General features: G+C 43.6%; 4 protein-coding genes across 7 annotated transcripts in view; 2 read left to right on the top strand and 2 right to left on the bottom strand.

Annotated features, from left to right (window-relative positions):
• Positions 1 to 1825, top strand: part of ncbp3 (nuclear cap binding subunit 3) — a 19981-nt gene extending 18156 nt beyond the window's left edge. The window contains exons 12-14 of one of the 2 annotated variants that reach the window (XR_014614278.1): positions 154 to 336; positions 456 to 1452; positions 1732 to 1825. Coding sequence is in view for 1 of the 2 variants with exons in the window: in XM_084177861.1 (XP_084033987.1) it covers positions 154 to 336; positions 456 to 754 (482 nt within the window). In the remaining variant the exon portion in view is untranslated. Of the gene's footprint in view, positions 1 to 153; positions 337 to 455 lie in introns of both variants that reach the window. The other variant, XM_084177861.1, reaches the window with a different exon arrangement.
• Positions 1826 to 22255: 20430 nt separating this feature from the next.
• On the bottom strand, positions 22256 to 44130 carry pcf11 (PCF11 cleavage and polyadenylation factor subunit). Of its 3 annotated transcripts, none has more exons than XM_084178486.1 (15): positions 43763 to 44130; positions 41150 to 41275; positions 40507 to 40689; positions 40034 to 40249; positions 38886 to 39856; positions 37725 to 37911; positions 29820 to 30429; positions 28113 to 29626; positions 27251 to 27317; positions 26286 to 26547; positions 25835 to 26018; positions 25445 to 25600; positions 23694 to 23786; positions 23542 to 23577; positions 22256 to 23405 (listed from the first exon to the last, which is right to left on the bottom strand). In XM_084178486.1, the coding sequence occupies exons 1-15, from the start codon at positions 44000 to 44002 to the stop codon at positions 23178 to 23180; spliced, it is 5073 nt and encodes a 1690-aa protein (XP_084034612.1). In that variant the 5' UTR covers positions 44003 to 44130; the 3' UTR covers positions 22256 to 23177. The 3 variants fall into 3 exon arrangements, with proteins under 3 accessions (XP_084034612.1, XP_084034611.1, XP_084034610.1); XM_084178485.1 differs by having other exon boundaries at positions 28113 to 29623; positions 38886 to 39880; XM_084178484.1 differs by having other exon boundaries at positions 38886 to 39880.
• A 3285-nt stretch (positions 44131 to 47415) lies between these two features.
• Positions 47416 to 67534, bottom strand: ccdc90b (coiled-coil domain containing 90B). The gene is made up of 9 exons (XM_084179050.1): positions 67178 to 67534; positions 49780 to 49899; positions 49482 to 49585; positions 49110 to 49211; positions 48931 to 48972; positions 48552 to 48623; positions 48415 to 48468; positions 48071 to 48185; positions 47416 to 47845 (listed from the first exon to the last, which is right to left on the bottom strand). Exons 1-9 carry the CDS (start codon positions 67281 to 67283, stop codon positions 47790 to 47792), a joined length of 771 nt encoding a protein of 256 aa, XP_084035176.1. The 5' UTR covers positions 67284 to 67534; the 3' UTR covers positions 47416 to 47789.
• Positions 67535 to 67685: 151 nt separating this feature from the next.
• alg8 (ALG8 alpha-1,3-glucosyltransferase) overlaps positions 67686 to 71758 on the top strand; it is a 24002-nt gene continuing 19929 nt past the window's right edge. Inside the window, exons 1-3 of the mRNA XM_084179049.1 lie at positions 67686 to 67826; positions 68220 to 68298; positions 69775 to 69968. Coding sequence (XP_084035175.1) covers positions 67738 to 67826; positions 68220 to 68298; positions 69775 to 69968 — 362 coding nt within the window. The 5' untranslated portion in view covers positions 67686 to 67737. The remainder of the gene's footprint in view (positions 67827 to 68219; positions 68299 to 69774; positions 69969 to 71758) is intronic.

Here is a 71758-nt window from a genome sequence, read left to right on the forward strand (position 1 = left end):
CTGTGGTCACTCCCACTTAGGCCAACTTTGAATCGTTGATGTCCCAGACTTATGTGCGCAATATCCTGGGAACCAGGGTAATCTCAATGACGTGGTATAATATTTTTTCTGGTTTGTGTGTGTATAGTGTATTTAACCTTGTGTTGTGTGTAGATGTGAGGCAGAGGTTAGGGAAGAGACCGTACTCTCCTGAGAGACGACACTCCGCCTCCCCTGTCGCCTCCCGAGACTCACCCCCTCCCCGAGAGCAAATCACAGACGTGCACAGCCGACTGGGCGTGGCCAAACAAGACGCCCACGGCCTCTACTCTGATTCGTCCAAAGACGGGAAATCGAGTAAGGAAGAAAAACAGATCTCCATCTACTGCTATTAGTCAATAATGCTGTAAGTTTGTTGAAAAGAGACACAAAGTGCTTTAATATTGATCCCCCCCCTTCTCGCTCCCTCCCCCCAGGTCGTCTGTGGAGCAGGCTCGGCCCCTCCTCCCATAAGGGTGACGTTCCCGAGCGGAAGCCTTCCAGTCGCCGTGCGGGATCGGGATCAGCCAGCTCCAGGTTGGGGGGACGGGGGCGGGAAGGAGAAGAGGAAAATGAGGAGGAGGACGACTCTGCACTGCAGAAGGTGTGGGGGGCCTTGATCAAACAGAAGGAACAGCAGACCCACACGATGAAGAAGAGTCGGCTTGACAACCTGCCCTCGCTACAGATTGAGATCAGCCGGGAGAGCAGTAACGGATCTGACTCAGACTCCTGAGAGACCGAGGGGGAGAGAGAAAGAGTGGAAGGTGTGTGTGGATTTGGTCATGCCTTCATCTAGAGCAGAAAGGTGACTATCCACCCCCGCCCTCTTCTTGAGTTACCTCTCTTTCTCGGTCTCTGGAGGACTCTTTTGATCCTTGGGCCCCCGTCACTGTGGCCTGGTCCATTGTACAAACACAAATAAAATACTCTTTATGAAGAGAAACAAGAAAATAAACTGGACAGAATTGTAAAAAGACTGATGTGAGACGTTCTGTTTGTCAGGACAGGAGGCCATTTTGTTTTTGTATTACATTATCTCTATATTATTCTGATAACCTGTTCCCATGACATTTCACCCTCAGATAGCCTACCTACACGTCATGTCCAATCGTTATGAGCAATATAAATGTCTCTCTAACATCCTGTGAAGTTGACTACAAAGAACTGTGACCGAGAGTAAGAGGCAGATACTGAGCTCTCTCCCTCTGTTTCTCTGTGTGTTGATCCTGACACTATCGTATGTGGTATCTGTGTGACTTTGAACAACAACATATTTGGTTTGTGGCATTTTTTTCCTTCTGGGGCCATAGAGAAGACCACACCAGATTAATCGATTCTCTACTGAAAGGTTTTGTACTTTGACTGTTGGGATTATGTGCAAATGGCCAACATTGCTAATATTATGTTATTGTAGGTGGAAAAGCCTAATGCGTGCCAAATGGAACCCTATTCCCTATGTAGTACACTACTTTTGACCAGGGACCATAGGGCTCTGGTCAAAAGTAGTGCACTACAGTGGAGGCTGCTGAGGGGAGAACGGCTCATAATAATGGCCGGCACGTAGCAAATGGAATGGCATCAAACACCTGGAAACCATGTGTTTGGTGTATTTGATACCATTCCACAGACTCTGCTCCAGTCATTACCACGAGCCCGTTCTCCCCAATTAAGGTGCCACCAACCTCCTGTGGGGCACTATGTAGGGAATAGGGTGCCATTTGATAGCAAACCTACATTCCCCGACGGAAAACAAATTGAATTAATTAAGGCGTCTGCAGAAATAAAGAGATTTATTGTCTTGTTACTGCTTGTCTTGTTACCATTACCAAATGTTTATTTCACCTGGTAAATTGACAGAGAATACACCCAAAAAAATAGTTGCAGTGTAGGGGTGGTTCCCAGTTTAAAGTAGGGAGGCCTGAGGCTTTGACCAGCTCTAAACGAACACTGTAAAAGGGCCAAGACCCACAGGCACCAACTGACTGCATCAACTCAGCTCCAACTACACTGACCTTGCATTTTACAGTTTTGCTAACCTGAAACAAGCCGGTATGAATTGGACACACCACTACGGTGCAGTTGACAAAGGGTGTCTTCCTAGTGAATGGCTTTCCTCACAACAAAGGAGCAGATGAGTTGGTTGAATGCCCTGTCAATAGCAGAGCATTTTACAGTCTAGGTGTGGAAAAGACTCATCACCTAAAGAAACGTTGCTCGAGCACACAGTAGGTTACAATATTAATTATTATTTCTTTGGTGTCATTGTTGACTAGATTTAAGCAGTAAAACAGAGGCTGAGTGGTTTTCGTTACATGTATCAAAAGCATGATTCAGGAGTGTTTGCATGGCAATCTTTTGTTAGAGGGGTTGTTTAGCAACAAAACCAACGGGTGCGCAACTATGGGGCAAAACAGACTGGGTTGGCTTAGATTGTTTAACATGTAAACTGTATTTAGTCTCCAATGTTTATTGAAAACATAATTAAAGTTGCAAAATGAGCACTTGTCTCTCAAATACATTGTTATAGTTGTTGGTTAGCCAGCTAGCAAATGTTTGTCATATTAGCATAGATGTGACATCAGTCAAAACAATACATTTTATCAAGATCAAAGGAGCTGAAATTAGTCACTTACTATTCACCACATGGCAGTTTCTTGTCATTGTTGCAAGCTACCTGGCCATCTAGAACAACACGAGACCTTCGGCCCCTTTGAAGCGCGCGCATTGTTTTCGTATGGTGGCATATTACTGCCACTCAGGAGAAATATTACGAGTTAAGATCACGTTATAACAAAATAATCCATTATCTCGGTATTACGAGAAAGGTTCACGTTATAATGAGAAAGATGTCATTATTACAAAGTAATCCGGTTGCACATTATAAGAAATAGCCTATGCTTTTATTATGCTGAAACGTTAGCATAGGCTACTCGGCTTCCTCTAATGCACAGGTTGACATTTTGGCCGGTTTCCTTGAGTTGATCAACTTTTATTTTCTCCTCGGTTTGAAGCATTGGGACATACTAGTTTCATTGAGCAATACTGTATATGGTATTGTCATTTATTTACTTACATGGCTTACCTGAACAACCAAGAAGACAAAGCGAGGAACATTTTAGGTAATGTGGGGATCTATTTTCTTACAACTAGATGTGATGCCTAGCTTAGAAAGAATTCATTAATGATTAAACATAATAGGTTTGTGCTGTACTGATATAGATTGTTTAACATAACAAGCTGTGATTAATGTGAGGAACTGTTAGGGGGTAGGCTGAGACAGGCTTGTGACAGTACTTCCAACCGGCCTCACAACCGCAGACCACGTGTATGGCATCGTGTGGGCAAACGGTTTGCTGATGTCAACGTTGTGAACAGAGTGCCCCATGGTGGTGGGGTTATGGTATGAGCAGGCATAAGCTACGGACATAGAACACGATTGCATTTTATCGATGGCAATTTGAATGCACAGAAATACTGTGACGAGATCCTGAGGCCCATTGTGAGGCCCATTTTTTTTTTAAATGGTATCTGTGACCAACAGGTGCATATCTGTATTCCCAGTCAGATATATTTTTGTTCAGTAAATAACAGCTGATACAAGTATCTTATATTAGGTACTACGACAGTGCTAGCCAGCTAGTACATGTACATATGGATTTACACTAATCATATTTCATTAATGTACAGGGTCCACTTTGACCCAAGAGAACAATCCAGACTAAGAATTTGGAAAATATCATAATGAATGCTACTATTATATGGACAGAGTGGACCTGATCCTAGATCAGCACTCCTCCTCTGATAACAAATTCTCTTTCTCACTCATACTTTCTGTAACTTCAGATTGACCCCCTGGTCTATGATTAGTAGATGTGGGTGAGTGGACATACAGATCTGGGACTAGCCTAGTAACCGCAGCTCTTCCCAACTATTGGCTAGGATTTATTTGACATCCAGTCACCATGAGAGATGCTTTATTCAACATTCAACACTTCCATTGCAGGAGAGGTGAGCACCAATCAGATCCCCCTACTGTCCTTCACCCCTCTGTGCAGTCTGCTGACCATTGCTGAGGCCAGGAAGAAGTCCGCCAGCCGAAGTAGGAGCCAACATCATCGCCATGCAACGCTCTACTGACCGAGGTAGACTATGCTTTGAATAGCAACTGACTGACAGGCAGGCAGGCAGAAAGAAACACACACACACACACTCACATTTGACTTGACCTTATATTGACAGCACTCTACTCACAGATACCCCCCTCTCATTCATCTTCCGTCTCCACCCTAGGTGCCACGTGGTCTCAGCTGGACCCCTCCGCATAACCTCTTGGTCTAGCCAGGTGAATCAAGAGCTTCACCAGAGACTGAAGCGAGACATCCCACTCCCTCATTTGATCTCTTTCAATGGAAGTCAATGAACTAAGTAGAGCAAAGCCAGCTGTTATCGTATTGGGTGTCTATGGGAGAGCCACCCCCTTAAGTAGACAATGGTAAACGGCCTGAGTGAACTATTTTCATTCATCCACCTTTGGCTTCACCCTGGGCCAGCCGGGGACTCAAACTCCACCCTCAGTGTATCCCCAAAGATGGAGGAAGCCCACCTGCTTGCTCTGGCCCTCTAGTATAGCCCAGGCAGCGGATAACGCAGATATAGCACACTATCGTCTAGGCTTGATGTGCATTCCAGGTAATACACTCGTGGACCTGTGATGGAGACATTGTCCTAAAGGTTACGGAGTCATTCTTTTCCTAAAAAAGCACTGGTGTTCAACAAATAGGTTACCATTTTTCTAAGTAGTGTGCAACTAAGTTCCCATGAATATGGTTTCCAACATAATATTGACAGAACTTCACCGAAGAGCAAGTACATTTCTGTATTATAATTATATTTACAGGATACATTATTGGCCATATGACTATGTTATACCTGCCGCCTATAGGGTAACCTAAAATGGCACAACTACTAAACCACGGCAGTTCCTGTTTACTTAGGGGGAACACCTCAATCATAGGAAGACACAGGTTCATGACAGGCCACCTATTGAGTTGAATCATGAGTTCTGAGCATTACAATGGACTAGACAACACTTGATCAAAAATATATAATTTTATTACAAGTTTCTCTTTAAGTTACAAGATAAAAATCTTTGGCACTTAGTTTGTTAGCCAATACCAACAGTCATCAATCAATAATACATAACCGGATGGTAGTCTCTAGACAGATGGGTTGCCTCCCACAATGTACCAATGTTCCGACTTACAGTGCACGTCTGTACGTAAAGAATGTCAGTTTGGCATAGAGGAAAGGGCGGAGTTGAAATATCATAGTCACTGTCTTATCCGCTTGTTGCCCTAGCAAAGTGTTTCCAAACTCCAATCCTTGAGTATCCCCAACAGTACACATTTTTATTGTAGCCCCAGACAAGCACACCTGATTCAACTAATCATCAAGCCCTTGAGTTTGTAGCGGTATTTGTAGCTGTATTGTTAGAGAGGGTAAAGATAACGATTTTTGTTCGGGCGCCAGGCAGGTATTAACCCTGCCGAAAGGAAAAGAGTAGGATAGATAGAGACCCGCTACCAGACGCACACACACATCTGCAGAAGAGACTGCCTAGAGTGTAGCCTGTTGGCCAGATAGCCAGTGGAGAGAGAGCATAAGACACACTATATAAAACACACGTCACAGCACAGGGGTAACCCAACCAATAATACCTCATACAAGAATAATGGCAGAGCAATTCAAAGGTAACTTCATAGAAACAATTGACAAGAAAGAACCCAGTGATAACCCTTAGAGAATTTGCAATATTCTGTATTACCTCCCAGTGGAGGAGTGAGGGGAGGGGGAGGGGGGGGGGGGGTATGAATGTGTGTGTGGGGGTGTGTTCATAGACAAAACAAAGAAGGCCTTAAAATGTTCAATAATCTTCTCGGCCAAATGTCAATAGTCCCAGACAAAATCAATACAGTTCAAAACAGCAATAAACTCGCATGCAACCTCCCTTTAACTAAAATGTCAACCCAAATATGTCTGGCAGGGCAATAATAGTCCAGTGACACTGAACATCAAAGGGAGCGCATTAAAAAAAAGAGAAAAGTACAGCAGCGATAGAGGGAAAATGAGTGAGCTGAACTGGTGTTCTGTCTGTCTGTCGGATACACCGGATGGTTGGTTGGTTTGTCAAAGCTTCGCAACAATGTTGCTACTACTCCATGCGATCAATGACAGGAACGGTCCCAAAAGATACAGCCACGACCTAGAGCGGTAACACCGACTTGAACACTTTACAAACTAAGCACGCTGAAAATAAACAAGACTTCTGCAGAGTTGCACACACTGTCAAAGTGCCATGCCAACCAAGAGCTCCCACACAGAGCCGGAAGAGCTATCTTTATTTTCTCCTTCCTGACTGTTGATGCGCTCTTAAAGTGGCAGCGCACGGTGAAGGCTCAGTGTTGGATTTAGCCACACTCCTCCCCCCATGAAAAAACTAAGCCTGTAGAAACAGAGAGGATGCAGGCTTTGGCAGGTTCATGTTCCTCCTACACAAAACCAGGGAAGTCCTCATCATCAGAGTCCTCCGAGAAGAGTTCCTGCAGGTGTGGCTTTTGCTTGCGATCCAGCTCTTCTGCCGTAGCGTAGCAGGGCTTTGGATCAACAACATGGACAGTCCTGACATCTTCCCCAGTGTCCTCCAAACAGACCAAGTAGTTCACCGGCCCCAACTGCTGCACCACACGGTATGGACCTTTCCATCTCAAAGCTAGCTTGGCAGGGAACTGCTTGGACGCCTTTTACAGATGATGAGAACGGACCCAGACACGAGACTGGGTTGGGAAACACACGTCTCGTCTATTTTTGTCATAGTTTCTGAGCTGTCGTTGTTTGGCTTTGATTCTGCTGGCCTCCACTCTGGCTAGCAAGGTGTGGTGGTGTTGGACTGCATCAAACACTGGGCAGTCAGGTGAAATGTTGGAACTTTGCAAGACTGTCCATCTGACCTTTTAGTGTTCTTCCCAGGTGGAGTTTGGCGGGAGTGACTCCAGAAGTCTCCTGGACCACAGAGTTCAGTGCAAAGCGAAACTCAGGAAGATCCTGATCCCACCTTGTTTGCTGGTCCCCCACAAATTAAGCAATCATCCCCTTCAGGCTGCGGTTTACCCTCTCAGTCAGGTTGGCCTGAGGATGGTAGGCCGTGGTCAGCTTGGCAACTACACCCCAGTAGGTACAGAGCTTGTTGTAGATTCCTGAGATGAACTGCGGACCTCGGTCAGAGAGAATTTGGTCTGGAATCATTGAAGCAGCTATTCAAGTCTTCAGACTTTTGTGGATCGCCATGATGGCGGCATCATTCTGCTGTGCTCTCCACACACTCATCATCCAGAGGGAAAGAATCATCCAGACACTTAGCAGCAGTGTAAATGCTGCACACTGGAGGACAGACGTTGGCTGTCTCTTGAATCCGAGAAAGGGCATCCGGTACAACATTCAGTTTTCCTTTGCGAAACTCAGTGATGGAAGTCAAACCTCTGAAGTCTGATAGAGCAGCGAATAAGATGGCTGTTGGGCTTGCCTGATGCCAGAACCCACTGCAGAGCAGGGTGGTCTGTGGCAACTGTGAAAACCTTCGCCTCAAAGTAGTAGCTGCATTTCTCCAAAGCCCAGACCACAGTGAGGCACTCCCGTTCAGTTGTTGAATAATTCCACTCAGCGGAATTAAGGGTGTGACTTGCATAGGCAAGAACTTCTTCTGTTCCAGGTCCTGTTTATTGAGCCAAGACTGCTCTGAGTCCTGTTTGACTTGCATCCGTGTACACTATGAAATGAGCATTCAGGTTAGAATGTCCAAGCACTGGAGGAGTGATGAGACTGTATTTGAGTGCTTCAAATGCGCTCTGGCATGCAGGGGCCCATTGGAACTTCACCCCCTTCTTCTTAAGGTGGTTGAGTGGTTTGCAATCTTTTGAAAAGTCAGGCACAAACGAGTGGTACTATCCAGCCATACCCAGGAAGCGCTGAACAGCCTTCAGCGATGTGGGAATTGGGAACTCCTGCACATTTTGCTGGATCTGCATGGATACCTTCTGCATTAACCACATGACCAAGGAACATGAGTTCCGGTAAGCAGAAATTACACTTCTTCAAATTCAGGGTCAAACCTGCAGCCTTTAGTCTGTCGAAGACATATTGTATGTCTTGCAGATAATCAGCGACAGAGGAAGAGTAGATTATGATGTCATCCAGATACACAATACAATTTTTTCCCCCTCAGATCTCCCAGGACAGTCTTCATCAGCCTTTGGAAGGTTTCTGGAGTGTTCTTCAAACCAAAAGGCATTACTTTGAAGAAGTACAAACCAGCAGGGGTGACAAAGGCAGTCTTGTCCTGACTGGCGGGATCCATTGCCACCTGCCAATATCCGCTGTTCAGATCCAGATTACTGAAGATGGTTGCTCCTGCCAGAGATTCCAGTATGTCATTGATGTTTGGTAGAGGGTAGGCATCGCTTTCTGCTATGGCGTTTGGCTTCGTGTAGTCTACACAGAATCGATATCCACCATCTTTCTTTGGAATAAGCACAACCGGAGAAGCCCATCCAGAAAAGGAAGGTTCCCCAACTCCATTAGCCAACAGGCTCTCGAGCTGTTCATTGAGAATCACCAGTTTGGCGGGGGACAGCCTGTAGGGATGCTGCTTAATGGGGACTTCATGCCGGGTATAGATTTTGTGTTTGAAGACTTGTAAGTCGCTCTGGATAAGAGCGTCTGCTAAATGACGTAAATGTAAAATGTAAATGTAAGACTGTTGTATGGCCGGGTGTAACAGTACAGACCTCACCGTTCAACTCCAACATCTGGGTGTGCTGCCACCTCTCGTCATCTGACAGACATGCCTGTTCCACTGCTTGTTTGATGTAGAAATCAGCATCAGGTTTGCTTTTGCTCTCGAATAGAAGGGGGGGTATGGCTGGAATCAGTGTGATAGCCGGGTTCTCTGGCTTCACTGGTGGAACTTGTTTTTGTCTTTTCTTTGTATTTTCTGTCTTTGTAATTGTCCAAGCCTTTGTCTTGACCTAGTCGGGACTGGATAGGGTAGCAGGCTCTAGCCTGAAATCAGGGCATTTCCAGGTTGAAATGGATGTGGCTGGGAATGGTCAGTTTGGTGTTTGTACTATGTATGTCTTTGGCTGGTCATGTTTTCCAAGTACAATTGCTTGTTGCCATTTGATCTATCACTTGAAAAATATGTTACACTCAGCTCCTGTATCCAGCTTAACAGTAAGTTTCTGATTGTTTATTTTCAGTGTTTCTGTTCACTGCTCTTTCTCAGTATTTTTCTCATAGATATTCACTAGCCGAGCTACACATTGTACTTCACTCTGTTTCACTTCAATTGTCCCAATGAACATGTCTTCATCCTCCGGTTTTCTGTCTGTGTGCATGAGGAGCACATTCTAGCGTAATGGTTTGTTTCTGTGACATGCTTTGCATATCTGACCGTATGCTGGACATTTTTTTTGGTTCATGTTTTTACCCACAACGTGAACATTCTCCCTGCAACCTCTCTTTTACTAGCTGTGCACTGGTCTTTTTTCCTTTTGTGTTTTCTTTTGCTTATGCACCTTGTGAACGGGTACCTCGACTTCATCATGAAGCATTTTCAGCTGGCTCTGGCTCATTTCACTAGCACGGCAAATGTCTATTGCTCTAGCTAGCAGGAGATCTGGTTCTCTGAGTAATCTGCCTCGCACTTGGTCATTCATGATTCCACACACAATTCTTTTGCTTTATTTTTTAGATCAATCACATAAGCATCAATTGACTATGTTTGTCCTTGCTCTCTTGTAAAAAAGATATGCCTCAGGTACATCAGAATTTTTCTTGGCTCACAGTACGTTCGGAAAAGCTCTTTTAATACATCCAAGTCATCTACATCATGGTCAAAATCAAAAGTATTGAATACCTTGATTGCATCATCTCCGGCTACGTGCAGGAATGTGGCACATTTCACTTTTTTGGATTTCTCTGAGATGCCACTGGCGACGATATAAAGGTTGAATTTCTGGATCCGCACTCTCCAATTTTCGGCTAGATTTACCTCTAGGTTCAGAGTAGTTGGTGGTCTCCTTTGTTCCACGTTTCGGAATGTTGAGCATTCCTTGTATTACTTTTTAACTTCTGACACATGTAATATGTTAGCACACTGAGGCAGGGATGCGGGTAGAAGTACAATGTTTATCAGATGTCAAGTGCAATACAGATGATCACATGTAGTAATTAGTAACAGCGCCACCCTCAGGCACTCCAGGTAAGTACATGTACATACATTACTATATTTTTGCTTTAGGATATTTATATAATATTTTTATTACATGTATTATTTCAGCTGGAAAGTTGAAAGCTTCCAAAGTTTTGAATACAAAAGGCCATTCAAGATGGTCGAAAGCCTTTTCGGCATCAATAGCCATTATTGATAAATCTATATCTTATTTCTTAGCGTATTAAACTGAAACATATTCTTACATTTCTTTGTGTTTTTTTTTATAAACCCTGTTTGATTGATATGTATCAAGTCTGGTAAGACTTTTGCCATTCTATTGCTTATGTGCTTTGTTATTATTTTAATGACACAATATATTAAACTTATGTGATCATCAAATCAAAACGTATTTGTCACATACGCCAAATACATCAGGTGTAGACCTTACCATGAAATGCTTAACTACAAGCCCTTAACCAACAATGCAGTTTTAAGAAAAATAAGAGTTAAGAAAAATATTTACTATATAAACTAAAGTAAAGAATAAAAAGAGCAACAATAAAATAACAATAACGAGGCTATATACAGGGGGTACCGGTACCGAGTCAATGTGCAGGTTAGTCGAGGTAATTGAGGTAATGATGTATATGTAGGTAGGGGTAAAGTGACTATGTATAGATAATAAATAGCGAGTAGCAGCAGCGTAAAAAAAAAGGGGGGGGGGGTCAATGCAAATAGGCCAGGTAGCCATTTGATTAGATGTTCAGCAGTCTTATGGCTTGGGGTAAGAAGCTGTTAAGAAGCCTTTTGGACCTAGACTTGGCGCTCCGGTACCGCTTGCGGTCCGGTAGTAGAGAGAATAGTCTATGACTAGGGTGGCTGGAGTCTTTGGCAATTTTTAGGTCCTTCCTCTGACACTGCCTGGTAAAGAGGTCCTGGATGGCAGGAAGCTTGGCCCCAGTGATGTACTGGGCCATACGCACTACCCTCTGTAGCGCCTTGCGGTCGGAGGCCGAGCAGTTGCCATACCAGGCGGTGATGCAACCAGTCAGGATGGTGCAGCTGTATAACTTTTTGAGGATCTGAGGACCCATGTCAAATATTTTCCCTCCTGAGGGGGAATAGGCGTTGTCGTGCCCTCTTCACGACTGTCTTGGTGTGTTTGGACCAAGGAACTTGAAGTGCTCAACCTGCTCCACTACAGCCCCTTCGATGAAAATGGGGGCGTGCTCGGCCCTCCTTTTCCTGTAGTCCACGATCATCTCCTTTGTCTTGCTCACATTGAGGGAGAGGTTGTTATCCTGGCACCACACTGCCAGGTCTCTGACCTCCTCCCTATAGGCTGTCTCATCGTTGTCGGTGATCAGGCCTACCACCGTTGTGTCGTCGGCAAACTTAATGATGGTGTTGGAGTCATGGTTGGCCACGCAGTCATGGATGAACAGGGAATACAGGAGGGGACTAAGCACGCACCCCTGAGGGGCCCCCGTGCAGATGTGTTGTTGCCTACCCTTACCACCTGGGGGCAGCCCGTCAGGAAGTCCAGGAACCAGCTGCAGAGGGAGGTGTTTAGTCCCAGGGTCCTTATCTTAGTGATGAGCTTTGAGGGCACTATGGTGTTGAACGCTGAGCTGTAGTCAATGAACAGCATTCTCACATACACTACCGGTCAAAAGTTTTAGAACACATACTCATTCAAGGATTTTTCTTTATTTTACTATTTTCTACATTGTAGAATAATAGTAAAGACATCAGAACTATGAAATAACACATGGAATCATATAGTAACCAAAAAAGTGTTAAACAAATCAAAATATATGTTCTATTTGAGAATCTTCAAATAGCCACCATTTGCCTTGATGACAGCTTTGCACACTCTTGGCATTCTCTCAACCAGCTTCATGACGTAGTCACCTGGAATGTATTTCAATTAACAGGTGTGCCTTCTTAAAAGTTAATTTGTGGAATTTCTTTCCTTCTTAATGCGTTTGAGCCTATCAGTTGTGTTGTGACAAGTTAGGGGGGGGTATACAGAAGATAGCCCTATTTGGTAAAAGACCAAGTCCATATTATGGCAAGAACAGCTCAAATAAGCAAAGAGAAACAACAGTCCATCATTACTTTAAGACATGAAGGTCAGTCAATACAGGAATGGAAGACCCAGAGTTACCTCTGCTGCAGAGGATAAGTTCATTAGAGTTACCAGCCTCAGAAATTTCAGCCCAAATAAATGCTTCACAGAGTTCAAGTAACAGACACATCTCAACATCAACTGTTCAGAGGAGACTGTGTGAATCAGGCCTTCATGGTCGAATTGCTGCAAAGAAACCACTACTAAAGGACACCAATAATAAGAAGAGACTTGCTTGGGCCAAGAAACATGAACAATGGACATTTACTGGTGGAAATGTGTCCTTTGGTCTGGAGTCTAAATTGGAGATTGTTGGTTCCACCCGCCGTGTCTTTGTGAGACGCGGTGTGGGTGAACGGTTGATCTCCATATGTGTATTTCCCACCGTAAAGCATGGAGGAGGAGGTGTTATGGTGTGGGGGTGCTTTGCTGGTGACAATGTCTGTGATTTATTTAGAATTCAAGGCACACTTAACCAGCATGGCTACCACAGCATTCTGCAGCGATACGCCATCCCATCTGGTTTGGGCTTAGTAGGACTATCATTTGTTTTTCAACAGGACAATGACCCAACACACCTCCAGGCTGTGTAAGGGCTATTTGACCAAGAAGGAGAGTGATGGAGTGCTGCATCAGATGACCTGGCCTCCACAATCCCCCGACCTCAACCAAATTGAGATGGTTTGGGATGAGTCGGACCGCAGAGTGAAGGAAAAGCAGCCAACAAGTGCTCAGCAAATGTGGGAACTCCTTCAAGACTGTTGGAAAAACATTCCAGGTGAAGCTGTTTGAGAGAATGCCAAGAGTGTGCAAAGCTGTTATCCAAGCAAAGGGTGGCTATTTGAAGAATCTGAAATATAAAATATATTTTGATTTGTTTAACACTTTTTTGGTTACTACATGATTCCATATGTGTTATTTCATAGTTATGTCTTCACTATTATTCTACAATGTAGAAAATTGTATAAACAAAGAAAAACCCTCGAATGAGTAGGTGTTCTAAAACTTTTGACCGGTAATGTAGTTGTTTCTTTTTACAACTTATCATGAGATACTCTACCTCAGGCGAGCAAAACCTTGAGACTTAATATTTGATTTTGCGCAACAGCTATTATCGACAAATAGACACAGACCGCCACACCTTGTCTTACCAGAGGCAGCTGTTCTGTCTTGCCGATGCACGGAAAAACCAGCCAACTGTATATTATCCATGTCGTTGTTCAGGCACGACTAGGTGAAAAATAAGATATTACAGTTGGCTGGTAGGATAGTCTTGAACGGAGCTCATCCAGTTTATTCTCCAATGATTGCACATTGGCCAATAGGACGGATGGTAGAGGCGGGTTACCCACTCGCCGACAAATTCTCACAAGGCACCCGGACCTGCGTCCCCTGTGTCGGCGTCTTTTCTTCATGCGAATGACGGGGATTTGGGCCTGGTCTGGTATCTGAAGTAAATAATTTGCGTCCAACTCGTTAAAGAAAAACTCTTTGTCTAGTTCGAGGTGAGTAATCGCTGTTCTGATATCCAGAAGCTCTTTTCAGTCATAAGAGACGGTGGCAGAAAGATTATGTACAAAATAAGTTAAACAATGCGAAAAAGACTCTCCAGACTTTCCTGGTTTTAATATAACTAACATAACTGTTTGAAACATGGAACGAGGAAGCACTGAATTGAGTGACATACAGTGCCTTCAGAAAAGTATTCATACCCCTTGACTTATTCCACATTTTGTTGTTACAGCCTCAATCATCTACACACAATATCTCAGTTACATAAGTATTCACATCCCTGAGTCAATACATGTTAGTCACCTTTGGCAGTGATTACAGCTGTGAGTCTTTCTGGGTAAGTCTAAGAGCTTCGCACACCTAGATTGTACAATATTTGCACATTATTATTTTAAAATTATTCAAGCTCTGTAAAGTTGGTTGTTGATCATTGCTAGTCTTGCCATAGATTTTCAAGCCGATTTAAGTCAAAACTGTAACTAGGCCACTCAAGAACATTCAATGTCGTCTTGGTAAGCAACTCCAGTGTAGATTTGGCCTTGTGTTTTAGGTTATTGTCCTGCTAAAAAGTGTAGTTGTTTCCCCAGTGTCTGTTGGAAAGCAGACTGAACAAGGTTTTCCTCTAGGATTTTGCCTGTGCTTAGCTCTATTCTATTTATTTTTATCCTAAAAATCTCCCTAGTTCTTGTCGATGACAAGTATACCCATAACATGATGCAGCCACCACCATGCTTGAAAATATGAAGAGTGGTACTCCGTGATGTGTTGGATTTGCCCCAAACATCATGCTTTGTATTCAGGACATAAAGTAAATTAAATTTGCCACATTTTTAGCAGTTTTACTTTAGTGCTATATTGCAAACAGGATGCATGTTTTGGAATATTTTTTATTCTGTACAGGCTTTCTTTTCACTCTGTCATTTAGGTTAGTATTGTGGAGTAACTACAATTTTGTTGATCCATCCTCATATTTCTCCTATCACAGCCATTAAACTCTGTAACTGTTTTAAAGTCACCACTGGTCTCATGGTGAAATCGCAGAGCGGTTTCCTTCCTCTCCGGCAACGGAGTTAGGAAGGACGACTGTATATTTGTAGTGACTGGATGTATTGATACACCATCCAAAGTGTAAATAATGACTTCACCATGCTCAAAGGAATATTTAATGTCTGCTTTCTTAAATTTTTATCCATCTACCAATAGGTGCCCTTCTTTGCGGGGCATTGGAAAACCTCCCAGGTCTTTGTGGTTGAATGTGTTTGAAATTCACTGCTCGACTGAGGGACTTTAGTCATTGAAAAATCATGTTAAACACTATTATTGCACACAGAGTGTTATGTGACTTGTTTACCACATTTTTACTCCTGAACTTATTTAGGCTTGCCATAACAAAGGGGTTGAATACTTATGGACTCAAGAAATTGTAGCTTTTCATTTTTAATTAATTTGTAAAAATGTCAAAAAATATAATTACACTTTGACATAGGGGCGCTACTTTGTCCCAAAATGTTACATAGAATTATATTGGAAAGCTGTCCAATCCTGGTGTGATGAGGTGTGAATGAGATTCAGGCGCAGGAGGTAAAACACAGAATTCCAGAGTTTATTCCGTTCACATAAATAAAACGCACCCAGCGTCAAAACGAAAGGGAAAATAATCCACCTTGGCAAATACACAATAAACAATCACTCACAAAGACAAGGGGAACAGAGGGAACACTAAAAAAGTATTTAGTCAGCCACCAATTGTGCAAGTTCTCCCACTTAAAAAGATGAGAGAGGCCTGTAATTTTCATCATAGGTACACGTCAACTATGACAGACAAAATGAGGAAAAAAATTCCAGAAAATCACATTGTAGGATTTTTAATGAATTTATTTGCAAATTATGATGGAAAATGAGTATTTGGTCAATAACAAAAGTTTCTCAATACTTTGTTATATACCCTTTGTTGGCAATGACACAGGTCAAACATTTTCTGTAAGTCTTCACAAGGTTTTCATAAACTGTTGCTGGTATTTTGGCCCATTCCTCCATGCAGATCTCCTCTAGAGCAGTGATGTTTTGGGGCTGTCGCTGGGCAACATGGACTTTCAACTCCCTCCAAAGATTTTCTATGGGGTTGAGATCTGGAGACTGGCTAGGCCACTCCAGGACCTTGAAATGCTTCTTACGAAGCCACTCCTTCGTTGCCCGGGCGGTGTGTTTGGGATCATTGTCATGCTGAAAGACCCAGCCACGTTTCATCTTCAATGCCCTTGCTGATGGAAGGAGGTTTTCACTCAAAATCTCACGATACATGGCCCCATTCATTCTTTCTTTTACACGGATCAGTCGTCCTGGTCACTTTGCAGAAAAACAGCCCCAAAGCATGATGTTTCCACCCCCATGCTTCACAGTAGGTATGGTGTTCTTTGGATGCAACTCAGCATTCTTTGTCCTCCAAACACGACGAGTTGAGTTTTTACCAAAAAGTAATATTTTGGTTTCATCTGACCATATGACATTCTCCCAATCCTCTTCTGCATCATGCAAATGCAAATTTCAGACAGGCCTGGACATGTACTGGCTTCAGCAGGGGGACACGTCTGTCACTGCAGGATTTGAGTCCCTGGCGGCGTAATGTGTTACTGATGGTAGGCTTTGTTACTTTGGTCCCAGCTCTCTGCAGGTCATTCACTAGGTCCCCCAGTGTGGTTCTGGGATTTTTGCTCACCGTTCTTGTGATCATTTTGACCCCACGGGGTGAGATCTTGCGTGGAGCCCCAGATCGAGGGAGATTATCAGTGGTCTCGTATGTCTTCCATTTCCTAATAATTGCTCCCACAGTTGATTTCTTTAAACCAAGCTGCTTACCTATTGCAGATTCAGTCTTCCCAGCCTGGTGCAGGTCTACAATTTTGTTTCTGGTGTCCTTTGACAGCTCTTTGATCTTGGCCATAGTGGAGTTTGGAGTGTGACTGTTTGAGGTTGTGGACAGGTGTCTTTTATGCTGATAACAAGTTCAAACAGGTGCCATTAATACAGGTAACGAGTGGAGGACAGAGGAGCCTCTTAAAGAATAAGTTACAGGTCTGTGAGAGCCAGAAATCTTGCTTGTTTGTAGGTGACCAAATACTTATTTTCCACCATAATTTGCAAATAAATTCATTAAAAATCCTACAATGTGATTTTCTGGATTTTTTTCCCTCAATTTGTCTGTCATAGTTGACGTGTACCTATGATGAAAATGACAGGCCTCTCTCATATTTTTAAGCGGGAGAACTTGCACAATTGGTGGCTGACTAAATACTTTTTTTCCCCACTGTATACCCTATGCCTCCGCACACCCATTCTCTCCCGCCCTCCTACACAGATTCATCCTCCTTCACTCTCCCATTCATATGAACAGACACATACCCACACCACACACACCCATAGTACAAGTATTGACAATTATTGACTTACATGCTATAATTTCCTATTTTATATTGTATTTTCAGTGTCAATCTATGTCATTGGCATCGGTTAATTATATCGTTACTTCCAATACAAGACACCAAAGTTATGGTAATAGTTGAACAAAATACTTTATGGACATTCAATGTTTTGATCCAGAATGGGGTATTGGCATTTTCCTTATGAATTTGTTTAATACACACTGTGTAACTCAGTTCCTGTAAACAGTATTACCCAACAGTTCATGTGACTCAAACAGATTTTTGTAACAGTTTTCCACCTACATTATTTAATCGTTTTGCAACTGCTTTTCCCTACAATACATTTTTTGCGGATCTATCATGCCAAGGACAATGGATAGATTTTTACAACTATTGTTGTAATGCCGCCACCAACTGGATGGGGTGGAAACATTTTCAAAAAAGGTAAATTCCATTATGGAGAAAGGAAAAAAACATGAATCCACACATATTTTAAAATACTAAAAAATCCCACTCCTTCAGTCATTCAAAAACTCTGTAACTCCCTACACAGGCTCTGGGGCCTGCGAAGGTGGGACCGCACAAGACAGAACTTTATGTAGCTCCTCGGATGTGAAATCAACGGATTTCGCTTCATGATCTCCACCAGTTACATTTTTCTCATTGTCCATTCTTCTGCCAAACAATCTCCTTCATAATGCTCTTTCCTACATAGCCCACATCTCGGCTCCTCCCGTCTGCATAGAACTACTGCTGTGCACATATTTTCTATTAATATACTGTCCATACACACCATCATATAGGAAGAGATGGCTGCCGTTTTACGGGCTCCTAACCAATTGTGTTATTGTGTGTGTTTTTCGCGTTATTTTTAACTTATTTTGTACATAATGTTTCTGCCACCGTCTCTTATGACGGAAAAGAGCTTCTGGATATCAGAACAGCGATTACTCACCTCGTACTGGACAAAGTTTTTTTCTTTAACGAGTCGGACGCGAAGGATATACTTCAGACACCCGACAAGGCCCAAATCCCCATCATTCGCATGAAGAAGAGACGGAGATATCGGGGACGTAGGTCGGGGTGCCTTGTAAGGATCTGATGGCGAGTGGGTAATCCGCCTCTACCATCAGTCCTGTACAATCATTGGAGAATAAATTGGATGAGCTCCAATCAAGACTATCCTACCATTGGGACATTAAAAACTGTAATATCTTATGTTTCACCGAGTCGTGGTTGAACGACGACATGGATAACATACAGCTGGCGGGATTTTCGGAGCATCGGCAAGCTAGAACAGCTGCCTCCGGTAAGACCAGGGGTGGCGGTCTGTGTATATTTGTAAATAACAGCTGGTGCACGAAATCCAATATCAAGGAAATCTCGAGGTTTTGCTCGCCTGAGGTAGAGGATCTCATGATAAGCTGTAGACCACACTATTTACCAAGAGAGATTTCATCTATATTTTTCATAGCCGTCTATTTACCACCACAAACCGATGCTGGCACTAAGACCACACTCAACGAGCTGTATAAGCAAACAAGAAAATGCTCATCCAGAGGCGTGCTCCTAGTGGCCGGGGAGTTTAATGCAGGGAAACTTAAATCCGTTTTACCTCATTTCTATCAGCATGTTACATGTGCAACCAGAGGGAAAACAACTCTAGACCACCTTTACTCCACACACAGAGATGCATACAAAGCTCTCCCTCGCCCTCCATTTGGCAAAGCTGAACATAATTATATCCTCCTGATTCCTGCTTACAAGCAAAAACTAAAGCAAGTACCAGTGACTCGCTCAATACGGAAGTGGTCAGATGACGCAGATGCTAAGCTACAGGACTGTTTTGCTAGCACAGACTGGAATATGTTCCGGGATTCTTCCAATGGCATTGAGAAGTACACCACATCAGTCACTGGCTTCATCAATAAGTGCATCGATGACGTCGTCCCTACAGTGACCGTACATACATACCCCAACCAGAAGCCATGGATTAGCCATGACCCGATCCTGTAGGTTCATGCTCTACAACATTCGGAGAGTACGACCCTGCCTTACACAGGAAGCGGCACAGGTCCTAATCCAGGCACTTGTCATCTCCCGTCTGGATTACTGCAACTCGCTGTTGGCTGGGCTCCCTGCCTGTGCCATTAAACCCCTACAACTCATCCAGAATGCCGCAGCCCGTCTGGTGTTCAACCTTCCCAAGTTCTCTCACGTCACCCCGCTCCTCCGCACACTCCACTGGCTTCCAGTTGAAGCTCGCATCTGCTACAAGTCCATGGTGCTTGCCTACGGAGCAGTGAGGGGAACGGCACCTCCGTACCTTCAGGCTCTGATCAGTCCCTACACCCAAACGAGGGCACTGCGTTCATCCACCTCTGGCCTGCTGGCTCCCCTACCTCTGCGGAAGCATAGTTCCCGCTCAGCCCAGTCAAAACTGTTCACTGCTCTGGCACCCCAATGGTGGAACAAGCTCCCTCACGACGCCAGGACAGCGGTGTCACTCACCACCTTCCGGAGACATTTGAAACCCCACCTCTTTAAGGAATACCTAGGATAGGATAAAGTAATCCTTCTACCCCCCCAAAAAAAAAGAAGAAGAAAAAAAACATTGTAAAGTGGTTATCCCACTGGCTATAAGGTGAATGCACCTATTTGTAAGTCGCTCTGGATAAGAGCGTCTGCTAAATGACGTAAATGTAAATGTAAATGATTACAGGCAACATCCGCACTGAGCTAAAGGGTAGAGCTGCCGCTTTCAAGGAGCAGGACTCTAATCCGTACACTTACACAAGAAATCCAGTTATGCCCTCCGACGAACCCTCAAACAGGCAAAGCGTCAATACAGGACTAAGATTTAATCCTACTACACCGGCTCCGACGCTCGTCGGATGTGGCAGGGCTTGCAAACTATTACGGACTACAAAGGGAAGCACAGTCGCGAGCTGCCCAGTGACACAAGCTTACCAGATGAGCTAAATTACTTCTATGCTCGCTTCGAGGCAAGCAACACTGAAGCACGCATGAGAGCATCAGCTGTTCCGGACGACTGTGTGATCACGCTCTCCGTAGCCGATGTGAGTTAGACCTTTAAACAGGTCAACATTCACAAGGCCACAGGGCCAGACGGATTACCAGGACGTGTTCTCTGAGCATGCGCTGACCAACTGGCAAGTGTCTTCACTGACATTTTCAACCAGTCCCTGACTGAGTCTGTAATACCAACATGTTTCAAGCAGACCACCATAGTCCCTGTGTCCAAGGGCCTTCCAGTTACTAAGGTAACCTGCCTAAATGACTACCGACCCGTAGCACACACGTCTGTAGCCATGAGGTGCTTTGAAAGGCTGGTCATGGCTCACATCAACACCATTATCCCAGAAACTCTAGACCCACTCCAATTTGAATACTGCCCCAACAGATCCACAGATGATGCAATCTCTATTGCACTCCACACTGGCCTTTCCCACTTGGACAAAAGGAACACCTACGTGAGAATGCTGTTCATTGACTACAGCTCAGCGTTCAACACCATAGCGCCCTCAAAGCTCAGCACTAAGCTAAGGACCCTGGGACTAAACACCTCCCTCTGCAACTGTATCCTGGACTTCCTGACGGGCCGCCCCCAGGTGGTAAGGGTAGGTAACAACACATCTGCCACGCTCATCCTCAACACGGGGGCCCCTCAGGGCTGCGTGCTCAGTCCCCTCCTGTACTCCCTGTTCACCCATGACTGCATGGCCAAGCATGACTCCAACACCATCATTAAGTTTGCCAACGACACATCAGTGGTAGGCCTGATCACCGACGAGACAGCCTATAGGGAGGAGGTCAGAGACCTGGCCGTGTGGTGCCAGGATAACAACCTCTCCCTCAACGTGATCAAGACAAAAGGAGCTGATTGTGGACTACAAGAAAAGGAGGACCGAGCACGCCCCCGTTCTCATCGACGGGGCTGTAGTGGAGCAGGTTGAGAGCTTCAAGTTCCTTGGTGTCCACATCACCAACAAACTATCATGGTCCAAACACACCAAGACAGTCGTGAAGAGGGCGCGACAAAGCCTATTCCCCCTCAGGAGACTGGAAAGATTTGGCATGGGTCCCCAGATCCTCAAAAAGTTATACAGCTGCACCATCACCGCCTGGTATGGCAACTGCTCGGCCTCCGACCGCAAGGCACTACAGAGGGTAGTGCATACGGCCCAGTACATCACTGGGGCCAAGCTTCCTGCCATCCAGGACCTCTATACCAGGCAGTCTCAGAGGAAGGCCCTAAAAATTGTCAAAGACTCCAGCCACCCTAGTCATAGAATGTTCTCTCTGCTACCGCACGGCAAGCGGTACCGGAGCGCCAAGTCTTGTTCCAAAAGGCTTCTTAACAGCTTCTACCCCCAAGCCATAAGACTCCTGAACAATGCTTTTTTACACTGCTGCAACTCTTTATCTATGCAGTCACTTTACCTCTACCTACATGTACATATTACCTCAGTTAACCTGTGCCCCCGCAAATTGACTCTGTACCGGTAACCCCTGTATATAGCCTCACTACTGTTATTTTATTGTTGCTCTTTAAATTGTTATTTTTCTAGTTTCTCCCTTTTATTTTTTACTTCAGTTTGTTTTAGTAAATACTTTAACACTTAATTTTCTTAACTGCATTGTTGGTTAAGGGCTTGTAAGTAAGCATTTCACTGTAAGGCTGTTGTATTCGGCGCACGTGACAAATAACATTTTATTTATATTCCAGACACTAATATTTCTATTTGAGTGTATTGTTTTGTTAGGTATTAATGCACTTGGAGCTAGGTACATAAGCAGCTGCAAATGTGTAAGCGACCAATAAAATTTGATTTGAAATACAATTATCTATAATCACAGGAAATAAAAGACAAGACAAACTACTTTAATTCTAGAGAACTTTATTTAGAATTCAAGCCAAGGTGACAAATTAAAAAGCAAACTTTCTAAAAGGGGTAGGGGAAACCAGGGAGAAGCAATACAGAAAGCCACACCAATCACTGTTCACACAAACACATTTTCAGATTTGATTTTATTGAATATTCCATATTACCAAGCAAAATTTCATTTTTTTTCCTCTCAAACCTCTGCAAAAAAGAAACCCTGCAAATAATGTAAAAAATAATAATAATAATTCCAACTGAATGCGATTAGAAAGCAGGATCACAGAATTGTGTAGAAATGTCAGTTGCTAGACATGTCATGCCGTATGTACACAGCAGTGTAGAGATGGTCGGAAAATTATTCCTCCTTACCTTTTGTAAACTAACCATCGACTGCTTCTTTTGAAATTAATTCACTATTAAGGCTAATTCAGAAGCCAAATTAGTCATTCATTAATTCTCTCCAGCAATTCCTTGCCTCAATTGCAACCAAAATCTATTTATATACACACACAAATTATTTTTACTTGGGAGGAAAGGACAAACGCATCAAAGCAACCTTCTGGGATTCTTAAGTCACACCCCCTTTTATCAATATTACAACAAAAGAATACCAAAAATAGCTTTATTTATAAATTAAATCTTTTACATACATATTTTCCCCAAAAGTACATATTTTTGCAAAGGTAAAATGTTTAAGTTCAGGCATTCATCATTCATTCATTTACACAGCAAAAAAACACCTGACATTCACAGGCAGATTCCAAATACAAAAATGTATTCAAAGTTATGGCTGAGGGCCCTGCCTCAGAGGTGGTCAAATATAAAAAAATACCTCTTCCTTACAAAACAAAGGGAGGAATGGAGGGAGAGCAGCCCGTAAAAGAGGAAAAGAAAAAGCAGTATGGTTTTTCTTTTGTTTTTTAGGAAATTGCACTCGTTTCTCCCTCCATCTTCACCTGAACCTCATCCTTCACATTTTGAGCCTCACCGCCCGTCTCAGACAACGAAGCCTCCACTTCCTGTTTCACCACAGCACAGCAGGAAGTGACCTCATCGTTCTCGTTGGCCTCACGCTTTATGAACGCACCCAGCGGGTTCTCCATCAGCAGCTTAATGGGGGACGGGGTGACGTCCAGGAACGAAGATGTCTGGAGCGATGAGAGGCGAATGACAAGTGGAGGAAGCGAAATGATCAGTTAAAGCAGCATATAAATATTTCGAACACTTAATTTCACAGACCAAACAAACAAAAAAAACAGATCAATTGACTAATCGGTTACTTACATTTTTGTAATCTTCAAAACATGAAGGATGATATGTCTGTGGAAAAAGATTAAAACAAAAACATGACATTTGATTAGTATTTCCTTTACAAAGAGGATGATTTTGCTAACAGCAGGCTCGTGCTACGAGTGATCTTTGTAGTGAACACTCACCTTCTCGTCGACTCTGATGGCATCTCTCAGGTGCCACTCCTCTTCCTCCTCCTCCCAGTACATCTCAAACTGCTCCTGGCAGATCTCACACGTCTACACACAGACGAGGGGGAAACAACAGTTAGAATCTTACAACATTCTGACAACGTGCAGTGTCTATCATCAAAATAACATGGCAATATAGAGGCTACAGCAGCATGATACGAGAATGCCCCAGCTACTGAGGACAGAACCAGAAGACAGGGAACATTCTGGCGCCGAAGCCATAGCACTGGACTTGTTCTCTCTCCATAACATACATACACACACGAGTACAAAGGAACAGCATGCATGCCAAGAATGGAGGCTCAATCAACTTTAACTATAAATTCATCACAGTTGAAGCTTTAGTTTTAACTTCTAGAATGGTAAAAACAGCAACAAAACAAAGAGCCAATAAAATTTGAGCGGCGTTTGGGTCAAGACTAGTACAAGCCAATGAAAACAGTCAGTTGTAGCCCTAAGAGGGGGCCTGTGTGATATCTGGGATGTAACCAGATATCAAACAGTTGCATTGTGCAACGAAAACAAGAGTTTATATTGGACAAATTCAAGTATGTCCCTCCTGGTTTCGTTTGCTTCCATTTAAGAAATGCTTTGCAACAGAATCGGCGTAAAGAATACACCCCTGATTGTAGCCCTGTAAGTGAGCCATATGCATTATATATACAAAAGTATGTGGACACCCCTTCAAATTAGTGGATTCGGCCATTTCAGCCACACCCGTTGCTGACAGGTATATAAAATAGAGCACACAGCCATACAATCTCTATAGACAAACATCGGCAGTAGAATGGCCTTAATGAAGAGCTCAGTGACTTTCAACGTGGCACCGGCCACCTTTCCAACAAGTCAGTTCATCAAATTTCTGCCAGGCTAGAGCTGCCCCGGTCAACTGTAAGTGCTGTTATTGTGAAGTGGAAATGTCTAGGATCAACAACGGCTCAGCCGCGACGTGGTAGGCCACACAAGCTCACAGAACGGGACCGCCGAGTGCTGAAGCACGTAGGGAGGAGGAATAATGGTCTGGGGCTGTTTTCCATGGTCCGGGCTAGGCCTCTTAGTTCCAGTGAAACTTGCAGGCGCCCGGCATGCCACATGAAGTTGCTAGAGCACGATGAGTCAAGGAGATCCCCCCAGGCCAAACCCTCCCCTAACCTGGATGACGCTGGGCCAATTGTGCGCCGCCCTATGTTTTTCATGGTTCCGGCTAGGCCCCTTAATTCCAGTGAAGGGAAATCTTAACGCTACAGCATACAATGACATTCTAGACGATTCTGTGCTTCCAACTTTGTGGCAACAGTTTGGGGAAGGTCCTTTCTTGTTCCAGCATGACGATGCCCCCGTGCACAAAGCGAGGTCCATACAGAAATGGTTTGTCGAGATCGGTGTGGAAGAACTTGACTGGCTTGCACAGAGCCCTGACCTCAACCCCATCGAACAGCTTTGGGATGAATTGGAACGCTGACTGCGAGCCAGGCCTAATCGCCCAACATCAGTGCCCGACCTCACTAACGCTCTTGCGGCTGAATGGAAGCAAGTCCCCGCAGCAATGTTCCAACATCTAGTGGAAAGCCTTCCCAGAAGAGTGGAAGCTGTTATAGCAGCAAAGGGGGGACCAACTCCTTATTAATGCCCATGATTTTGGAATGAGATGTTAGATGAGCAGGTGTCCACATACTTTTGGTCATGTAGTGTATGTTGCTACCCACCTCATCCACCACGTCTGCAGCTGCTTTAACACTCTGGAACTCCTTCTCCTTGGCTGCCTCCTGGGTCTTCTGCACCACCTCCTCATTCACCTTCTCAAAGAACAGGCTCTTGGCCCGCTCCTCCAGGTCCGCTATCTCCTCAAACTCTATCCAGTCCTGAGGACGGGGAAAGAGACAGATGAGGGGCAAGGGTTAGAAATCATTTGATAAAACATGATCAGCTTTGTATTACAGGGCGATAACTAATGATTCTCATTGTAAAAAAAGTGAATGTGAGCTGGTATTGTTTATATTGGGGTAGCAGGTAATTGTTTTACAATGAGGTTGTAGTTCTAGCTGTGGTGGGTCAGATACAAGGTGGGAGTGTGTGTGTGTCTCGCTCTCCCTTACCGTGAGGCTGTAGTACCAGCGGCGGTGGGTGACCTTCTTGCTGATGTCTTTCTCGGAACGGTTCAGACGGTAGTGCCAGTCCAGGTGGTCAGCGTAGACGTCTGTCTGAGAGGCGGTGAAACGCATGCCGCAGGAGTAACACTGGATCCCTGTGTACAGCTTAGTCACCACGCTGTCATACCGCCTGGGGAGAGGGACAAACAGAACCAGTGGGTAATACTCATATATTTTACATATAAAGACAAATACATCACAATTTTATGAACACATGTTGACCATACATTTTTTTATTATTATTATTTTATCTTACTCACAGGGTCCACTGGCCAATGCATAACTTGAGAATTCTCATGCATAAATAACTAGATGGAAACAGTCATTGATTTCAATGGTAGATTTACCATGAATCTGTTCATAATCAGACCAGCATGGTGCATTTGAACAAACGTACTGTTTCATGTCTTCGATGAGGAAGCCGGTGAGGTCTGGGATATTCTCATCCTCCTCCTGTTCTTCCTCTTCCTCCTCTTCTACCACGGGAGGGGCAGGTGGGGTGGCGGCTGACTCTGTACCGCTGGGTGCCACAGCAGTGTCTGTACTCTGAGCTGGTTTGATGCCTCCGGTAGAGATGATGCCGGTAGAAATAAGCTTGGACAGCAGGTCGTTCACATCTACCTGCCCAAAGTGACTCTCTGGAGGGGGGAACTGGGGAGCTGGGGAAGAATGACAAAACAGAAATCAATTGGCATCAATCAACTTTTCAAGCAATTACCAAAACTTGTATTGTGTTTTTCTCTCTTTATTGTCATTGAATATTTTAGATCGGTTACACTGTTTGAGAGGAGAGTTTGCAAGTACATTTTAGTCATTTTAGCAGACGCTCTTATCCAGAGTGACTTACAGTTAGTGAGTGCATACATTTCCATACTGGCCCCCTGTGGGAATCGAACCCACAACCCTGGCGATGCAAGCGCCATGCTCTACCAACTGAGCTACAGGTACAAGTAAGCAGTTAATTGTAGTGCGTACACTACACTGTATGATGTACATGACAAACTTGATTTGTTCCTTACCCAGCGATTGATTTACAGCAATAGGTACTCATACTGGACATGCGATTCATCTGATCTCAGAAGGCCAGTTTCACAGACCCAGATTAAGCACTCCCGGACTAAAATACTATTTACATTGAGAATGTCCAACATGTTTATTTTTTATTTTTAAGTCATCCAGACATCTCACAGATTTCTAATCAACTAATCAAGATGAATCACTTCAAAAAGGCAGAGGATGAAACAGACTGTCATGATACTATTCTCACAATGCTGTAACATGAAATAAAGAGCCCTTTATTGAACAGCAACATTGAGAACAGAAAGTAGATCTTGATGAAATAAACAGTGAACATGATCTTACCAGGCTGGTTGAAAGGCACTGTGCTGGGAGGGATGAAGGGCTGGCCAAGGTTAGGAAGCATGTTCATCTGGAACAAAGACAAAACAGACATTTAGCCTTCAACTGACCTAAATAGCTTGTATACAGTCCTCTACCTCCCAAGCACATCTGGCGTTTGAGTTAAATATAAGCTGTTCGTTTGGCACTTGGATATCAGGGCCTGCTTAGAGAAAGTCATTGTAAGCAAAGCCTCAGTAGAGTAAGGACTTTGGTCGTGCTCCATATGATGAAGTTCAAGAGATTCAAGATTGCTGAGGTGAAAACTATAGTTGAAGCTTTAGCTGGGATGAAAACTCTCCATCCGATGAATTGTTCTGTTCATTAAATGACTGGCTCCACCCCGGTGTGACTCCATTTTTATGAACTGCTCCACCAAGTTACACTTCACCGTGAAGATAACCCACTGTGGGTGGTGACTAACATAGAACAAAATATTTTAGCTCAATCTATATCAGCTGGGGGGGTGAAGGACTTTGGTGAAGCCCCATCTGATGCACTAGTTTGTGCAAAGCTGTCATCAAGGCAAAGGGTGGCTATTTGAAGAATCTCAAATATAACATTTTGATTTGTTTAAAACTTTTTGGGTTACTACATGATTTCATACGTGTTATTTCATAGTTTTGATGTCTTCACTATTATTCTACAATGTAAAAAATAGTAAACATAAAGAAAAACCCTTGAATGAGTAGGTGTCCAAATGTTTGACTGGTAGTGCATTTAAAATAAGAATACACTTTCATACATTTACACAACATCAAAGACAATAATTCAAGAACATAACTACATACAACCCCTATGTCCTAAATCAAGAAGAGGTTCTCACCGGCTGTTGAATGTTCCCTGCCGGTGGCAGAGGCACACCAGGGGTGTAGAACGGAGGTCTGACGTAGGAGTTGTTGAACCCAGCCTGGGACCCAGGGACGGGAGACACCGTGAAGTTAGCCCCCTGTTGGCCCACCACGTTCGGTTGCACTGGGAACGGCTGGAACTGCTGGGGGCCTCCGGGATTGGCTGGGTCGTACATGGGTGTCCCTAGTGGCCGCAGTGGGGGCTGCAGGTTGGGAGTGGCGTGGTACCTGGGGGAGGCCTGCTGGCCAGAGGGGCAGTCAAAGCGTGGGGGCATGCCCTGGGGGGGCAGAGAGGGCAGGGGGTCGTAGCGCATGGGGCCGGGCTGGCCCATTGGGGTGGAGGGGTTCACTGGGCCATCGAAACGCATCTGGCCTGGCTGGTTGGGAGCGCCGTCGAATCTCATGGGGCCTTGCGGGAACCTCATTAGTCCTTCGAACCTTCCAGGGCCGGCCTGCATGTGGGAGTTGTTGAAGTTCATTGGACCGTCGAAGCGGTTGGACTGCATTGGGCCGTCGAAACGCATTGGCCCAGGACCCTGTCCGTCAAACCTACCGTCATATCGCCCCGATGGCCTACCTTGCTGCTGAGGCGGCGGGCCGCCATCAAACCTTCCCCCAATGCCTTGTGGGTCCCCTCCTCTCATTGGAACGTGAGGCACGGCGGGGCCGTCGTATCTTCCTGGTCCGTCAAACTTCTCTGGTCCTTTATGTATAGGGGGGCCATCGAACCTGCCAGGGCCCTGAGGGTAGGACCCGTCATACCTTGATGGGCCGTGGGAGGAGCACCCTGCTCCATCGTACCTACCGGGCCCCTGGATGCCCTCGTAACGGCCCCCAGGATGGGGCCTGCCAGGCTGACCTATGTGACCAGGACCGTCGTACCCAGACTGAGTGCCCTTGTGGGGTCCATCGTAGCGTGGCGAAGGGGGTCCTCCTTTGGGACCACCGTCGTATCTCTGGGGCCCATCTGCGGTGTGAGGAGGGGTGTGTCCTGGAGAGTCGACGTGTTTGCTGCGTATGGAGGAGAGCATTGGTCCGCGGGGGGGTCCTCCTGGGTGGTGGGGTCTGGGAAGAGGGGGGGTGTCCAGGGGCCCGTCGTCACACGAGTGCTCGCTGTTGGGGCTCTCAAAGCGCGGAACAGGGCTCATCTCCGCCGTGTCCATCTGCTGTAATGGGGACAGGCGCTCCCGCTCGTATGCCGGTACCGGTATAGGGACTGGGGACTTCCTAATGGGGCCATCCAGTGCCAGGCTGACTGAGTTCTGGAGCACCGGGCCGGCGGGGGGTTTGGGGGGGATGCGTTCGTGTTTGCGAGGGTCGTCGTAACGGGAGTACGGAGGTTTGACAGAGTGGTCTTCAGACAGCGGTACTCCTCCATACCGCCTGGGAGGGGCGTTGTAGCCGCTCTTAGGCTCCTCCCTCTCGTCATACGGTGGTCTGTGATTGGGCAGCCGCTCGCTGAGGGGGGAGTTCCGCTCTCGTTCACCTGCTGAGAAATATAAACAATTACTAAATGAGAACAGGAACCATCAATCACCGGATAGTAATAAAACACTGCATTTACAGACATACTTCTGATTCATAATATTCCCTTGGCTTGGGTGTCCAACCATGTGTCCATATAACAAAACGTAACCAAAAATGTTGCCCATCATTAGACATGAAACTGAAACTCCACTTGCCTTTGAGTCTGTCGGTGGCGGTGGACTCCCTGGGGTCTTGTCTCCTCCTGAAGCGTAGCCCTGGCTTGAGCCTGGGGAACTCGTTCCCGTGGCTGTACTCCTGGATGATGGCTGCTGGGGTGGGCTGCTCCTCCTCCACCTCCTTCAGCCTGTCCTTAGGAAGCCTGGTGAACTTCATCCCTGAAGGGAGGGCGTTAGTTTCCCTGCTAACCTCAGCCTTGGCCCCCCCAGGGCCCTCCCCGGGCCTCCCCAGCACCCCCTCTCCCTCCTCCTGGCTGTCCTCTCCGTCCCAGCCCTCCCCTCCTTGATCCTGCTGCCACATCACCTGGGTCCTCCTCAGCTTGGACTTGTGTTCGTAGTAGGTGAGCTCTGCGTCGGACAAGTCCGCCCCAGAGGACACTCCCCCCGTGGGCGTGGCCAGCAGGGGCTTCTTCCTGGTTGGTGGGAGGTGGAGTGGGTGGGTGTGTCCGTGGCCATCCTCGCTGGAGCCCTCCCAGGAGTCTCCTCCTCTCTGCTTCTCTTCCTGGTACTGGAACAGCTGCTTGATCTTGTGGGCCACATTCAGGAAGTCCTCGTGGCTGATCTCTCCGTTCTCCAGATGCTTACTGGCCTATAGGGAGAAAGGGAAGGACAAGATAACTTAGTCTTTTATCTAGTAGTAGTAATTCACTTTGTCCCACGTTACACAAACATTTGTCTTTCTGCTTACAACTCAACCGCCCCGAGACACACAGTGAGAGTGGAAGAGAGAAGAGACATCAGAACAAAGCTCTGGGGAATAGTAACATGCTCCTCTGCTAGAAAAGAAGAACACAACTTTCTTGTTTGTTGTTACAACAAAGATTAGAGGCCTCATTGTCAAACTGACAAAACCAGCAACATACATAATCCTCTTCACGGTTGGGCAATAACATTAAGTTGAATATAATACTTTTTAATGCCACTAGGAATGCAATTTAATACCAATTTTGAGGTCTGCGCGCACCACACCCCTGCTAAGATTCCACTCCAGAAATGAGTTAATGTTGGCAAAAATAAGTATTTTTAGGGCTGGTTCATTCAAAGGCTATCGCCTGCAATGAGCATTCTTCTGTAGCCTAACGGACGTAGTAGCATAGTGGCTTGGCTATAGATTTCTGAAGCATGGGGTTGGCTTCCCCATTTGCATTTGTTTAGGTTAACCCAATGGGCTAATCATTAGCTAAATCACAAACACAGCGTTCAGAATTGTGGCTTCATACCAATACCAGCTTAGTATAATGATACTCAATACCATAAAATGCCTTAAAGTCAAATAGAGCACTGATACTGTATAAAACACATGGTCAACTCTCCATCTGGAGAGCTAGGTCACTGGGTGTGCAGGCTTTTGATCCAGCACTGCTCAAACACACCCAAGTCATCTTAACAAGGTCCTGTTGAGCAGCTGATTTGTAGAATCTGGTATGTTAGAGTAGGGCTGGAACAATACTCTATACCAAAGATTTCAATTTACCGGCCATTTGAGAAATGTACCAGACATGTATGCATTGGGTGTGTTACTCATTAGGGCATCCACCCACGGTGCTCAGAATGACAGAAATCACATTTATGGTAATTCACCTTTAAAAACATGCAACTCCTGTAATGAAGCAGCCAATAAAAAGTAATACAAACATTTGCCAAAATGCAATTCGCAGGAAAACACCATTCTAAACGGAGCACCTGATGCGAGCGGTATATGACAGTGATGAACACCCTATTTCTAAGTTTCTGAGGTTAATCTAAAAGATGCAACAACTAGGATGATGGGTTTCTAATATGACTAGGATTGTGCATTTGGCTTCTGGACAACGAAAGAAAATTCATATGAAAACCAATAAAACAGGAGAAATGGCATATGAGGAAGTCTCACTAGGCAGCACAGTGGCAAAATGCCTAGCTGATTATTGAGTTGCGGCTGTCAGTGAAAAGCATCTAAAATGTGTGTGAAGATAATGTCTTGGCGAGTATAATTTAAAATGTTGAAAGAAGGGGAGGGGTGTGTGGTGAAAATAACCTACAGGCGTCTCTCCAGAATGAATGGGCTCAGCTCTCCAGAATCCACTCGGCTGCCTCCCGACAATTCTTGCGGGTTCATTGTTTCATGTGAATTGTTTGCTCTTTGATTATTTTATTTTTTTAATCAAATCCCCATTACATTTGTCACCAGTAGTAAATGTACTGTAACCGTTAATCCCTGTCATTTGGTTACATACATTTATGCTAATGCACGCCTGAGCAAGCATAGAAGTAGCCTAACTGGCCTGCTGAGCGGAAGTCTAGGTTAGTGCCCATTTGGGGATGTTTGATTCCTGATCGTCTAAATCACCATGTCCACCACTAATAGATGGAGCTTCTCTGTGATTTTTTCTTCACCTCACACAGTAAGTCAGCCTTTTTTTCATCCATTGCAAATGATGGCCTAATAGTGCCTAAATCTTTCCAACAATCTCCCCCTCGATAACCACCAAGTCTCTGTGTGAAAGTATAAATATAATCATCTAATGATCACATATATCCAATTTAAATGTCATAAAATACATCTTTCCCTTGCGCAAAAACAGATGTCTGTCCAGAGCTCAATGGCATGGGAAATTCTAGGACCACATTAGACTAGTTGATACAATGTTGCATGTTCGCTGGAGACAGCTACAGGACAGATCCAGTTGATACAATGTTGCACTTTACTAGGATAACTCAAGTCAAGACAGACAGAAAGGGAAGCAAACAGGCTGAATAGAGAGATGAATGTGACTGAAAGAGCTGGAATTTATCATCAGTATATTTTTCTACTGTGTTATGTCGGCTACTTTTACTTAGTTGACAATGGAAGTTATAGGCCAACGGCTGCATTCGCCATATCTGAGTTCCATGCACTCATTTAGGCCATTTAGTCGCCAATGATAATGGTATATCAGTGTGTCCATATGGCAGAGGCTGGTGCTCTCACATTACTGGAATTTTAACTTTTATATTGATCATTTTAACTAAGATTATGATTAACCACTGACAATGATTTTGAGAAACAAAAATGTTATTGAAATGAAACTGTTCCATGAAAATGCAAATTACACGCAGATCGGTAGAAATGGTAGGATAATTTGTTTGCTTCCCCAAACTTGAAACTCAAGCGCTGCCTATAAAGTCTTTATAAAATAATTGCCTCCACCTTTCTATGGTCTGATTTTCAAGCAAGGTAAGACATGCCTCATAATATAAAAAGGCGGCAATTACTAGCTAACGGAAACCCTGTTCTATACACCCAGTAGTTCTCTTGGAGGTAATATGCTATAAGAGGGGGGCAAAGTACAGGCACTTCAATCTGGCCGGCGAGCCATTTTAAAAATGACCAACATGTCCTTATATTTCAATTGCGTTTTCTGGCCTAAAATGTACTTCTTCCATGCTATACAAAAACTCAGATGGTCTTGTAGCTGCTGGTATTAGGCGTACATTCAGACAGTCACTCGGTGCTTACACTCAATTCGAATCTACGTTCATTGTCCATGCTGGACAACGTTGACATAAAATTTGCGCGGCAAAAGAGAAAAGTGGAATCAACGTTGTGTGTTCAATCAAGAATGGACTCCAAAATACTTTGTCACTTTCGTGGGACAGAAGGCGGTATATGTCTGATATGCCAAGAAAGTATCACAGTTTTGAAGGAAGCATGCTAATAACTACGCTAGCAATCTGTCCTCCCAGGAGAAGGCTAGCAAGGCCTCTAAAAGTGCAAGCCCAACAAAATATTGTTACCAAACAGTCCTCTACTCAAGAATCGGTAAATAAGGCAAGTTACATAGTGGCACATCAAATTTCAACGCAAAGCAAGCCTTTCACTGAAGAGGAGGAGTTTGTGAGACTATAGTGGAGACTGCTAACACACTTTGTCCGGATTGTGGAGAAAAATGTGCTTATCATGCCGATCCAGCAACAGGCGTGTGTAAGTGATTTCCGAGGAGCTTACCTCAAAGCAGAAAAAGAAAATGGAGGGCTTCAATCTTTTTTCTATTGCACTGGATGAGAGCACTGCCAAAGACACCCCTCAACTTTACATTTGTCAGAGGAATGAATGATAACTTTGAAATAACAGAGGAACTTCTTGCAATGGAATCGATGATGGGGACAACCAGGAGCTCGGACTAATACAACATTGTCTGCCTGCTTGAAAAAAATGAATCTACCGTATAGTAAACTGACCAACGTCACAACAGATGGCTCCCTAAATCTAAAAAGACTACAAGACATAGCAAAAGTAGTAAGTGAGAACTACAGCAGTATCCAGCGATGCACTTGGATACTGGCCTTGTCCCCATTCATTTGACATTGAACACTTACAATGGCTCAGACTGTACTTTATATGGCTGAGATGATTTGAGAACTGTTCAGTAAAATCGGCTTTCATCTATCTATTTATATAGACCATCTCCATTCATATCATGAAGCCAAATGTTTTAGATATGTGCCTCAATGTTATTTTTTAGGGTGGAGGTGAAGTGAGAACTCTTCCATAATATGCTGTCAAACAGGCCATTCAATAGGAACTTAAATATGCTTTTTGCTCTTATTTGTGTCACTCAGATTGTACTTTAGTAGTGGAGATGGTTTTTACAGTGCTGTATCAGATACCTGTCATATACAGTGCCTTCGGAAAGTATTCAGACCCATTGACTTTCCACATTTTGTTACGCTACAGCTTTATTTTAAAATTGATAAAATCGTTGTTTTTTCCTCACCAATCTCACACAATACCCCATAATGACAAAGCAAAAACAGGTTTAGAAATTGTTGCCAATTTATATATAAAAAAAAGATTTATATCACATTTACATAAGTATTCAGACCCTTTACTCAGTACTTTGTTGAAGTATGTTTGGCAGCGATTACAGCCTTGAGTCTTTTTAGGTATGACACTACAAGCTTGGCACACCTGTTTTTGGGGAGTTTCTCTGCAGATCCACTCAAGCTCTGTCAGGTTGGATGGGGAGCGTTGCTGCACAGCTATTTTTAGGTCTCTCCAGAGATGTTAGATCAGGTTCAAGTCCGGGCTCTGGCTGGGCCACTCAAGGACATTCAGAGACTTGTCCCGAAGCCACTCCTGCGTTGTCTTGGCTGTGTGCTTAGGGTTGTTGTCCTGTTGGAGGGTGAACCTTCAACCCCAGCCTGAGGTCCTGAGCGCTCTGGAGCAGGTTTTCATCAAGGATCTCTGTACTTTGCTCATTTCATCTTTGCCTCAATCCTGACTAGTCTCCCAGTCCCTGCCACTGAAAAACATCCCCACAGCATGATGCTGCCACCACCATGCTTCACATTAGGGATGGTGCCAGGTTTCTTCCAGACGTGACGCTTGACATTTAAGGCAAAATAGTCTTTAGGTGCCTTTTGGCAAACTGAGTGCTGCAGAGATGGTTGTCCTTCTGGAATGTTCTCCCATCGGGTTCATGGTCACCTCCCTGACCAAGGCCCTTCTCCCCTGATTGCTCAGTTTGGCCGGGCGGCCAGCTCTAGGAGGAGTCTTGGTGGTTCCAAACTTCTTCCATTTAAGAGTGATGGAGGTCACTGTGATGGAGGTCACTGTGTTCTTGGGGACCTTCAATGCTGCAGAAATGTTTTGGTACCCTTCCCCAGATCTGTGCCTCTACACAATCCTGTCTCGGACCTCTACGGACAATTCCTTCGACCTCATAGCTTGGTTTTTGCTCTGACATGCACTGTCAACTGTGGGACCTTATATAGACAGGTGCATGTCCAATCAATGGAATTTACCACAGGTGGACTCCAATCAAGTTGTAGAAAAATCAATGGAAACAGGATGCACCCGTGCTCAATTTTGAGACTCAAAGCAAAGGGTCTGAATACTTATGTAAATAAAAAGGTATCTGTTTTTTATTTTAATACATTTGCTAATATTTCTAAAAACCAGTTTTCGCTTTGTCATTATGGGGTATTGTGGGTAGATTGCTGAGGATTTTTTAAATAATTTTTTTTATCCATTTCAGAATAAGGCTGTAACGTAACAAAATGTGGAAAAAGTCAATGGGTCTGAATACTTTCCGAAGGCACTGTATGCCTATTTATACACGTCTGCAGTCATTTCAACCTCTTTTCACATTTCAAAACTTTGTACTTAATTTTTTGGGTTGTGAATCTGATTGTACTTTAGAAGGGTAGCAATGGTACAGTGACAATGGTTCTGCAATCTTAGCAGCATATGTACACCTACAGTACATTTGTAGTTGTGTGTCAAGGTGAACAAAGGCTTCACATGTTTTGTCAAATATATAGTATGTGGCCATTCACATGGTTTCAAAAGCTCAATGTGGCCCTTGAGCCAAAAAATTTGCCCACCTATGTGCTATAACATAACATACATTAGCCTACAACCAAAAAGTATAATAAAATAATTCCCTCATTCAGGTATCAAATGGCAATATTTCAAAGCAAGATAGTTAAGCGGGAGGGTTCTAGGCTGATTTTTTTCCCAGTGCCAAGTAAGACATGAAAGAAATGAGCCATTTCATCTAACAGGTTCAGGGATTGCTGGATATTTTGATGTCAAAATAGGATCCAGAACAATCAGATATCTTTTGGGCTCTTTAGATAGTACATTTGCCTGCATGTGTTGGACAAAAATACTAAAAAAATCACCAGGAATTCAGTTAAAAATGAATTGAGGAAATATATATGTAAATATCCCCCCCCCCCCCCAAAAAAAAACAAAAAAAAAAACAGGATCGTGTCTCAATCTAACGAAGGTATGAAATTGTTATTTTCCAATACAAATCTCTTTTTGGGCATAGTTGTAGTCAATTGGCAGTGTACAAATTATTCAAATGATTTCCTGTTCGCTCCGACAAATCATCCAGCGGCTGAATCTAGTTCCATACCCCTGGCCTAGGCTATGTCTACAGATCCTATGCTACATAATTTACCAACTGAGGAAGTGGGAACTCAACACATTATCTAAATTGCTAACTCTAAATCTGATAGTGTTGCTAGATGGCCATGAAATTGATCTAACAGTAAAATGTAATCCTACAAAAACGTTCCATTGGTAGGCCTATATAGGCTACTTGATATAGGCCTATTCAATGCAAATGGCTCGCTCCGCTGGCGCGTCATCTCAATTACACACTGTTTGTAAAGTGTTAGTTATTTAGTCTATTGACAGTTGAGAAATAATTATTATACTCACATTAAGCTGAGACTCCTCACACAGCAACAGTAGTTTTTTTTTTGTTTTTTTTAAACGGTCTTTCTCGCAATTACATTTTGAAATGTCGCTCAACTGTCATGTCAGTATGCTTGCGCTTATCAGAATGCATCTCTCCCTTCACGCCATGGGAGCGGAAGTGAGAGCCAGCAGCGAGACAGGGCACATACTTTCATTGCAGGAAGCAGGTTAATGAACATTAATGTTGACCAGATAATGGTAGTTTATTTTTGCCACGGTGGCAACAATTAAGCAGCAGCACAATGATGGAAACGCTGTAGTCATCTCCACATTTTTAAGACCTTTGAAAACATAATCTAAGACCTGATTTAAGATTTTAATTAAAATGAAGACTTGAACCAAAAAACACCCTGATAAATAGATACAATTAACTACAAAAAAATACTGAACATAATTTCCGACACAAAACATGAGGATGGGAAAAGGCTGAGGGGATGTTCTTACAATTCCATTCAATTGTATGTCATGTGTATAACAGAATTATATTTCCATGTCTGCGTCCAGAATGACACCCTATATAGTGAACTACTTTTGAGGCCTTAGGTATACCTTTTGAGCGCTTCTCCCTTGGATACTTTACAATTAAATGCTGCATCTATTACCTAAAAAAAAAATGGAAGAAAAAAAAGCATGTTTTTTTGAGGGCGTACCTTTTTGAGCAGGTCTCTCTTGCTGGCAGAGTGAAGTGCCTCTGGGATCTGCAGGTTTGCGTCGACACTAAGGCGGTGCTGTTTGGGGGTGCGGGGGGTGGTAGGTCTCTGGCTGCTGGAGTATGATTGCCGTCTCTGTGGAGGACCTGCCCCCTTCCCATGAGCCTCCTCTGACGACAACTTCAGACTGAGGATGAAGGAATTTGTTAATTTATTTGACAACTTTCAAATACATGGGGGCAGTTTCCCGACCACAGAGATTCTCCATTGACCACACATTTTAGTCCAGGACTAGGCCCAATCTGTCTGAGAAACTGCCCCTTAGTTACCTCAGTCTTGTGAGTACAACAATACACATACATGAGCAGACACATGTAAGATCAGTGGTTAGGAGAGAGCACACACCTAGTCCCAGATCATACAGGTACACACCCTAACCTAACACCACCAGATAAGGGGCTGACTATGTTTCTGAGGTTCAGAGGCAGATACAGTGCTGTGAAAAAGTATTTGCACCCTTTATGATTCTCTATTTTTGCATATTTTTTTTATACTGAATGTTAGACCTTTAACCAAAACCTAATATTAGGTTAGGTCTAAAAAGCAACAAATTGGAAGTTTTGGAATGGCCTAGTCAAAGTCTGACCTAATCCCAATTGATATGTTTTTATTATTTTTATTTATTTTTTATTATATATGTTGTGTTAGGACTTGAAACGAACAGTTCATATTTGAAAACCCACAAATGTAGCTGAGTTAAAGCAGTTCTACATGCAAGAGTGGACCAAAAACCCACCACAGCGATATGAGAGACTGATCTACAACTACAGGAAGCGTTTGATTGGAGTCATTGCAGCTAAAGGTGGCAAAACCAGTTATTGAGTGTGAGGGGGCAATTACTTTTTCACACAGGGGCATAGGATATTGCCTAACTTTGTTTATGAAATAAATGAAATAAGTATGTAATTGTTGTGTTATTTGTTCACTCAGGTTCCCTTTATCTAGTATTAGGTTTTGGTTGAAGATCTGATAACATTCAGTATCCAAAATATGCAGAAGTAGAGAAAATTAGAAAGGGCGCAAATACTTTCACGGCACTGTAAATACCATTAGGATAGGATAAGAAGGCACATAGTTCACAGGATGTATCAGTCTACTCACTGTTTGTTCTCTTCCCACCCACTCCTCCAGCGCTTGGCATTCTCCTTGGTCTCCTTGCCCTCTGAGGTAGTGCGGGGGGAGGACGGAGTGCGGGGGGAGGAGTGCGTGTCCCTGGCCTCCGCCGGCCTCTCCTCAGCCGGCCTCTTGGCTCTCCTGGGCTCAGACGAGCTCTTCTTGGGGGTTACCCTCTCTTCTCTGGTGGTCCCGTGCTGGGGGAAGTCCTCATGGTGAGAGGAGTGTTTGCCTCCTGACTGCCTCCCTCCTTTCCCAGGTTTGTGTAAAGGAGGAGAGGGGGAGATGCTCCTGGCTCTCCTCTTGGGGGACCTCCTCTCCGTCTTCCTCTTAGGTGAGTGCAGGTGCAGCGAGGGGGAACGGGAGCGTTTCCTGGCGTTGGTCCTGGCATTCCCTCTGATCTGGTTCTCCGGTTTCTCTACAGGCTCTGGTTTCTCACGCTCCGGTTTGCTGACTGAGCCATTGGCCATCTTCCCCCTGCCTGACGCCTTCATCACAGCCTCATCCATCTCCTTTTCCTTCTCAGTGCATTTCTTCTTCTCCTTCACCTCTTCTTTCGGGTCGGCCTTGTCATGGAGTTGTTTCCTCAGCCTGGGGTCTTTCTTGCCCGTGGCATCCGCTGTCTTCACGTTCTCAGCCTCATAGTGCTTGCTCTTCCCAAGCACCCCTTTAGCCATGGGAGAGAGGGACTTGGACTTGGCTTTCACTTCTAGAAGCTCCTTCTTGGGGGGCCGTGTCTTCTCTGGCCTGCCGGGTCGCTCTGGCAGCTGTTTCTCTGGTGTGTGTGCTGGTCCTCCCATACCGTGGCCGTCTTTCTTATGGCTGGTTGATTCTTTGGCCTGGGGGGCCCCTGGGCCGGCCCGGTTGAGGCGGGGGTCCCTGGTGGGGGGTTTGGGGTCGGAGACAGGCAGGGTGGCCTTTGGCACTATTGCTGGAGTTGACAGCACCACATTTGCAGCCTGAAATGTAAAAGAGGGGCAGGACTGAGAACATCTTGTGTTTAGTATAAGAGACAATAAGAAAATAACAAAAACGTTTCTACACTCACCCCGCTCCGTGAGGACCAGACCTAATTTGTTTTATTTAAATTAATAGATTTTCAAAAGGAGGAAAATCGGTACAATAGTGAGTCTCACCAGTTGTGCTTTGGTCTGCTCCAGCTCAAGCTCAATCTTCTTCTGTTGTAGCTCCAGTAGCTGTTTCTGCTTGGCCAGCAGCTGCTGCCTGATGACCTGCTCCTGGGTGATGCTCTTCTCGCTGACACTGGGGACCACTGCAGGCTGGGGATCGGGGGCCGGGGCGCGGACTACGGGCGCGGGGGACAGGGCCCTAGGGGAAGTCACCTCCTCAGGCTGGAGCGGGGAGAGAAAACATTCAGGGATGGGAAGGACTCAAGTCCATAGGTAGCAGAGTGTGTGTGTGTGTGTAGAAATGTCCAGTGTTGCAAAGGGTCAGGATGTCTTTAACTTTATAGATCATACTGTCATGAAGGTTATATATATATATATAATTTTTTTTCCCCCCCACTTTCCTCTATCCACAGATACACTTTTAGAACAGCAGATCCTCCTCCTGGACACACATACAGATATACAGACACTTTACTCACATGTTTTAAAAACTTAGGGTTGACATGAATGCTGGCATTCACAGTAGGTGGCAGTGCTTTGATGGGCCAGGCCGTGTCGTGAGAGTTGACTCGCAAGTCAAGAGCGTAGAGTTTCTTCAGCGGGAAGATCTCATCCCAGGTGGAGCGTAATTTGAACAGACTTTTCCTAGTGTTCTCATCCACCTACAAAACAGAGGACACAGCTTGGACCACAGCTCAACTCAAAGTCCTGCAGCAGAGTACACAGCACTTCACAAACACATTCTGTCTTCAAAGGCCTGTAGTTTAGCAGTACATTCAATTCAGGCAAGATCAAGAAGACACTTGGAGAATGTGTCTAATTATACTTCCAAACACTAACGAAGGTGTATCAACCGTTATGAAAACAGTGAAATATTACATATTCTGTATACCACACTGCATTTTACTATAAAAACAATTAATGACTTGGATATTTTTCAATCAAGCACTTCCCCAAATCAAAGGGGAACCACAAACACCATTTTATTAGTAAAAATTCATTATACAAGACAAGAGATAGAAAAGACTACACATTAAAAGCAAGCAGTACAGTGGTCAGCTAATTTTATAAAAGGTGCTTATTAATCTTCAAGAATGCACAAAAATATAAAGTAGTATATACCTTTTCAAAAACACATATAAATGAAGTGACTAGGTTTTTAGCAAACACTGCAAGGTATTCGCCTCCAACATTCTTCACTATGGAATCCACTAAGTACAAAACTGGAAGCTTCTCGGCAGCTGGAGCCTAGGGTAATAGAAAACTCAACAAGTTTAGAAAACAACAGGGGTTAACACCAACATTTCAGAAATGAATAAGGCATCACATTCATTATGTATTAGTTAAGCAAAAAGAACGCGTAAGAAGTGTTTGGGCTGGGAAAATATCCTTGTCAGTCTTGGGTAATAATAATTGTAAAAAAAGTTTTACAAAAAGTTTTTAAAAAATCAATCCATTGTCCATGGCATGATAGCTCAGAAAAAAATGTTTTGTTTGGAAAAGCAGTTGCAAAACGGTTGTCATGTGGGGGGGGGGGGGGTGTTATATATATTTTTTTGAATCTGTCTATGTCACATGAAGTGTTGTGCAATGCACCATTTACAGGAACATAGTTACAGTAACAGGGTGTATTCAAAAAAATCCATAAGGAAAAAGCCAATTCCCCCCTCCCCCAGAAAAAACAAAACCCAAATAGTGAAGTGTCTTCATTCTGGATCAAAAACATTCAATGTCCATAAAAAGTATTTTGTTCAACTATTACTTTGGTGTCTTGTATTGGGAGCAGGAAAAAAAAAAATTTGTCCATCCAGCAGAAATGAATAAAGTTTTTTTGTTTTTGTTTTTTATTACCTCCAAAGAGTGTCTCTGGCAGAGAGATCACTCCATGTACCATTACCGTTTTATTGAATGAAGTCACTGATATATCATCCCTCTGAGGGGCAGTCCATTTGAAGAAGCATTATCACCCTTTTAGAACAAAAACAGGATATAACATACTAAGAGGAAGTCGACAAGAATAGAGCAGGATTTTGGGGGGTTTCATTTAAAATGTGCAATTGCAAGTTGAAAGTCTTGAACAATATATGCCATGAAAAGCAAATAACTAGGACTGAACTTGATAAGTGGTCATGAGTAAACATGACAATTTCAGTAGTAAACCCAATTCACATCTCAATAAAACACAAAATAACTCCAACTATGCAAATATACTGCATTTAAGCCAATAGATATTCACATGTAAATGGACAATGCCTTCTGATAAGTGACAATGATCATCACATTGATCAAAAACTGAGTTTAACACCAATCAGGCAATAACCTGAGATCTGATTCTGTACCAATAAATTACACTGGGAAATAAAAAAGACAAAAAGCATATTTCATATTTTTTATTATCACATTTTACCATTCATTGACATTTCAAAATTCAAATAGATAATACCAAAAGCAGCTGATAAGTCAAATTGAAAGAGACCAGTGAACTGTCACATGAAAACGATTGACACTATTCTAAATTGCAACAGCTACATATATTTGGTCTGCATATGTCTATAACGATGATTTATTTTGTTATTATTACTTTAGCTACCTAGCTAGATACTTTTGTCTAGCAATAACTAACAAGCAGTAACGTTAGGCCTGTAGGCCGCCTTAAGTTACAAGTAAATGACCTTTGCTGCTACTGGATCAGCCGACCTGTGCATGGCAGTAATTAGTGATTTTATTAGAGGTGGATTTGGCTCATGTGCACTTTGTCAAAACAATAGTTTCTTTCCAGACGACACATTTTTTTGGTTACATTTACATTTTTATTTGCAACTTTTTGGAAGTACGGCATTGATGACAATAGTTGCTCAGCGAAACTCCATTCTTTGGTAAGTACCGGACGTATTTTGACATTATTAAACTTGAAAAGCTGGTGAACGTTAAATTGAAGTACTGCTTCCTGGGCTTCAAGGAGAATCGCCTTATTCAACGTCTCCTGTAAACCCAGATTCTGGTTCAAGTAAATTGTATGTAGAAAGTGAAACAAGGCCAAAATTAATGCAATAACTAGATAATACTTTCATTAGTTTGTATTGTTTGGTAGGCCAGTGTGTACTGGTTTAAATTTGGCAATTGATGTGGCCAAATCACGTGTGCAAACCTGTCAAACTTGTGGAATGCATTGGCATGGCATGCTAGCGTTAGCTAACTGAAATAGCCAACATAAGTTTCCTCCGTCATGTCGCCATATTGGATTCGGTTTCGGTAACGTGTTTTCCAAATAACGTTAAGTTCTGAACTGTGAAAAATATCCCACAGCATAAAACCTATATTTATTTATATAAGATCTAACAAATAAGGGTGACTTCCTAACGTTACTCTGATCTGGCGACTGAATTTCTGAATTAGTTGGTAGCAAACGACTCAATCGGCTTTCCGAAATGACATGTTAGCTAGCTAACTCAGTGGATAACGTTAGCTAGCCGTTAGCTAATGTTACATTACCATTATAAATGTAATCAGCATGAAATTAATTGTTATAACGGTAACCTTTTGCTGAAACGAAACTGGTACTGTTGACAAGAAACGTTAGCCAACGTTACGTCGCTACAACAAGAACAGCGATTTAACAGTGTTGCCGCCATGATGTTGCCATGGGCAGCTGTTTCAAGGCTACCGTTAGCTTACACAGGCCCTTTCTTCGTCGAAGTTAATAGCTGAAATTGAAAATTCTATATTCATAAAAACCTTGGTGATTTGTGCTTCAATTATTGCGACGATATCCTTGGCGAAGTGCAGATTCTCCTCTGCCAGAATGGTCAGCATGTTGATGTGAGGTTTACTGTTGAATGTCAAATCTTCGAGGGAGGACTGATACTCTCGGCAGGCATCTTCCCTCGCCGCGTCGTCCATCTTTGCGATGTGTGATCGGTCAAATACTAAACCAATCTTATCAGAAACATAACCATTTATTACGAGGGAGTCCATAAACACATTTGGCTTTATATTTATTTTCCAACTCGTTACGAATTACTTAGTATTCCCTTTACATCTGTAATCGACGTTTCCACTCTTCTTTTTTATGTCATAAGATGGCGGCTGCAACTCGATCAACTAAACGCGTCATACAAAATAGCGTTTATACAGCCTCAGTTGGTGTCCTCCTATTGGCTAGTTTGAGTTGCGTGCGCGTGATCCTTTTGAGAACGAGTCATTCCTTCAACCTAATTGGTCAAAATGTAAACGATAACTCCGGTTAGCCAATCATAGTCGAATGCATTGCATAATAGACGGGTTACATGCTGACCAAATCGCCTTCTCGCGTGCGCATGTTGATTTTGTCTATCCCCACCAGAACTGTCCATGACACGCAGGTTGAAGTACCAAAACCAACTATATTATTTTGGGGACAGGTCGAAACACACATTAAACATTCATGGATATTTAGCTAGCTAATTTGTCCTGGGAGATGAACATTGGGTTGTTATTTCACCTGAAATGCATATGGTCATTTTTGTAGCGGGATCTTTGTAGAATTTGACCCATTTTGAATCAAATCAAATTTTATTTGAATCATACAAAATCATGTGTTCTCTACTCCACAATTAATTCACAGATAAAAACGGGAAACCTAGTTATTTTTTGTTTGATTAATCTCTCCTCATTCATCTTTCTTCTTAGTCTTCTTCTTTTGTGGATTTTATATGGCAGTTGGCAACCAACTTGAAGCTGCATTACTGCCATCAACTGGACTGGAGTGTGGACCTCATTCATCTTTCAATCACCCACGTGGCTATATCACAGATAGAACAATGAGCCAGATATTTCACCAGATGTATAAACGTGAAGCATCCGGTTGGCGTTTCCACTTACTACCAAATATGGTGATGAGAGGAAGCCCAGTGGCCGGCAGTGGGAGAAGATGGAGCGAGATAGATTTTGGCCTAGATTCTGCACATTTTCTCATTGATCAAACATTTGATCTCCATACAGTTATCTCTTTACAAAACTAAAATATGTAACAAACAGAGTGGGCTGCATTTAGAATACTTTACCCTTTGCCAAAATCTGCATTGTTTAGAAGGAGTGCAAGGGCGAATTGAGTTATTGCACACGAGCACTTCATAGAGTAGACGTTCCCTAACGGAAATAAGCAAGTAAATGCTAGAAGGAGCCAATATGATCTCACTAGCTCGTGCTTGGCTCTGCCCACCTACTTGCTTGTTCTGCCCACTATGATTAATTTGCTCCCATTGAAAACGACAGGTTCTGGTCTGTCTTGGGTTAGTTATAAAAATATTTTGGTATATACTTGTAAAAACCAATAAGGAGATGGGAGAGGCAGGACATGCAGCAAGCTATGCAGACGCGTGAGCAGTTTGGATGAAATGATTGAATAACATGTATGTGTAAATTTATTTTGCAACGCAGCCGGTTTGGTCAGCGTGTTAGTTGACAACGTCACAAAAGCTCAGCTGAAGTCAGGTCGATGGTGGAAGCAGAATTGGAGCTTGAAGCTGATGGCGGTGGAAATAAGGATGAATGACTTTTGTCCAAAATAATGGAAAAATAAGCAAAATTGTTGTGAAAAATACATCTACTTCTGCAGACACCCCATTGTATCTAGTAGGAATATGTTTTTTGGGGTAAACAAGATATGCCCAACTTCGTGGATCCGTTTGAAATATCAAAACTGGTGGATAAAGTTACATCTGTGAAAATCACAAGAAGTGGAATTTCTTGTGTATCTGTTTATCAGAAGAAACGCGTTGGATCTCACGCAAACTGATGGATATGATGTGTCGTGCTTTGATCTACGAAGCAGGGCACCTGTCAAAGGAATCATTTCTGGAGTACTGAAGAATTCGACATTGCTCAAATGCAAAAGATTCATGGAGTGGTCGAGGCACGTAGAATGAATCGCATGGTGAATGGCAGGAAGGAGAAGAGTTTGTCAGTTCTTGTTTTTTGATGAGTTTCTCCAAATCTGAGTGCAGCTGGGATATGTGAACTACCCTGTCAGAGCGTTTATTCCCAGACCTTTGCAATGTACCCACTGTAAAATGTTTGGACATACAGTATATCAAGTGTATATAGGATGAGCCTTGACTAGAGTACAGTATATACATAATTGGGTAAAACAGTATGTAAACATTATTAAAGTGACCAGTTTTCAATGACTATTTACATAGGGCAGCAGTCTAAGGTGCAGGGTTGAGTACTGGGTGGTAGCCAGCTAGTGGTGACTAACAGTCTGATGGCCTGGAAATAGAAGCGGTTTTTCAGTCTCTGTCCCAGCTTTGATGCACCTGTACCGTCTCCGCCTTCTAGATGGTAGTGGGAAGAACAGGCCGTGGATCGGGTGGCTGAGGTCCTTAATGATGATCTTGACCTTCCTTTGACGCCAGGTGCTGTAGATGTCCAGGTCGTCAGGCAGCACGTCCCTGGTGTGTCCTCCGAAACACGACCCTGCCAACGCTGCTCGCTTAACCCGGAAACCAGCCACGCCAATGTGTCGGAGGAAACACTGTACAACTGGCGACCGTGTCAGCGTGCATGCGCCTGGCTGCCACAGGAGTCGCTAGTTGGGACGAGGACATCCTGGCCGGCCAAACCCCAGACGACGCTGGGCCAATTGTGCGCCACCTCATGGGTCTCCTGGTCGCGGCCGCCTGCGACACAGCCCGGGATCGAACCCTGATCTGTAGTGACGCCTCAAGCACTGCGATGCAGTGCCTCAGACAGCTACACCATGGGGATGGGGGCATGCTCTCTCTTCTGTCTCCTGTAGTCCACGATAAGCTCCTTAGTTTTGTTGAGGGAGGGGTTATTTTCCTGGCACCACTCCGCCAAGGCTCTAACCTCCTCCCTGTAGGCTGTCTCATCGTTATTAGTAATCGGGCCTACCACTGTCGTGTCGTCAGCAAACTTGATGATTGTGTTGGAGTCGTGCGTGGCCACGCAGTCGTCGGTGAACAGGTAGTACAGGAGGGGGCTGAGCACATACCCCTGGGTGGCCCCTGTGATGAGGATCAGCACGGGGGAGGTGTTGTTGCCTACCCTCACCACCTGGGGTCGGCCCATCAGGAAATCTAGGATCCAGTTGCACAGGGAGGACTTCAGACCCAAGGCTCCGAGCTTAGTTACGAACTTGGACGGCACTTTGGTGTTAAAAGCTGAGTTGTAGTCGATGAACAGAATTCTCACATACTGTAGGTATTTATTTTGTCCAGGTGGGATAGGGCGGTGTGCAGTGCAATGGCTATAGTGTAGTGGGTCAAGGTTGTTGAGTATGGTGGAGGTGGAATTGTTATTTATTCAACAGACAATCGGCTGCTTGGAAATTTAAGACGAACTGAAATGAAAATCAGGAATGGACAATGATTTAAGGACTCAATAAATGTGGTTAATTGAGAAAAGTTGTTTATTTCCAAGTCATGTGGAATCCATATCCAAATACAGTTCTTGTAAGTATTGAGCCATTTTGTATGACCTATATAGTGCCTGTAAATATGTTTATTGTACATTGTATCACTCAACAGGTATGCTCAAAATATCTGATTGACTTTATTGTTTAATAGGTTGATTGATTAATTGATTTAATGAGTCATGCTTGGCCTTACAGTCTTAGCTCTCCATGTACTGTAGATTGCCATTTAAAAGTAGAAATACATAAAAGTAGAAATTGAAATTACATGAAAACAACGTTGATTCAACCAGAGTGCGCCCAGTGGGATCTATGTACATTGTAATCAAACCCCCACAGCAGAGATGGTCACTTCCAAAGTCGGTAAAATCCCAAGGCAATCGCTAGGCAGGCGAAAACGGACGCTACCAAAAAGAAAAGCAGATCCCACTTAAATGCATACTATATTTCAAAGAATTGTTGAATATACAGAAATATGTCAACAAACAAACACATACACCTTTAACTCTGCATCGTTGGAAAAGGACCCGTAAGTAAGCATTTCACTGTTTGTCTAGACCTGTTGCCTACGAAGCATGTGACAAATAACATTTGATTTGATTTGACATACAAACGCACACGCACAGTACCTGCAAGGTAGCGGATGGTCTCCAGCTTCAGCGACTCCAGGAGAGTTTTCAAAGAGGCCACCTCTAGATCAATCTTTTTAGTCGTCTCCATTGTTTCGTGGTCGATGACTGCGTTCTGAGGAGAACATTAACACAGGGAATCCTATTACTATAATCATATGGCCGGTTTCCCAGACATGGTTTAAGCTTTGTCCTGGACTAGAAAGCATTCAATGGAAAAGGCTTAATCTGTTTCCTGGGAATCCGCCCCATTAAGAAATGCAGCTGTTACAACCTATGTGGTGGGAGTGTAGAAATATCATCATGGACAAGATGGCATTATGATTAGGAAGTTTATATCATACCTTCCTGTGGAACTCTGTGCTGTTCTCCATAAGTTTCTTCTCCTGCTCAGTGAACTGATAGAGAAACAAAGAGACAGATGCCCAGTGAGAAAGAGAGAAAGCATGTGGCAGAATGTCAATTCAATTCAAGGTCTCACCATGTCAGTGACCCTGCTCCTCTCCAGGTTGATGTCCAGCTTGGCCTCAGCTCTGATCTTCTTACTCTCTTCCTGAAGTCAAAACAGGAAACACAAGTTATAGTTTGTATCCCAAATGGCATCTTATTCTCTTTATAGTGCACTATGTAGGGAATAGGGCGCCATTTAGGATGCACCCATACAAGTCCCATAACGTACTGAGTGAGAAACCACTGAGCTATCTGATAGCACCACAGAGGTTACTGATAAATAATCACATGATTCATAAGTTATAGTCTAACAATAAACAGATGAAATGATAACTCATAGAATTACATATAGAACATACAGTAATAATATAGTAGTATTTTTTTAGGATCTCTACGTCACCACTTCTCACCATCAGCCTGTTCCTTATCTGATCCAACTCAGTCTTCATTTTCTGCAGAGAGACATACACAGGTTTATGTAGAATACATATATTATTGTTATCATAATTACAGATCCCTAGTGCACTTTTGAGATCACTAGAGACAGACAGGCAGTGATTGTGGAGGAGGAAGGGGTTTATGTACGTACAGCGTTCTCAGAGCGCAGGTTGGCAAACTCACTCTTCTCCAGGATCACCATGTCTTTCCTGATGGAGTCCAGGTGAGCCATGATCTGCTGCAGCGCAATCTCCTAAACAAGAGACACAGGAGAGAGAGAGAGAGAAGGGGGGCGGGGGGGTGTCTTACAACAGGGGGTGTCTGACAACAGAACAACCTACAAGAGAGTGGTTGAAAGATGGTGTAATGTTGGGGTGAAGGTTCAGAGTATTGCAATTCCATGGGTGTAACTGAAGCACACACTCTGTCACACATACCAGCAGTCACAAGTATAAATGATAGCTTGGTCTTCTTTAGCTTGGGTAGCAAGTGGGCTGCTGTGAGTGTGGTATGTGTGTGGTACCTGGTGTGCTCCAGTCACCATGTCTTTGTACACTATGTCCATGTTGGCTGTTGTCAGAGTCACCAGAGCTGCTACTATGATTTCCGCTTGACGCTTTTCAAAGCCTGAAAATAACGAAATCGTTAAAAATATTTGATAATCAGCATTACAACCGTGTCCAGTTTCTTTATTACACTGTGGATCAATTATCACTTTATTTGCCTATCCTGGTCTGGATGTGACTTACATTTCAGAATAGGGTTCAGAAAAGGCAACACAGAAGCAGAATTACAGATCAAGTCCAAAATGATGCACCCACCATTGCTCTCCAGCTCAATGACCATGGCATGAGAGTCAAAAGTCAGTTTCCTCTGTTCCAGAGGGGTCAGCTCCACTTTCCTCAGGTCGTACGCTGCTACAGGTGTTGCAACGTGGAACTCTGTACACAGACAGATGGAGTTGAGTACATCGAGTCTGTATCAGTCGATACTTGTAAAAATGTCCATTCTTTCATGACTACCTTGTACCTATGTTTGTTCTGTGTAACTGCATTATTTTCTTTGGATGCTGCAATCCGTAGTGTTTTATAAAAACTTAATTCTACGTGACCGCTGTCAAATTACCGCGTGCAATGACAGGGCTGCTCTTTCTGCGTTAACAAACAATGGCTCCTTTGGTGCAGTTCGAGTAAAATGCTATTTTTGTGAAAAACTACGGATTGCAGCACCCAAAGAAAATAACGCAGTTTCATGGGACAAATATAGGTACAAAGGTACGCATGAAAGAATGTACATCAATTTACCTGTCTATTTACAAAGGATAAAGCTAAGAACACGAACAACTTCATCGTTAAGAACGCTATAACAATATGAAAGAAAATGAAACGTATTCTACAAGAACCAATATCACTCCCTAAAAACACAGCCTTATGGAACAATCCTTGGATAGCTTTTCAGAATTCACCGATAAATTTGGCCACATGGAAAACTAAAGGCATAGAAACTGTATGACTTTGTAACAGGAAATACATTTCCATACATTTCCATGACAGAATTAAAAAGTAATTTTGGAATGACACATGTAGATAGTTTCAAATGAAAAGTTACATATCACTACATTTCGAATTGAAATCTTTGACATCAGAGCAACCTTGACATGATGACCAAACCGGCTCTGCGCGTAAGCCATTGTGCGCATGTTGAGTTTGTCTATCCCCACCAGACACGATCAGGACACCAGGTTGAAATATCAAAACAAACTCTGAACCAACTATATTAATTTGGGGACAGGTCGAAACACACGAAACATTCATGGACATTTAGCTAGCTAGCTTGCTGTTGCTATCTCATTTGTCCTGGGATATAAACATTGTACATTATAGGTAAAATAACAACACAAGGTCCTTTTTTTTTTGCTGGATCTTTGTAGAATATCGACCCATTTTGAGTCTCACAAAATTGTGTGTTCTCTAAACCTAGTTAGTTTCTAGTAATCTCTCCTAGTTCTTCTTCTTCTTCAGTGGGATTTATCGGCGGTTGACATCCAACATTATGGTTCATTACCACCACCTACCGTACTGGAATGTTGGCCAGAGACAGGGAGAAACTAAATCCTACCTGCCAACCCCGTTTCTCTTAAAAATATAAAATATTTGAGACTATATCTAATGACGTTCTGCTCAATATACTCTTTAAACTAATTTCCTGTATCCCCTTCTCCCTCATACTAAATCTCATCCTCTCTCTTTCCCTCTGATACTGCCCACACTGTAGCAAGCCACTGTACTCCACGGTCTCTATTTCCTCACAATAATCACACTTTCCTGATGGATGCTTTCCTATCACGTTTAATGTCTTATTCAACTGGCTGTGTCCCACCCTTAATCTTGTAAAAATAGCCTCCTCTCTTCTGTCCCTTCCTGCCGTCCTCCCCGACTTTCCTCTGTACTTGAAATAAATGACTTCCCTTATTATCTCTATTCCACTGCTCCTGCCATCTCTTCACCATCACTGTATATATATATATATATATATATATATATATATATACAGTGGGGAAAAAAAGTATTTAGTCAGCCACCAATTGTGCAAGTTCTCCCACTTAAAAAGATGAGAGAGGCCTGTAATTTTCATCATAGGTACACGTCAACTATGACAGACAAATTGAGATTTTTTTTCTCCAGAAAATCACATTGTAGGATTTTTTATGAATTTATTTGCAAATTATGGTGGAAAATAAGTATTTGGTCACCTACAAACAAGCAAGATTTCTGGCTCTCACAGACCTGTAACTTCTTCTTTAAGAGGCTCCTCTGTCCTCCACACGTTACCTGTATTAATGGCACCTGTTTGAACTTGTTATCAGTATAAAAGACACCTGTCCACAACCTCAAACAGTCACACTCCAAACTCCACTATGGCCAAGACCAAAGAGCTGTCAAAGGACACCAGAAACAAAATTGTAGACCTGCACCAGGCTGGGAAGACTGAATCTGCAATAGGTAAGCAGCTTGGTTTGAAGAAATCAACTGTGGGAGCAATTATTAGGAAATGGAAGACATACAATACCACTGATAATCTCCCTCGATCTGGGGCTCCACGCAAGATCTCACCCCGTGGGGTCAAAATTATCACAAGAACGGTGAGCAAAAATCCCAGAACCACACGGGGGGACCTAGTGAATGACCTGCAGAGAGCTGGGACCAAAGTAACAAAGCCTACCATCAGTAACACACTACGCCGCCAGGGACTCAAATCCTGCAGTGCCAGACGTGTCCCCCTGCTTAAGCCAGTACAGTCTGAAGTTTGCTAGAGTGCATTTGGATGATCAAAAAGAGGATTGGGAGAATGTCATATGGTCAGATGAAACCAAAATAGAACTTTTTGGTAAAAACTCAACTCGTCGTGTTTGGAGGACAAAGAATGCTGAGTTGCATCCAAAGAACACCATACCTACTGTGAAGCATGGGGGTGGAAACATCATGCTTTGGGGCTGTTTTTCTGCAAAGGGACCAGGACGACTGATCTGTGTAAAGGAAAGAATGAATGGGGCCATGTATCGTGAGATTTTGAGTGAAAACCTCCTTCCATCAGCAAGGGCATTGAAGAAGAAACGTGGCTGGGTCTTTCAGCATGACAATGATCCTAAACACACCGCCCGGGCAACGAAGGAGTGGCTTCGTAAGAAGCATTTCAAGGTCCTGGAGTGGCCTAGCCAGTCTCCAGATCTCAACCCCATACAAAATCTTTGGAGGGAGTTGAAAGTCCGTGTTGCCCAGCGACAGCCCCAAAACATCACTGCTCTAGAGGAGATCTGCATGGAGGAATGGGCAAAAATACCAGCAACAGTGTGTGAAAACCTTGTGAAGACTTACAGAAAACGTTTGACCTGTGTCATTGCCAACAAAGGGTATATAACAAAGTATTGAGAAACTTTTGTTATTGACCAAATACTTATTTTCCACCATAATTTGCAAATAAATTCATAAAAAATCCTACAATGTTATTTTCTGGAATTTTTTTCTCTCAATTTGTCTGTCATAGTTGACGTGTACCTATGATGAAAATTACAGGCCTCTCTCATCTTTTTAAGTGGGAGAATTTGCACAATTGGTGGCTGACTAAATACTTTTTTCCCCCACTGTATATATATCAGTCTTTTTGCCTCTGCCTTGCTCATTGACACTTCAACATCAACATCCCCACTACTAAGTGCTTGTTTAGCCTGTTCATCTAATGCCTCGTTCCCCTCCACCCCCACATGGGGTGGAACCCAAGTAAATCTTATCTGAATACCCATCTGGTTAATCCTGCCATAAAGCAGGTCTTGTCTGCTACGTGAGCTAAAGGACTGGAGACTCAGTAACACTGCACATGAGTCAGAGCAAATAACTATTCTGTCTGGCTTAACTTCCTCCACCCACTGCAAGGCCAACAGCATGGCCATCAGCTCCGCCGTATATACAGCCAGATGATCTGTAATACGTTTCCTGACTTCCACCCCACACTCCTGCACTACAAATGCTGACCCAGTACGTCCTGTCCTTAGATCTTTTGAACCATCTGTGTAAATGGCCACAAAATCCTAATACACAGTTTCCAGACGTCTCAAAGAAATCAGCTGGATCAACCCCCTCCCTATCTTTCTGTAGTCCTCCCATACCTCCCACTCACATATTCCTGCCATGGCACTAGATACCAGAGTGAGGTCCAAGGCAGACTCTTTCCCTGTGGCTACATCAATCCTGGTCCCTCGGCCATCATTCAGGCACACCAGATCTTTCTTTTCTATCAAATTTCCATCACTTGGCCATTTCCTTCCATTTCCATCCATCGGCTGATTGAGGTCATCTCGAACCTTTTCCCATGTCAACCCTGTCATACTCAAATGTCTCCCAGCTGCTTTCACTATTAGTTTAATCCTCTCCGTTTTAGACCCTCCTTTACCAGTGCTATTGATAGCTCCTGCTATAAACGTCACCAGCTTTCTCTTTTCTATGTATACCATTCGCTGCCCACCTGCCCCGTAATCCCTGGTCTAGATGCTCCTACCCATCTCTCCCTTGAACCTGTATCTCCCTGGACCTGGACCACACTCACTGCCTCAGCATATGACACCCTTCTCTCCTGGACCACCCTCACTGCCTCAGCATATGACACCCTTCTCTACTGGACCACCCTCACTGCCTCAGCATATGACACCCTTCTCTCCTGGACCACCCTCACTGCCTCAGCATATGACACCCTTCTCTTCTGGACCACCCTCACTGCCTCAGCATATGACACCCTTCTCTACTGGACCACCCTCACTGCCTCAGCATATGACACCCTTCTCTCCACTCTCACTTGTTGCACCTCCACTGCCTTCTTCATAGCCTCACACCCACCATATGCCACACTATGAGCACCCCCACAGTTGCAGCACTTTGGTTGTACACCATCTCCACAATTCCCATACTCATGCTCTCCTCCACACCTGGCACACCTCTTTTTCTCTTTACAGACTGTTGCCAAATGCCCAAACCTCTGGCATTTATAACATCTTAAAGGCTTCGGTACATAAGCCCTCACATAATAACTCATATATCCTATTGTTAACGTATTTGGCAGTACCCGGTCCTTAAAATGTAACAGAATAGACATGCTAACTACCCTATCTCCACCCCTTGTTGCTTGCAATCTGTGTACATTCACTAGAACGCCTCCTCTCAAATTTTCCCTTACCTCTTTAGTGCTAACACTCACAGGCACTCCTGTTATCAGCCCTTTACTCCACTGCTTGATCAGTCCAGCTGCTCGACACCACCTTACACTTCCCTATTTGCTTCACTCCGATAGCTTTCTCCCTCTGCACCATGTCCTTACAGCACACCAACAATCTCCCATCTCTTAACACTTTAGCATTAACAACTTCACCAATCAACTCTTTTATCACAGCCTTCAACCTTATCGGACTCATCGCCCCAACTCCTCCCTGAACTTCATAATCACTTTATGCTCCTCCTCACCTCCATGTTCCTCTCGTGTCTTATCTTGCCCTTCCTCTGCACTTTCTACTTCCGAACTTCCGCTAGCGTTGGAAGCTAGGTTGCGCTCCTCAAACTTCCTTTTCTGCCTCCTCTCCATCTCCGTAGACCTCTCGCTTCCCTTCATACCCCTACTCCCTTTCTCTCCCGCTTTCTTTTTCTTACTCCCTCCTTTATTTGTACCACTATGTTCCATACTTGCTTCACTTTCCTCTCCATCACTATCTCCTACCATCTCTGACCCATTCACAGCACAGCCGTGCCGAACCTCCGCCACACCGAGTAAAGTTTGTTTGTTTTTCAACGATTTCAAAAATCCCTCTCCTGGCAGCTGGCTAGCTAACGTAGCTAGCTATCCAGAACAAATGGCCAACAGCACGTCAAAACCTACTCCGTCCGGCTGCCTGCCCGTGAACAGCATTGTTAAGGGCCCACATTGAAATACACATTAACACCAACTACACAAGAGTACAGCGCCTGCCTTCCTCCTTCTTCTTTTTCTTCTGTGGACTTTATATGGCGGTTGGCAACCAACTTTAAGATGCATTACTGCAACCGACTGGAGTGTGGACCTCATTCATCTTTCAATCACCCACGTGGGTATATGCTCCTAAAAACAAATGAGGAGACGGGAGAGGTGGGACTTGCAGCGCCTCAAGGGTCTAAAATAGATCAAGTTCTATTTTAGCGCCTGGCTACGCAGACGCTCGTTGACATACGTGAGCAGTTTGGATGAAATTATTGAATAACGTGTAAATCTATTTTGCAACGTTAGAGCACGCAACGTGGCCGGTGTGGTCATCATGTGAGGGAATCTTATTTGAGTCAGAAAAGGATGTTCATATGATAGGGAAGATATACAAAACCTTGCAGAGAGCATATCCATCTGACAATCTCAGATGGAGGGAATGTTGAAACATAACTAACGAAATTACAGATAACGAAAATGTACGCTTAATCCAGTATAATATAATGTATAGAAATTAACTAATTCTACAGCACAACGGCAGTCATGTCTGTCAGGGTCCCCTGTAGCTCAGTTGGTAGAGCATGGCGCTTGCAACGCCAGGGTTGTGGGTTCGTTTCCCACGGGGGGCCAGTATGGAAATGTATGCACTCACTAACTGTAAGCCGCTCAAGAGCGTCTGCTAAATGACTAAAACATCAATGTCTTAAAATGTAAAACTAATCATGACCAGTGGCGTGTATTCATGGATGCCAAGGGAAGCCTGACTTCCATATATATATATATATATATACACATATATATATATATATATATACACATATACACAGTCAGCCACCAATTGTGCAAGTTCTCCCACTTAAAAAGATGAGAGAGGCCTGTAATTTTCATCATAAGTACACGTCAACTAAGACAGACAAATTGAGAAACAAAACTCCAGAAAATCACATTGTAGGATTTTTAATGAATTTATTTGCTAATTATGGTGGAAAATAAGTATTTGGTCACCTACAAACAAGCAAGATTTCTGGCTCTCACAGACCTGTAACTTCTTCTTTAAGAGGCTCCTCTGTCCTCCACTCGTTACCTGTATTAATGGCACCTGTTTGAACTTGTTATCAGTATAAAAGACACCTGTCCACAACCTCAAACAGTCACACTCCAAACTCCACTATGGCCAAGACCAAAGAGCTGTCAAAGGACACCAGAAACAAAATTGTAGACCTGCACCAGGCTGGGAAGACTGAATCTGCAATAGGTAAGCAGCTTGGTTTGAAGAAATCAACTGTGGGAGCAATTATTAGGAAATGGAAGACATACAAGACCACTGATAATCTCCCTCGATCTGGGGCTCCACGCAAGATCTCACCCCGTGGGGTCAAAATGATCACAAGAACGGTGAGCAAAAATCCCAGAACCACCCGGGGGGACCTAGTGAATGACCTGCAGAGAGCTGGGACCAAAGTAACAAAGCCTACCATCAGTAACACACTACGCCGCCAGGGACTCAAATCCTGCATTGCCAGACGTGTCCCCCTGCTTAAGCCAGTACATGTCCAGGCCCGTCTGAAGTTTGCTAGAGTGCATTTGGATGATCCAGAAGAGGATTGGGAGAATGTCATATGGTCAGATGAAACCAAAATAGAACTTTTTGGTAAAAACTCAACTCGTCGTGTTTGGAAGACAAAGAATGCTGAGTTGCATCCAAAGAACACCATACCTACTGTGAAGCATGGGGGTGGAAACATCATGCTTTGGGGCTGTTTTTCTGCAAAGGGACCAGGACGACTGATCCGTGTAAAGGAAAGAATGAATGGTATCGTGAGATTTTGAGTGAAAACCTCCTTCCATCAGCAAGGGCATTGAAGATGAAACGTGGCTGGGTCTTTCAGCATGACAATGATCCCAAACACACCGCCTGGGCAACGAAGGAGTGGCTTCGTAAGAAGCATTTCAAGGTCCTGGAGTGGCCTAGCCAGTCTCCAGATCTCAACCCCATAGAAAATCTTTGGAGGTGTCAAGGGCTGATGTAAGTGTGGTGTGGAAGTCAGGCGCAGGACACCGAAGCTTAGTCCAACAAAGTTTACTAGTTAACCACTAGGCAAAAATACAATAAATGGCCTCAAAAACAGAGGCGAGCGATTACGCAAACTGTGCGACAACTCCAAAACAACAAACAGAGCAAACACGCAGCACTAACTGACATGCGAAAACAACACACAATCTAACCAATACAAAACAGGCAACTTATAGAACACATAATCAGACACAAACGGACACAGGTGCAATAGACAGACAAAAGCAATCAAACATAGAAACATTCAACGGTGGCAGCTAGTACTCCGGGGACGACGAACGCCGAAGCCTGCCCGAACAAGGAGGAGGAGCAGCCTCGGCAGAATCCGTGACAGGAGGGAGTTGAAAGTCTGTGTTGCCCAGCGACAGCCCCAAAACATCACTGCTCTAGAGGAGATCTGCATGGAGGAATGGGCCAAAATACCAGCAACAGTGTGTGAAAACCTTGTGAAGACTTACAGAAAACGTTTGACCTGTGTCATTGCCAACAAAGGGTATATAACAAAGTATTGAGAAACTTTTGTTATTGACCAAATACTTATTTTCCACCATAATCTGCAAATAAATTCATTAAAAATCCTACAATGTGATTTTCTGGATTTTTTTTTCTCAATTTGTCTGTCATAGTTGACGTGTACCTATGATGAAAATTACAGGCCTCTCTCATCTTTTTAAGTGGGAGAACTTGCAAAATTGGTGGCTGACTAAATACTTTTTTCCCCCACTGTGTGTATATATATATATATATTTTGGGGGGGGTTTTCACACCAAAGCAAAACATCATTGTCAGCTTCTGGTCTGTGTCCTGCAGTAGCTAGCTATGGATGGAGATGGGGATCTAGAGTTTCTAGTTCAAAACGATTTAGTAAAATTGTCATTTGAGCAGCAGCTGAAAATCAAGGAGAATGGGAGGCCGACTCCAAAATTGGATATTGTGCAGGGGAGAGGAACACGGGGTGGGACCCGATCTTTCAACACTGAGAATTACAACAGGACCGACTGGTTAGCTGGGAGTGCTAGGCTAAAGAAGCTGTTTTGCTGGCCATGCCTTCTATTTGACAAGAGCACATGATTGCTCAACAACCCTTGGGCCACCACTGGTTTTTCTGATCTTGCAAACCTGGGCAGGTTCCTTGACCAACATGGAAAACCTAAAAAAAACACATTATGGCGATCCTGAAACTAAAGCTCTTTGGTCGAATCCGGATCAACAAGGCTCTCGACCAGGCCGCAGTGATAAGTGTCCAGAGGCACAACAAACAGGTGAATAATAACAGAGACATTCTGAAGAAACTGGTCATCGCAGTAATGTACCTGGGTCAGCAACAAGCCTTAATAAAGGTAATTTTGTGGAACTTGTCAATGCATTTGCAGAGTTCTATACCGCCATGGCTGAACACCTTGGGAAAAGCACCATATTAACAGGAATGAAACACCGTATAGAATGACATCATTCAGAGCATCGCAGACGTGATACAAAGTGAAATTGACAGTGAGATCATAGCAGTCCAGGTGGGTGACACCACAGACATATTCTGCAAATGTCAATTGACAATCATAGCACGCTATGTCAAGGATAAGGGTGATATACTAAACAAAACTATAAACGAAACATGCAACAATTTCGAGGATTTTACTGAGCTACAGTTCATATAAGGAAATCAGATCATTTAAATAAATTCATTAAGCCCTAATCTATGGATTTCACATGACTGAGAATACAGATATGCATCTGTTGGTCACAGATACCTTTAAAAAAAAGTAGGGGCGTGGATCAGAAAACCAGTCAGTATCTGGTGTGACCACCATTTGCCTCATGCAGCGTGACACATCTCCTTCGCATAGAGTTGATCAGGCTATTGATTGTGGCCTGTGGAATGTTGTCCCATTCCTCTTCAATGGCTGTGCGAAGCTGCTGGATATTGGCAGGAACTGGAACATGGCTGTCATACACAACGTTTCAGAGCATCCCAAACATGCTCAATGGGTGACATGTCTGGTGAGTATGCAGGCCATGGAAGAACTGGGACATTTTCAGCTTCCAGGAATTGTGTACAGATCCTTGCGACATGGGGACATGCATTATCATGCTGAAACATGAGGTGATGGCGGCGGATGAATGGCTCGACAATGGGCCTCAGGGTATCTCTGTGCATTCAAATCGATAATATGCATTTGTGTTCATTGTCCGTAGCTTATGCCTGCCCATACCATAACCCCACCACCACTATGGGGCACTCTGTTCACAACGTTGATGTCAGCAAACCGCTCGCCCACACAACGCCATACACGTGGTTTGCGGTTGTGAGGCCGGTTGGACATACTGCCAAATTCTCCTAAATGACGGAGGCAGCTGATGGTAGAGCAATGAACATTCAATTCTCTGGCAACAGCTCTGGTGGACATTCCTGCAGTCAGCATGCCAATTGCACACTCCTTAAAAACTTGAGACATCTGTGGCATTGTGTTGTGTGACAAAACTGCACATTTTAGTGGCCTTTTATTGTCCCCAGCACAAGGTGCACCTGTGTAATGATCATGCCATTTAATCAGCTTCTTGATATGCCACACCCCTGTCAGGTGGATGGATTATCTTGGAAAAGGAGAAATGCTCACTAACAGGGATGTAAACAAATACATAATAGCACAATTGGTTAGGGGGCCGTAAAATGGCAGCCATCTCCTCCGGCGCCATTCTGTTCAGTCAGCAAATACAACACAGCAGCCAAACTCATCTTCCAGACTTACGACGGGGCAAGTTGCATGAGTGGGCAGCGAGGTGGGGTTCAGGCACCTGTGAAAACCCACTGTCAATATGCCCTCTTCATTCATTGTTATGACCACAAACGTAGGTTTAGCACAGGGGACAAGCAATATTCAAGACGCAAACTTTTTTTTTTTTGTTGCATCCATTGACAGTTTTCATGCAAAAAGACAGCCATGCTTACTGAGGTTGACAATACCATTCGGGTACCGGGAGACTGTGCCACTCATTGGAACTTCAAAAGTAGAGCAGTGCATGCTGTGCACGAAGGCCAGAGATATTGGACATTGTTTTTGATTGGATCATTACTGAGCCTAGCTGGGATAAAGATTCAATCGCACAGAGCAGTGCTCTGAAACAGAAGCTGAAGGAGTTCATGTAAATGTTTTTACTTGGTGTTTGAGGCCATTTCTGGACTCAGAGAACCATTGTTTCAGGCCCTACAGAGCACATCTCTTGATGTAAGACATTCTTGTGTACAGGTTGACAGTACACTGAATGCATTGAACGCCATCAGAAGGGATGCGAAGTTTCAAGGGCTATGACAACACTGTCCAGACTGTTGGAATGGAAGATGAAAGACGCACAAGATACCACCGTGGCTGGAGCAGGGACTCAACCACCGGGACAACGCTGACAATGACCCAGGCCTCCTGACAGATACCGACGACTGTACTTCGAAATACTCTATGGAATCATACTACACATGACCCAGAGGATTGCTGACATGAAGAGCCTCAACTTCTTCCGTGTTCTTGATCATGGTTAATTTCCCATGTACTCAAAGCAAGAGGGGTTTCCTGACAGAGAACTCACTGTTCCAGACGTACACTTATTTTGACAACCAGAGGTTGGAAAGTGAGCTGCAGATAGTCTATGCTGATGCCTCCTTCCACAAACTACCAGGTGAGCTGCTGCAAACACTAGTGAAAAATGACCTGAGCGGGGGCTTCTCCCTATAGTTAGCCTACAACATGTCAAAGTTGAAGTGCATTGCGGATGCATTTCCCATTAGGCTATTTTAATCTTGCTTCTTTGAAAATATTTTAGTAAGGATGTTATTCTAATTTGAGCAAACCAATGGTGAAATGAACTTTGCCAACTAACTTGAACTTGCATTTGACCATGCTGTGTAGGTCATGTAACTGTTTGTTACATGCAATATTTTCTTTGTGGACTTAAACAGGAGAGATGTTGCTCTCTGGTTAACTGTGATGAAACACAAACGTAGGTGATTGAATTTATTACGCCACTGTGAGACACCTGTACTTTGGAACTGTCTGTGAAATGATATAGGCTATGGCTTATCGGCCTTACAGTGTTACGTTACAGCCTTATTCTAAAATGGATTTTAAAAAACTCAGCAATCTACACACAATACCCCATAATGACAAAGCAAAAACAGGTTTTTAGACATTTTTGTATTAAACATTTAAAAAAAGCCTTATTAACATAAGTATTCAGACCTTTGCTATGAGACTCGAAATTGAGCTCAGGTGCATCCTGTTTCCATTGATCATCCTTGAGATGGTTCTACAACTTGATTGGAGTCCTCCTGTGGTAAATGTAATTGATTGGACATGATTTGGAAACACACCTGTCTATATAAGGTCCCACAGTTGACATTTCACAAACCAAGCCACGAGGTCGAAGGAATTGTCCGTAGAGCTCCGAGACAGGATTGTGTCAAGGCACAGGTCTGCAGAAGGGTACCAAAACATTTCTGCAGCATTGAAGGTCCCCAAGAACACAGTTGTTTTGAAAAAATGTTTTGCCTGGCTTTGCTTCATCATTGATTTTACCTACGCACTGCTACGGTCATGACTCAATAATCCATGCTTTCTGGGAATGCTATTCGCCTTATTTAAGAACCCGGAAACAAAACAATGTCAAACGTTCTTTTTTGTGGAGGACTTCTCTTGTGGCGTTCTTTCCATTTTGCGAACGTTAGCTAGCTAGCTCAAAATGTTGTGGGATCATACCAAGAAAAACCTTTCAAAGACGAGTCTGTGCCACATCCGCAGGTTATTTAAGAGTGGGAAGATATGAAAAAAAATTGCCATCTATCAACTACAAAGACATCTTCAATTATTTTGTCTTGTCTAAAATCAAATTTTATTGGTCACATAAACGTGTTTAGCAGATGTTATTGCAGGTGTAGCGAAATGCCTGTGTTTCTAGCTCCGACAGCGGGGTAATATCTAAGAAGTAATATAGAACAATTTCACAACATATACCCAATACACACAAATCTAAGTAAAGCAATGGAATTTATGAATAAATATATGGGCGTGCAATGTCAGAGAGGCATAGACTAAGATACAGACTAAGACTGAAAATGTATACACTCACTAACTGTAAGTCGCTCTGGATAACAGCGTCTGCTAAATGACTAAAATGTCAAATGTAAAAGACTAAGATGGGTCAGAGATGAGGAGCTACAAAAGCACAGAGGCATATCAATACCTCTACAGCGGCAAAGTTGGGCGGGTGCTTATTCACAGTCTTAAGGATGACAACCTGGTGTTCCTCAAAGCAGATGCCCAGCCCAGTCAGAGCAAAACACACCATCATTCTGCCTGGATTCTTGTATCATCTGTCGGCACGGTGGAGACTACAGGGTGTTCTTGTGTTACAGGGCAGGGGAAGTCTTGCAGTCATGCAGCTGCAATACTATGGAAGGTAGCTTGCTCACTGGCTTTTTGTTTATCATAACTTGCCCTTTCTATAACTGATAAGTTTGATGTTAGCTAGTTACTTAGCTAGCTAGCTAGCCAATTGTGATGATACCATATCACTGACCAGAACTGATAATGTTAACAATTACAACATGCACACACGGTTCTTGGTTTCAGTGGCTCATTGTGGAAGTTTATCAGTCTAATATCAAATGGCAATGAGGTAGTAGGTACAGAATCAAGGTGAGTTTTACAATCAAATAGGACATTTCCAATATAACCTAAACCTACTAGTTAAAAGGGAACTGTATAAACTAATCAACTGTGAACACCATGTAAACTAGTGTTCTGTACTGTAATTGACTATTCTAACAGTAGTTTTTTGTTGAAGGTGCAGAATGCTGTGTATGGAGGATTGACAGGGGTGTCCTGTACAGATGAGCAATGCCAGTGGAACACGGGGACGCAGCCGAATTTAGCCCCAAAAAGGTTGAGCGAGGTCTGTGTCAAACGTCACAAACCAAGTGACGAGTTCTCTGACAGCACCGGAGACGCTTCTCCATCTCTACCTCCAACCCCTGCGTAACACTCCCACAATGCACATAAGAAGAGTTTGAAAGGGGCCAATGTTCCAGTGGGGAGTGTTCTGCATAAGTGCATCAAAGCTAAACCAAACAGTCATCAAGTTCCAGCAGCAAACATTAATAATATGCATGTCAAACTCTCCTGGCTCAAAGTGGAGGAGAGACTGACTTCATCACTACTTGTATTTGTGAGAGGTATTGACATGTTGAAAGCACTGAGCTGTCGTGTTTAAACGACTAGCACACAGCTCAGACACCCATGCATACCCCACAAGACATGCCACCAGAGGTCTCTTCACAGTCCCCAAGTCCAGAACAGACTATGGGAGGCGCACAGTACTACATAGAGCCATGGCTACATGGAACTCTATTCCACATCAGGTAACTGCTGTAAGCAGTAGAATCAGATTTAAAAAACAGATACAAATACACCTTATGGAACAGCGGAGACTGTGAAGCAACACAAACATAGGCACAGACACATGCATACACACACATGATAACATACGCACTATACACACACGTACACATGGATTTTGTGTTGTAGATATGTAGTAGTGGAGTATGGGCCTGAGGGCACACACTTAAGTCTGTTGTGAATTCTGTAATGAATGTATTGTAATGTTTTTAAAATTGTATAACTGCCTTAATTTTGCCAGACCCCAGGAAGAGTAGGTGCTGCCTTGGCAGGGACTAATGGGGATCCATAATAATACAAATAACGCAAGTAAACTTCGGATCACTGCTAGGTCAGCAAAGAAGGTTCCTGTGCGCATCTCAACAAATCCAGGCAACTTTGTGCGGGAGCATCTCTTCCCCAGGTTCCATGGGAACTCATCAACCACATATGGCAAGGAGAACGAGCAGGTGGCCTACACATGGATGGAGAGCTGTGGGTTTAGTCTGGAGAGTAGAGGCACAGTAGTGTCAAGGAGCCGTGGCTTTCTGCTACCCCAGATGGAGTAGAACTTCTAGAAATCAAATGTCCTGTTCTGAGTAAGAAGTGTGAGTCTCTGACTGAACTGTTCTCTGGCAAACTAACAGATGTGAAGTGTGTGGATGGGGTTCCTCAACTGCAACCCAATGGAGCGCGTGGGTACTACATGCAGGTGCAAATGGTCATGTTCTGCACAGGACTGGAGAGATGCAAACTGCTGTCTGGGCTCCATCCGAGCAGGTTGTTACTAATGTGCCTTTTGATGTGAAGTTATGTGCTGATCACCAGGCCTAAGGTAATCCAGGAAGCCAGAGTTTTGGGTGATGAACTTGTCGGTGCATCTGCCTCCATTTGCAGGAGAGATTAACATAATGAGTCCACATTGAGCAATGGCAGCTAAATACTGGAGAGTATTGCTGGAATAATAGTGGCTGTATGACTCCCCTCTGGAATCGTGATTGTGTGCTTTCTGAAGAGTGGTTTCAGAGCAGACGATGATGCAAGTGGTGTTGGGGAACTTCTCTTTGAAGCACTGAGGCATTGTGTTCTGGATGGTCTCCCTCGGCAGCCATGGAATGTAGATCCTCATGTGCTCCTTCATTGTGTCAATTCACTAGGAAAGGATCACCCTGGAGTAGATTCAGGTTATCAAGGTTATCAGTATTTGATCAGTGATATGCACTTTGAAGTTATGCTACATGGTCAAAGAAAACACTAAAAGTAAGGCCACTATACAACACTGAGCTAATGTAATTCTTCAGGATGGTGTGGGTCAATGGCTCTGCACCACCACATTGGGTTTGTTTGACACGTAGCTGTGATCAGTCAGTGCTGGAACCTCCCATTGAGTATCAGCATCTTTACGCTGCGGGGGCATTGGCACACTCGGATCAGACTCTGCATCACCACAGTTGTCTTCATCTGTCAAACAAACATAAGCGAGACCACAAGTTTAACAAAATAAAATGCACAGACAGCCTACTGGTCATGGGTTAGGTAAAAAAAAAATAGAAAACACTTGAGATAATGTTTAATCATTTAGTTAGTTAGACATGTCATTAGCATCACCAGTGGCATGCCAGCAATGATGGGGATAATCATGGCATGGGGTAGACATTGTCAGATAGAAGTTGTTGGATAGCTAACAATGTAGGGACTAACTAGCTAGGCTAGTTAGCTAGCAACACTGTATCAGATGGGCTGCCCTCAAGCTAGGAGTGGCTACCTACTACTAACATAGTTAGCTAAGCTAGCTAGCTAAGTTAGCTAACTTCTGCCTGATTCAGGTCACCCCATCTGTGACGATAGCTAGCGAGTAGCAGCTAGCTAACAGCTACCTGTATGTGTTGATGTCCTGATGAGATGTCACCGTCTGGTCTGTACTGGAGCATCATGGCCCAGCCACTTCTCAGGGAAAGGATGCTCTTCAGGTGGCCTCTTGTCCACGAAGTGATAGGAACAGACATTGGGTCGGTTTGGTGTTTTTTCAAGTTCAATGCTTTGAGCCAAAGCCGAAGAGACTCGTCGTCCTTAAGAGGTGGGTGCAAATCAAAAGGCGCCTCACAACTGCACTCGCTCCTCAAAACAGTTTGGTGGTCAAAACACTCCTACTCCATGAACAACTTCCATTTCTGCCAGTTATTGTGGCATCCCCTTACTGAACATAAAATGCCTGTTTTGCATGAATCTTTGTTTGGGAAGTGATAGTGATTTAGTGAGCAAGCTAGCTGCGAACTATTGGCCGGAAGTGCTTAAGTCCCCCACAAAAAACCTAAAACAGACCTGCCCATATTTCCTTTGAAAATTAGGTAAATTAAATCTGGGAGTTGTGGGAGGAGCTAGAAAGTTGACTGTCAGTAGTATTACAATGTAAACTAACTTTTACTCCAACTGTCTGCATATTTCAAGACATGGCTTATGGGGGTGTAGTGAGATACCCGATGGGTTGGACGATTCTCTTCTCATCACTTATCTTGAAAAAACGTATTCTAAAAACGTAGAAATAAATCAATCCGCCATCATTAACACAATGGACAAATCTAATGATTTATTATTTAAATATTGAAAGTGTGTGGGCTACAGAGAGAAACAAAATGGTGCAGTTTCAGGCCATGTGGCGGAAAGTGATGGGGGGGGGTGTGCTAGTGGGTTTGGCAGGTGTGATAGTTTATGTATGATGTTGTCGTTCGTTTTGTATTGTTTATAGAATATCAAATAAAATCTTACAAAAAACAGTATAGACTGATACCGACTCAATGTAGTCTGAGGTAGGCTAGCTACACTCTGCCAAAACGAATCTAATTTAATTCAACTAAACTAATTGCTTTGCCACAACTCCATTGAGCAGTGTTTGAGAATTATTGGCTAACAAACAGACAGACACAGACACACACACACACACACACACACACACACACACACACACACACACACACACACACACAGTAGAACATGTTTTGTTAAGGAATAAGAAACTTTTGCCCACTTGTGTAGTAAGCAAAAGCTAGGCAGCTAGGCCTGCAATGGTTTATAACAAAGCAAAGGAAAGGGGATACCTAGTCACTTGCACAACTGAATGCATTCAACCGAAATGTGTCTTCCGCATTTAACACAACCCTTCTGAATCAGCGTTAGTACACAGGTATATAGCAATTATCTGCAAGACTACTACTATACCAAAACGCTTACCTCTCCAACTCTGTGCTCCCCTGTATGTGCCATTGTTCAGATGCCTCTGACAGTGCTGAACTACTGATCGGAAAAGAGTTACACAGTGTCTGTTTACACCGGTCATCGCCCCAGACACAGAACAGACACAGCGACTTTGATTTCGTTTTTAAACTCACGGAGCAACAAATTCTCATTTAGTTACAACACTCTTACGATCTGAGTTGTATTACACATGTATTATCTATATGTTGAAGTACAAAGTGTTCTATCTGTCCCACACTGACAGAGGACAAGCAAGCGCTCATGACACCGGATGGTACGTCAGATTTGTACGCAGCTTTCGAAGTTGTTCTTCACCGTTGCGCAACTTTTGACCATTTCCGAACGGTGACGGTACATATCTAGCTAACAATTCAATATTTCTTATCGTCTTCTTTTCCTTTGTTTGTAGAACTACGTGTGCTAATTTGACAATGTGACTGCTGTGAGGACCGCGTGACAGAGTCTAGAACCGATACTGTACATAAAAATACTGTACATCTCAATAAAGTTTTTTTACAAAACCAAAAGAAACTGTCATGGCGACGCCCACAGCAGACAACTGGAGTTGGTTTCCTGCATTAGCACTCGGCGTTTCTTTCCTGAAATGTATTTTGATAAACGCATAGTAAGTTAAACATTCTCATAATGTATAATAGATTACAAGTGTCAGTGCTAAACATGTATATTTCAAGGTCTCTTATCAGTTCTAATTCATTGATTAGTTGTGTCGCAAGCCTGCGTTAGCTTGCTAACTGCATTGGCAGCTTTGCCAATGGATTGAAAAAGTTATTCAAACATACACGTTTACACACATAACTAACTATAAATAAGTGGTTAGGGCATTAGTTGTCACATCTTTATTCAAATCAGGAAAATGTGTCATAAGAGCATCAAGCCTCTTAACTACACTGTCCTAAAACTATCTGTGTACAGGTTTTTTTTAACAGTGTGAGGTACATTGAGGTATGTTGTGTTGTGTCGTGTGGTTATCTCTGACAGTGTTTTCTGGATATTTCAGTCATTCCACAGACTTTGAGGTTCACAGGAACTGGCTCGCCATCACTTACAGCTTTCCTGTATCAAAATGGTACCATGAGGTTTGTACATACATACATACATACATACATACATACATACATACATACTGTACATGCATGCATAATACATGATTTGTATGCATCAGACTTTGTGTGTCACTCACCCCTTAAGTGCTTTATTATTATTATTATTATTATTATTATTATTATTATTATTAAGTGCTCATAGGCTATTTCTAGCTACAAATACTATAGCTATATCATTATCTTGCGTCAGATAGCGCAACGAATCCACACTGAGATTGAGGGAAGAGCGTCGCCACCTTTCGGCAATGTTCCCTCTAAAATATCAGCCCGCGCAGAGAAGCACGAGATTGAACTTCACTCAACTTTGTAGAGTTTTACCCCTTAGTTAACACTACCAACGTTTCCATTTACTGTGGGAATTGTGAAAGAATAAATGCAATATAAGCCACTTTCAATGCAACATACCAAAACTCTGCAAAACTAACTATGCAAGAGATTTTGTTTTAGGCAGAATGCTTTGGAGTAGGATTCTATAGCATTGACAGGCACGACTCATGCCTGTACTCTACATAGATCGATGCGCCATAACCAATCAGAGCTGCAGTAGGCCTATATGCAAATAGATCATTGCCATAATGCGTCTGTGCCATTCATTTTGAATTGGACTGTGTTTACTGCATAAGCAGTCGTGAGTAGATTAGTTTGTTTTGAGATCAAAGCGAGAGCTGCATGAAGCCAAGTGTGCACGTTTGTTCATATCCTTTGCTAGTTAGTGAGTTATTAGCCCAGTTATAGATCATCTGTAGTCAGCAATGGGGGAGTGATTGCTTCTTACAAGAGCACAAAACATGTACATTTCTACATCTTTGTAAAGCGAGTCAGGTAAAGAGCTTTTCTTTTTGTCTTAAAGGGGCAGAGTTGTATTCTGAGATGGACTTGAATAAGCTAAGTAGCCAATAGGCAGAGGGTAGCATAATTTGTCTGATTCTCTGAAATAATGGTATTGGAATAATGCTTTTTATTTTGTAAAGTGGTTTCTTGCATCAAACAACACAACAACATTTTCCGTCACCTCCTTGTCTGAAGGACAAGTGGATAAACAGGTTAATGTCAAGCCCTGCATGTTTTTTTCAAAAGTCGCAAGGAATGTAGGCCTACATTGAACACCACTGTAAGCTGAATGATAGAACAGCTATTTCCATGTTATGGAATGCATTTTCTCCATTGTTTCTGATGGTAGGCCACTCTGGTAGGCCTACATTATGATCATCCACAGTAGGCTACTTGACCACTGTCTGAAACTGTAACTTAAAGCGGGTACAGCCTCAGTGTTCACAGTAAACGCACGCTGGAAGTTGCACAGAATTTCCACAATGTTCAAGTTTGCACTCAGCAAACCTGAAATTTGCTCAGTGCCAAAAAAAAGATAGAGGGAATGTTACCTGTCGGAAGATATTGATACCTATAGCATACAAATGTTAATGTCTGTGTGTTTGTCTTTCTGTGTAGAACACCTCAGAGTGGACCCTGGACTACCCTCCTTTGTTTGCCTGGTTTGAGTATGGCCTGTCCCACGTGGCTCAGCACTTTGACAAGGAGATGCTGGTGGTGCAGAATCTCATCTACACCAGTCCTGCTACCGTCCTCTTCCAGAGGCTCTCTGTGATCGTGACGGACGTGGTCTTTATTTACGCCGTCAAAGAGTGAGTGTTTTCTCCAGGAGGAAAGGAGACGCTAAAGAAATGAAAATAAATATGTTTTATGCAAGGAGGATGCCTTAAGTATTAAAGTATCTCATAAATGGACATGTACTAAATTGGTCATCATGCTCAGACTTTAAAGGTCTAATGCAGCTGTGTTTATCTCAATATCAAATCATTTCTGGGTAACACTTTACAATTGAAATGGTTAAAAATAAACAAAAATAGCTTCTTAGCAGAAAGCAATTTCTCAAGCAAGAATTTTGCTAGGACTGTCTGGGAGTAGTCTGATTGAGGTAGAGTCCTGCATCGGGTCGGATACCCACGGTTTTCCCGCGGTTGAGCCGCAAATAAATCAGCTGGCAGGTGGAATGAAAACATCCTTTCAACTCGCAGGTCAGCTCGTGGTTCAGAACAATTATATTGCAGGTCGGAAATGTTTTAAATCAAGATAATATTATTATTTTACAAACCCAGGAGCTTGTTGTGTTGAATTGTGTTGCATTTTCCATTAGGCTATGTGAGCGGTGAGGCAGATACAGTGGATTTGGAAAGTATTTAGACCCCTTGACTTTTTCCACATTTTGTTACGTTACAGCCTTATTCTAAAATGGAATAAATAAAAACAATTCCTCATCTATCTACACACAATACCCCATAATGACAAAGCGAAAACAGGTTTTTAAAATTGTTTGCAAATGTATTAAAAATAAAAAACAGAAATACAGTATTTATATAAGTATTCAGACCCTTTGCTATGAGACTCGAAATTTAGCTCATGTGCATCCTGTTTCCATTGATCATCCCTGAGATGTTTCTAAAACTTGATTGGAGTCCACCTGTGGTAAATTCCATTGATTGGACATGATTTGGAAAGGCACACACCTGTCTATATAAGGCCCCACAGTTGACAGTGCATGTCAGAGCAAAAACCAAGCCATGAGGTCGAAGGAATTGTCCGGACAGCTCCGAGACAGGATTATGTCAAGGCACAGATCTGGGGAAGGGTACCAAAACATTTCTGCAGCATTGAAGGTCCCCAAGAACACAGTGGCCTCCATTCTTAAATGGGAGAAGTTTGGAACCACCAAGACTCTTCCTAGAGCTGGCCAAACTGAGCAATCGGGGGAGAAGGGCCTTGGTCAGGGAGGTGACCAATAACTCGATGGTCACTCTGGCCGAGCTCCAGAGTTCCTCTGTGGAGATGGTAGAACCTTCCAGAAGGACAACCATCTCTGCAGCACTCCACCAATCAGGCCTTTATGGTAGAGTGGCCAGACGGAAGCCACTCCTCAGTAAAAGGCACATGACAGCCCGCTTGGAGTTTGCCAAAAGGCACCTAAAGGACTCTCAGACTATGAGAAACAAGATTCTCTGGTCTGATGAAACCAAGATTGAACTCTTTGGCCTGAACGCCAAGCGTCACGTCTGGAGGAAACCTGGTTCCATCCTTACGGGGAAGCATGGTGGTGGCAGCATCATGCTGTGGGGATGTTTTTCAGTGGCAGGGACTGGGAGACTAGTCAGGATCGAGGGAAAGATGAACGGAGCCAATTACAGAGAGATCCTTGATGAAAACCTGCTCCAAAGCGCTCAGGACCTCAGACTGCGGCGAAGGTTCACCTTCCAACAGGACAACGACCCTAAGCACACAACCAAGACAGCGCAGGAGTGGCTTCGGGACAAGTCTCTGAATGTCCTTGAGTGGCCCAGTCAGAGCCCGGACTTGAACCTGATCGAACATCTCTGGAGAGACCTGGAAATAGCTGTGCAGCGACGCTCCCCATCCAACC

Source organism: Coregonus lavaretus (genome assembly GCF_964263955.1).
Source record: "Coregonus lavaretus genome assembly, chromosome: 15".
Taxonomy (NCBI): domain Eukaryota; kingdom Metazoa; phylum Chordata; class Actinopteri; order Salmoniformes; family Salmonidae; genus Coregonus; species Coregonus lavaretus.

What these genes read in the sequence shown, in the direction of transcription:
- pcf11 (XM_084178484.1), bottom strand. Translation starts at nt 44,002, where the DNA reads ATGGACTCCCTCGTAATAAATGGTTATGTTTCTGATAAGATTGGTTTA. An exon ending in AGTGCCTTTCAACCAGCCTG is followed by an intron (nt 26,548 to 27,250) that starts GTAAGATCATGT and finishes ATTCTTCCCCAG; the next exon opens with CTCCCCAGTTCCCCCCTCCA. An exon ending in CCATCAGAGTCGACGAGAAG is followed by an intron (nt 23,578 to 23,693) that starts GTGAGTGTTCAC and finishes CTTTTTCCACAG; the next exon opens with ACATATCATCCTTCATGTTT.
- ccdc90b (XM_084179050.1), bottom strand. Translation starts at nt 67,283, where the DNA reads ATGACCGGTGTAAACAGACACTGTGTAACTCTTTTCCGATCAGTAGTT. An exon ending in GGGAGCACAGAGTTGGAGAG is followed by an intron (nt 49,900 to 67,177) that starts GTAAGCGTTTTG and finishes GTCTGTGTACAG; the next exon opens with AGTTCCACGTTGCAACACCT. An exon ending in TGGTGACTGGAGCACACCAG is followed by an intron (nt 49,212 to 49,481) that starts GTACCACACACA and finishes TCTCTTGTTTAG; the next exon opens with GAGATTGCGCTGCAGCAGAT.